This window comes from Monodon monoceros, unplaced genomic scaffold, assembly GCF_005190385.1.
Source record: "Monodon monoceros isolate NGI ecotype Baffin Bay Population unplaced genomic scaffold, NGI_Narwhal_1 Super_Scaffold_12, whole genome shotgun sequence".
In the NCBI taxonomy this organism is placed as follows: Eukaryota; Metazoa; Chordata; class Mammalia; order Artiodactyla; family Monodontidae; genus Monodon; species Monodon monoceros.
The window spans coordinates 137,130,825-137,202,913 of record NW_021703768.1 but is presented as its reverse complement, the minus strand read 5'-3'; the positions used below and the strand labels follow the sequence as shown (position 1 = coordinate 137,202,913).

At 36.7% G+C, this 72,089-nt stretch overlaps 1 protein-coding gene across 1 annotated transcript; it reads right to left on the bottom strand.

Moving 5' to 3' along the window:
- Positions 1-34,617: 34,617 nt before the first annotated feature.
- Positions 34,618-50,167, bottom strand: GABRA6 (gamma-aminobutyric acid type A receptor alpha6 subunit). The gene is made up of 9 exons (XM_029217522.1): positions 49,864-50,167; positions 49,546-49,664; positions 48,893-48,960; positions 46,691-46,911; positions 46,523-46,605; positions 46,067-46,210; positions 45,503-45,655; positions 44,036-44,295; positions 34,618-35,221 (listed from the first exon to the last, which is right to left on the bottom strand). Exons 1-9 carry the CDS (start codon positions 49,899-49,901, stop codon positions 34,946-34,948), a joined length of 1,362 nt encoding a protein of 453 aa, XP_029073355.1. The 5' UTR covers positions 49,902-50,167; the 3' UTR covers positions 34,618-34,945.
- Between the last annotated feature and the right edge of the window lie 21,922 nt (positions 50,168-72,089).

The window sequence follows — 72,089 nt, the reverse complement described above, 5'->3', positions numbered from 1 at the left end:
GAAATAAATGATAACATTGCCACAAGGAATGGGAAGGAGGAACTAGGAAGTTTTCATTCTATATTATCTGTACTACATGTGAAACAGTATAGTATTATTTGAAGATCAACTTGGATAAGTTGAAAATGTATGTCGTAACCTGAAAGCTAGCCACTCAAAAAAACTTTTTTAAAGAAATATAAATGATATGCTAATAGGAGATACAAAATAGAATCATATAAAATGCATAATTAAAACTAGACAAGGGCTTCCCTGGTGGCACAGTGGTTGGGAGTCACCTGCCGATGCAGGGGACGCGGGTTCGTGCCCTGGTCCGGGAGGATCCCACATGCCGCAGAGCGGCTGGGTGCGTGAGCCATGGCCGCTGAGCCTGCGTGTCTGGAGCCTGTGCTCTGCAACGGGAGAGGCCTTGACAGTGAGAGGCCCGCGTACCGGAAAAAAAAAAAAACAACTAGACAAGACAGAAAATAAGGGAGGAGGTGCAGACACAAAATCAGTGAATTGAAGACAGTTATAAACATGGTGGATATTAATCTGATTATATCAATAATGATTTTAAATGAGATAGAACTAATCACATGAATTAAAAGAGATTATCAGAATTTTAAAAAAGGCCCAACTCTATGTTGTCGAGGAAAATCCCATTTGAAATATAACAGTACATATAGATTAAAAATAAAGGGATTGAGGAAAAGTTATACCATGCAAACACTAATGAAGAGAAATATATAATAACTATATTAATTTCAGACAAAGCAGACTTCAGAACAAGGGAAAATATTAGGGGTAAAAAGGAGCATTAAATAATCATAAATTGTTGAGTCTGCAAGATGACGTCACAGTCCTTAATGTGTATTTATCTAACAGCAGAACATCAAACTACATAAGCCAAAGATTGATAGAACTGAAAACAGAAAAATCTGCTATTATATTTGGAGACTTCAATAGTCATCTGTCAGTAATGGACAAATAAAGCAGGCAGAAAATCAGAAAGAAAATCAAATAAAGCAGGCAGAGAATATAGATAAATTGAACACTGCTGTCAATCAACTTGTTCTAATGGACTCTTTTAGAATACTTCATCTCACAACAGCAGAATACACTTCTTTTCAAGCTCAATGGAGCATTCGATAAAATAAAAACACACCCTGGATTATAAAACATACACTGACAGTTATTAACAGTTTTTCTTAAATTGGAATCTTACAAAGTATACCTTCATATCACAATGAAATTATACTAGAAATCATAACAGAAAGATTGCTGGAAAAGTCCAAAATATTTGGAGATTGACTGTACCCTTCTTTTATATGGGCCAATGAAGAAGTCTCAAGAGAAATGAAAAATATTTTGAACTAAATAATAATGAAAATAGAATAATGAAATCAAAATTTGTAGTATGCAATAAAAGCAGTGTTTAGAGGGAAATTTGTAGCATTGAATGCTTATATTAGAAGAGCAGTATTTAGAATCAATAATCTAAACTTCCACTTTAGGAAGTTAGAGAAAGGAAAGAAATGTGAGCCTAAGTCAAGCAGAAGAAAATAAATAATACTAATTAGAACATAAATCAATGAACTTGAAAACAGGAAAGCAATAGAGATAATCATTGAAACAAAAGTTGGTTCTTATAAAAGGCTGATGAAATTGATAAACATTTAGCCAGGCTAACCAAGAAAAAAAGGTGTAAGACACACATTACTAATATTAAAAATGAAGAAGGGATTGCCACTATTGATCCTATTTCACTAGAAAAATTCAACAAATTGCTACAATTCACACAAGGAGAAATATATAACTTGATAAATCCTATCTGTATTAAATAAATTGAATCAATAATTTATAACTTCTGAAGAGAAAGCAAGAGACCCAAATTGTTTCAAAGGTGAATTCTAGCAAACATTTAAAGAAGACATAATACCAATTCTCTACAACCTCTTCCAGAAAATAGAAGCAGAGGGCAGTTTTTCTAACTTGTTAAGGAAGTTAGAACTTGCAAGTAAACTAAAAACCTAACATCCTTAATTTATTAAAGGATATCCATTTAAAAATGTGCAGTTGACATCATATTTAATATGAGAGACCGGATGCTTTTTTACAAAGGAGAACTGGGCAAGAATGTCTTTTATCAGCAATCCTATTCCATACTGTGCTAGAGATCCTAGATAGTACAATAAAACAAAAAAGAAAGCTAAACAAGTTGGAAAGAAATAATGTTTTCATTTGTAGATAATTATTGTCTATGTAGAAAATACCAAACCACCCCTCTTGACTCCCAAAACACTCCCAGAAATAATACACAAGAATAGAAAAGTCTTAGGATGAAAAGTCAATATATAAACCAATTGCTTTACAACATACCAATGCTAAGCTACTGGAATGAACGTTTAAAAAAATACATTTGCAATAGCACCAGACACAATACTTGGGCATAAATATAACAAAATATGGCTTTATTTTCCTCATACATTTATCCATCTCCCTATCCATTAATTCCTAGCTGGCGAGCCACAACTACTGAGCCCGTGTGCCGAAACTCCTGTGGCCCATGTGCCACAACTATTGCAGCCCACATGCCTAGAGCCCGTGCTCCGCAACAGGAGAAGCCACTGTGACAGGCCTGGGCACCGCAGCAAAGAGTGGCCCCCACTGGCCGCAACTAGAGAAAGCCCGCGTGCAGCAACGAAGACCTAAAGCAGCCAAAAATAATAAATAAATAAAATAAATAAGTAAATACATTAAAATCCATAAAAATAAATACATTAAAATAAATACATTAAAAAATATGTATGAGTGTTTCCAGAGTCTTATAGGCAATATGTATATAGAAATGAACCAAAAATATGCTATTCATAAGTTTACAGGAAGACAAACCTTAAAATAACACACAAATTTTAAAAATCATATGTGTTGATAAATTTAACAGGGAGAACAAATGTAGACAGCGGGCTGCCACAAAAGTCCTATCTAAGAAAGTGACACTGTAGCTTTGAAGTAAGAGTGGAGAGAGAGTCAAGAGTAGAGGAAAAAGAAAGTACAATCCAAGCAAGAGCAACAGTTGTCCAGAAAGATCCTCACAAGGGAACACGCTGGCTGTGCTTAGTGAACTGACAAAAGGCAAAGAGGGCAACAGGGAAGCTGGCACAAAAAAGCTGGAAAGGTGAATGGAAGCGTAACCATGAAACCCACCTGAAGAATTTAAAATCTTTTTCCTTCGTAAAGTGGGTTACCTGAGTGACTGTTTAAATATGATAATAAAACCAAATATGTTACTTAATTAGAGAAACGGAATTAGTCACGATGCTAAAAGAGTGTGTCAGAGAAGCCGAAAGCAAGATTGCAAGAAGAATCTGGAATAGGACATTGAAGAGTTGACGGGACTCTGTTACCACTATTCATCTCCACATTTTTGCATTATTCATTTCTAACTGCCCTTTGGACTTCTCAGGCTCAAGGGCTGAACTTTCCTTATAAATGCAGATTCATTGGAGGAAAGGCAGAATTGCCAATCTCCCAGGAGCACTTGGATATTCGGTATACCATATTGACCCCCTCCATATGCCCCAAACTCATTCTCCTTGCTAGATCTTTATTTCTGTTATATAATCTAGAGTGGGTCTGCCTCTAGTCTTTTTCCATTTCTTTAAAGCCCAGTTGTGCCCAATATATACAAGAAAATCTTCCTATTACTATCCTAGTCTAGATATATTACTCTGGTTTCCTTATGCTCAAAACATACGTTCTTGGGCTTCCCTGGTGGCACAGTGGTTGAGAGTCCGCCTGCGGATGCAGGGGACGTGGGTTCGTGCCCCGGTCCGGGAGGATCCCATGTGCCGCGGAGCGGCTGGGCCCGTGAGCCATGGCCGCTGAGCCTGCGCGTCCGGAGGCTGTGCTCTGCAACAGGAGAGGCCACAACAGTGAGAGGCCCGCGTATCGCAAAAGAAAAAACCAAAAAAAAACGTGCTTTTAAATATCTTGTATTTTTTTAAATGTTGCCTTCAGTTGTTAAATAACTAGCTTCTTGTGATTTGGAACCAGAAGTCTAGATGTTTCAGGATTGAGATTATGCCTGTATAACTCCCTGTGTGCCTCCCACTGTGCATACACAGAGTGAATGCTCAATCAAACGTTTGGGTAGCTAAATAAGTGATAAAGTTAGAGGGATACATAAAAGTATTATTTATGAAATATGTATCCAAATGTGATGTATCTTTGTGTGGTTTATGAAATGCTTATATGGAATCAGTTTAAATTTAGCTTTGGGATATATGTACTTTATTCCACCCAGCTCACAAGATAAGGAAGTATTATATCACTAGTCATTCAGACAGAGGTATTCCCAATCAGGAATGACCTCTTTCCCATATTTGTAAAGATCTTCATTTGATTGCTTTAATCTCTCACTTGGATTATTGGATCAGCCTCTGCTCTGGAATCTGCCTGGTCTCGTTTCTCTTTAATTAGTGCTGCACACTGCCAACAGAGGTGTCCTTCTAGTGAATAAATATGAAGGGTCACTGCTCTGGTTAAAATCCTTTAATGGATTATCTTTACCATTAGGGATAAAATTCACACTTTAGCATGACACTCAAGGGCCACTGTGATCAGGCATCTCTCTGCCTTTTTCTCTTGAGTGGCCTATTGCCAGTCATCTAGAGATTTACTAGCCACTCTGAGTATTCGCTTACCCACTCTATCCTGATTGAAACCTACTCACTTTTCAAGCCATTGCTTGGGAAGATTCTCCTATAGTCACTGAGGTGAAAGACTGATGTTTTCAAACCTTTAGTCACCAGTGGTCATCTTGTGCTAAACCATGAATCCTTTGGAATAGGGATAGTGTCTTTAAACTCTTTATAGTCAGCCCTTAGCATTGAGCCTGACATTTAAAGGATTCTCAATTAGAATGCACTAACTAAATGAAAAAAAGTACCTGTACCCCAAGGAGAGACTTTAAAGAGCTCAAATTATTTCGATGGCCAGAGGAGAGACTTCTGCATCTTGTCCAAAAAAAGAATTTTGGGTTGGACTGAGTTGATATTTTCCAAACACAGAAGGCTTAAACTATTTAAAATCATCTTAATTGGAAATCCATGAAAATCAGACTTTTTTTTAATAAACCATCCTTGTGTAACCTCAGTGACCATACCATGTGTTAAGCATTTTAGTAATATCACTTACAGTAAATTGCATTTTCTAAGTTTGGCCCATCACTCATCTGTTTTGTGTGGTAAATGGCATGGCATTTTTAGCATGTTCAAATTGCAAGTAATTTAGCATTTCTGAAAGTTCCTTGGTGATTTGAGTCATATTCAGACAACAATTATGATTTGTTTGAAAATGGACCATAATGCATGATTATTGTATCATATACATTGAAATGCATTTATTGACTTTCTAAGTTTTGAGTACAGTAATTACTCTGAAATGAAGCAAAGCCAATTTTACTTGTTTCTATCAACTTCAAAATGTACAAGTTAATGAGATTTATACACCGACATTTTTTATTGCTTTACTTGCTCTGATTGTGGTAAATGATAGCATCCCAAATCAATATATAAGCCCTTTGATGTGATGACCACCAGAGGAATAGGTTAGGTTTTATTGTCTCTTTTTTTCACGTAGGTGGCACTTTAGATCTTGAGGACACATCAGGATGGCAGGGTTTTGCCTTGCTCAGAATATCTTTAGTGATTGCTCAGGAATAATGCACTCCCCATGCCCATTTCCCCATCAGCCCTTGTGAATTGAATGGCAGCTTTAAAAGAAATGGTGAGATGAGCCTGGGGCATTTATATTCCTAATACCTTGATAAAAATATAATGGGTAATTCTGTAATTCACTCACTTGCTCTTTCATTCAGACGTATTTAGTAATCATTTATTATACAGTAGATACAATTGTAGGTATGGAAGAATTATCAATACAAATGAAAGGCATGCTCTCTGCCCTCACATGGCTTATAATGTGGTCAGGGAAAAATGCACATAAATAGACAAGGTAACATACTGATATGTGCTATGACCCAATAAATGAAGAACACTAAGTGAATGTATAGGAAAGCTGCAAGACCCAGTTTGGGGAAGAGAAAAAACTTCCTGACTAAAGTGGCAACTCAGCTGAAAGCTAAAGGGCATAGGAGGTACCTCCTCAGTCAAGTGATGCAAACAGAGATGGTTATTTAGAGACTTGTGTATAAGATTAGCTCTGAATCCTGAGAGGAAAAGTGATCTGGACCTTGTGGTCCACAAAGTACCACAACAGTCATAATTGTTCCTAAACATCACTACTTTCCATCTTCATTGGAAATTGCTGTGTTCCTTGTTAAGTGAGTCAGTAGCAGATCTCAATCTTGTAGTTTTTGCTCTCCTTTGAAAAAAATGCCAAGTTCTGCCAGCTTTTCCCTATTTAATCATGTGTTGAATCTCAAGAGCTCCTTGTAGGACACTCTTTCTTTAAATGAGTCCCTTAGCAAGTCTGGATGTTAAAATCACACATCCTTACCTGAATATACTTTAGAAGGATTGGTGCTATGCATGAGTCTTCATTAGGAAAATTACAGAGCCTTGACTGTTATTTAATTTTGAGAAAATGATACCTCGCGTCTGGGCATGCTAGTTCGTGGATTTAAAAATAAAAGTGAGATCTCAGAGTCAGGTGGACTTAGCTAGCTCAGGCTAAGTGGAATTCTGAATACGGAAAATGATTCAGCGATTGGGATAACTCAGAACTCTTTTTATTCTTTCTTTAATTTTGCATTTTTAAGGGATTCTTATATTATTTGCAAATTCACCACATGGAGTGTTTTTCACCACATGGAGACTTTTTCAAGACATATATATTATTCTACACTGAATTAGAAGTGCATATAATTGATCTGTAATTAGAACTCTGTATGATCTCAGGCAATAAATCCTTTCCTTTCAAAGGGCTTCCATTTTGCCCTCTATGAAATGAGGGAGCAGATTTTGATAACAAACGGAAAACACCAGATACCATAATTTCTACATTCTGTACCGATGGCAGGCATCACTAATCAAGGTCAGCTTCAGAATCATTCCTATCACAGTGCTCTATGCAACTGTTATCAATTAGAGCTAGAAGATAAAATATATTTAGGTTATTAGATTAGAACAGAAGATAAAATATATTTACCATCCCTCAGCTCTCTTTGGCCTCTTATGCCTCTAACAGTCCTCCAAGAGTATAATTCTATAGTGGAATTATAGTGCTGTATTGGTTTTTGTTGTTAATGTTACTTTTTTTTTTTCTTAACATTTTTATTGGAGTATAATTGCTTTACAATGGTGTGTTAGTTTCTGCTTTATAACGAAGTGGATCAGTTATACATATACATATGTTCCCATATCTCTCTTCCCTCTTGCATCTCCCTCCCTCCCACCCTCCCTATCCCTCCCTTCTAGCTGGTCACAAAGCACCTAGATGATCTCCCTGTGCTATGCGACTGCTTCCCACTAGCTATCTACCTTACGTTTGGTAGTGTATATATGTCCATATTGAGTTATCTGTAGTGAGGTGGATGGACCTAGAGTCTGTCATACAGAGTGAAGTAAGTCAGAAAGAGAAAAACAAATACCGTATGCTAACACATATATATGGAATTTAATGTTACTTTTATGTGAACTGTAGATGCACATTAAAAAAGAAAGCCTCAGGCAAGCAAAAGAATAAAGACTAACAGTCACTCAAAATTCGGATAGCTACTGTTAATATTTTGAGAATATCTAGTGTTAAATTTTTCTTAAGAATGCTTCAGTTGGACTCTTTTTTATTTTCAAATTTTTTGTCACCCAGATTAACAAGATTTCTTTATTTTGAACATCTATGTACTTATTCCCATCTATGATTTATTCCAAAGGCATTTTGTTGATTTTTTTCAATGTGAGATCTCATTTTTACTGGCCAGTTCTTGTCTTTCTTCTAGGAAAGCACATACCATTCTGACCGTTTAGGGTCTTTATAACAAATACCAAAATGTTTCCCTATGGGAAAGACCCTTATTTCTGATTTTAGAAACAATGTCACCCTTTTGAATCCTGTGCCTGGAAGGCACCTGTGACACATTTTTTTCTATATGATCAAAGACCACTGATAATCTCTTTGAAATCTAGGCAAATCTTTATAGCAGAAAAGAAATCTGTCTAAATCTCAGATTGGATCATGTGACTCTTTGCTTTAAAATACTTCTGTGGGCCACCATTGTTCTTAGAATAAGACCCAAATACTGCAACGTTGCATATGACATCATTTGTGATCTGGTCCTTGCCAACTTCTCTGTCTTTCCCCTTGGAGGTTTTATCCCCAACTTGTATTGCAGGCTGATCAAACTATTTTCAGTTATCAAGGAGACCAGGCTCTCCAGAGCCTTTAGACCTTCCTACATAATATTCCCTCTTTATCTGGAAAATTTCTAACTTCCAGAAGTTCATCTTTCAAATATTATACATTGATTACCCTTTCTTTGGAAAGCCTTTACTCTCATAGATTAAACTGGGTGACTCTTGTCTGTTCTCCTAAATGATTTCAGTAATAGCAATTACCATCATTGTAGAAAGTAGCAGATACTGTGGGTGATTGGCCTTCATCTCAACATCAAAATGCTTCTCACTGTAAATGTGAATAGTTCTCCACCAGAAGAATTTGGGGGAGAGGACACAGGTGCAATGAACCTATACTTAGAACAAGCCAGAAGTATAAGAGAATTAATGTCCTTGTAGTCCATCTTCTACCAATGGCAGCCTGTGAATTGGATACATACCCTTAGTTTCCACACCCCATGGAGTGAAGGTGGAGGATAACTCTGAGGTGTGATCTTGTGATGTGGACCATTGAGCTCCCTGGCAAGATTAAGCTCACAGTGGTAACTAGCTTGATAATGTAAGTAATCTGGGATCACCTACTGGATAAACTGTTTACACTCAAATTCTTGTCTTAGTATCTGCTTCTGGAGAACCCCAACAAAGAGAAAGATCAATGAAACAATTTCTAGCACTATCATTTAATGAACACTGACCTTGTAACAGGTACTGCATTAAGCCAGCTTCCTGCATTGTCTCACTTGATCCTAAGAATAGCATTAAGTGAGAGACCATTCTCTCACAACAGATAGGAACTGTTTCTCACTTCAGTCTTACTTCTTATATTTTATGACATTTATATAAAATAGCTTCAATCTTACTTCTTATATTTTATGACATTTATATATTTATTGTCTTCCTACAAGACTGAGCAACTTAAAGGCAGGAGTTGTGTCAGTTGATGTCAGCTAAATGGGTATGTGTTTTGAAATAGTTCCCTGATATCCTTATAAATTCTTTGAAAGCCAAGGATCTTTTATTTTTCATTTCTGTATCAGAATAGAAATGTCAGAATAATTAGTCTGATATAGGAAAATGCATTATTTAAATTATAAATTTGGCAAAGAGAAGACATGTTTCATGATTAAACACTTTTACAGGAAATTTTAATACATTTTCAAAGATGGTAATGTCTTCGAATAATTTCACTAAACCGAAATTTCACTAAACTCTGTTCTTCTATAACTAAAACCCAGTGTCATAAATGACATGATAAAAGTCTAAAAGGCATGACAAAAGAAGAATGGGAAAGAGTGGGAAAATAGAGAACTGAAAGAAAAGACAAGGATGAATAAAAGCCTGCATCCAAATAGGTTCATTCAATCCATTTATAATAATAATCGACTAAATTATAAAAAAATGAATCCAATAATTTATTCCAATATATAAATAATTTTAATATAATAAACTATAATTTGATATAATACTTAATATGTGATTATAATAAATAATTTATAACAAATTATAAATAATAAGCTATATTCCCTTTCACTACATTCCCTCTGACCTAACATATAGTGTTATTGTATTTTTTACAAGCCTCTATGTTACAAGCCTATATGTTAGGTCAGAAGGAATGTAGTGAAAAGAAATGCAGGGGAAAGATAATCTCTTACCAATATTTAAGAAATGAAAATACCAGTTGCTACTGTAGTTTTTAAAACAAGATACTACTTTAAAATGTGCATATTTCAGGGAAATAAATTGTTCTATTACAATGTTTCTTTGTTTAACAACCTTGTGATTTACCTCATAATTAAGTTTCTACGTTTCTCGTATTGCATTTCAGTATATGTACATACTTTCAAAATATATATGTGTATATATACTTTATATATATTCAGCATATACTGAATACTGTGTGTGCAAAAGACACTGTTTAGTTTTCATATAATGAAAATTCAGTGGTTGAGTAATTTAGAGACTTGAGCACTATACCCCGTCTTTCTCACCTAAAGGTGTGTTCCAGCAACCCTCCTTTCTCTTACATTATTTTTCACCCTCTAGTGGATCATCCCCATCAGCATATAAAAAGCTGTTATTATTCTCATCTTTAAAAACATCATTAAACTCAAAAATAATAAAAGACACAACCTGAAAAAAAAATTGGGCAGAAGATCTGAACAGACACCTCACCAAAGAAGATTTACAAATTCTTAATTTAACTAGGGAGAAGTTTTCTTTCTTTACTCAGGTGTAAGTTTTTTTTCTGTTTTTCAATTAATTTCTGGCTAGATTACACTTTGAACAGTGAATGATTTCTATGAAATGTCTACTTTCTAGCAACTACCGAAGTTTATTTTGAGACCTAATATGTGGTCAACTTTTGAAATGGTCCATAGTTCCTTAAAAATAAAGTGTATTCTCTATTCTAATATCCATCTATTATGTTCACTATAATTGGCTTCTTATTTCATTTTTTGTCAATTAAAAATATCATGGATTGAAAGAAATATTAGTTTTACTACTGTTTTATTTTTATAAATGTTTCCTTGTTTTCTTATTGATTTTATACTCTGCATTCTGTTCCTGTAATTTTTGTTCTATAAAGATTGAATACATAGAGATCTTAAATCCCTTAAAATGGTATTCTTGAAAATCATTAGTTATCTTGATTCCTTGAATGGAGTGTAAGAAAATCCTTATTTTATACCAAATTTCAGTCTCGATACATACACATATATAGTCCTCTATTATATTTTCAGAAAAATGTCATGCTTTCCCTTATCAATCAATCTATCTATCTATCTTAATGCATTTTTGAGGATTTGGGAAGGAACTACCCTCGTCTGCAGGTAAAAAATGGATTTTTTTCTACAAAGATATTATTTGTACAATAATTACATATAATTATATTGATCTCAGGGCATGAGGTACCATTGATTTTTTATAGTAATAGGAATAATTTTACCTTGAGACAACCACATTCTTTTAACCAAGTTGTTTTTTATGAACATGCATAAAAAATTATAAGATTGCCATCAGAGGTTAAAAGTTCAATCTGAAGTCTATGGAAAAGGATGGATTAACCTGTGAAGGAGTGATATTAATACTCTCCTTACAGAAATCTATATGGCAATTTACAATAATTTGTGTTATGTTCTATAAATATTTGAATGTTGTATTGATAGTCTGTGTTAATTATTTTTTAAAAAGGAAAAGCAAACTGTGGTAAGCACTTGATAACCCTTGCCCCTAATTCTTTAAAATTCTTATGATATAGCACGAAGTTTTCTTTCCTAATCTATGTACACAACAACCCAATGAGAGTCAAAACACATTCCTTCTTATTCCACTGAGGTAAGCAAATAAAATCCTTTAGAGGTAAGCAAATAAAATCCTTTATCATTGAGCTTTTGGTACCAGTGCAGAAATTTGTAACTACTCTTAGGATAAAGTTTGCTCTGACAAACTAAGTAGATTTGTTAAATTTATGAGTTTTATCGTGTCTGCACATAATTTCCTATGTTAAAGATTTCACAGAGAAATCCAGAATACATAATGCAGCACAAGTGATATTATGTATCTTAAGTTCAGGAATAGAAGTGTCAGTTCTCCTTCATGACAGTAAAACATAACTATTTCTGGACTGTGTTTTAACTTAAGCAGTTGCCGTAGGTATCATTTACACACAACTAAGACACACTCATTAGATCAGTGAATATATTGAGGAAAACAACATTTTAGTGATTATGGATACTGCTCTCTACAGCAGTGACACGAATTCTGCAAAGTTCATAATTCAAATTACAAAAGATAATAAAAATAGAAAACACCTTTACGTAATAGATATCGTGCTCTTTGTTTAAAAGCAAAGCCACAAATATAATTGATCTCTATATCTTGCATAGTATCAATACTTTGTAGATGGCAGGTGCCAGATTCATGCTTGTTGATTGACAGATATATCAGGCTGCTATATAGACAAGCTATTAAGAAGACACTGCTTTATCATGGATTATCCACTGGCTAGTAATTTAATGAGATGTTGTTGGGGAACTATACACATAAAAGTCAAAACTCTTTCTCTTGGTTGAATATACAGGGATAATAGTTTCTCCTTCTCTATACCAGCCCACTACAAGCAAGTACTTCCTTGAATTGCAGGAAATGGATAATGTGATTTAATAAAAGTATATATACAGTTTGTAAAAAAATATAAAGGTATATATACAAACTCAAAAAAAAATGTTTGAGGGGCCGTTTGACAATAAAAACAATATAAGTCAACCATGATCTATGGCCAACATGTCATCTTAGGCTTAATTAATAGAATATGAGATGAGATAATAAATCTATTATTGGATTAAATTTTTTAAAATTTATTTAATTTATTTATTTTTAGCTATGTTGGGTCTTGGTTGCTGTGTGGGCTTTCTCTAGTTGTGGCAAGCAGGGGCTGCTCTTCATGGCGGTGTGCAGGCTTCTCATTGCGGTGGCTTCTCTTGTTGCAGAGCATGGGCTCTAGGCACGCGGGCTTCAGTAGTGGTGGCACATGGGTTTCAGTACTTGTGGCTCTCGGGCTCAGGAGTTGTGGCTCATGGGCTCTAGAGCGCAGGCTCAGTAGTTGTGGCGCTTGGGCTTAGTTGCTCTGTGGTACGTGAGATCTTCCCGGACCAGGGCTCGAACCTGCATTGGCAGACAGATTCGTAACCACTGCGCCACCAGGGAAGCCCCCAGATTAAAATTTTTTGACCATTTATTTTCAGTTCTGAGCCCACACTTTAAAAAAAAAAGAGATGGCACCAACCCGCTGGAGTGAGGCAGAGCGAGACTGCAAAGATGCCCATCCCCAGACAGCATTCTAGTTTTCAGAATGCTGTTATGCACCTGGTAGAAACTTACTAAATACTTAACTACTCATGGCGCCTATTGATGATGTAAGGTAGGTAGAGAATTTAATGCAGGATGGCTGTGCTGAAAACGTTTTACTGATAAGGTATTCCTTATCAGTATACCTTTAGATTTTGCAATGATTGTATTTTAGCCACACAAATTCAACTCTGTTTTTTTCAGCTGAGGGAGGAAAAGAGAAAGAGAGAAGGAGTGAGGGAGTGAAGGGGAACAAGAGGGAGAGAGTGAGGGAAGAGGTAGGAGAGAATGAGAGAGAGATGGAGAGGAGAGAGGGAGAGAAATAGATGACAATTTAAAAAGCATAGATGGCCCTATTGGCCATTTCTCACCATGAGTATATGGGCTGGAGTAATCTTGAAATGACAGAAGTGAATTTCCCATTTTCTCATTCATTTCCTATTACCCAGAGTGCATCTTGTGACCTGGGCTTCTAGTATTTACAGAAATGTAATTTTCACCACATGACTTTTCTAGTATGTACTGAACAAAACTGGACATATGGTCTATTTTACATGGGCATTTTAAAGAATTACAGCCTATTTTTGGTAGCATATAATTCTTACCTTACATACTGGCTTTGAAAGCAAATCCCATATGCTGTGTTCCTCCATTGTGTACATCCTATATGTATTTCAGAAAAGTTAAATGTGTAACATTTTATATCATAGATACATTAAAGTTTTTTTTAAAAAATTGAAGTAGCCGCACAGTAACAAAGGTATTGTCTTTCAGAATTGGCACTTCTCAAAGAATATTTTAGGGCAAAATAAATGTTGCTCTTTAAAAGTAATCACTCTTTCTGTCCTGCCCACATTATGATGCCTCCTGGAAGTCTTTTCAAATATGTTTGTTCCTCCTTTGATTGAAAATAATGTTTGGAAAGGAAGAGTGTCTTACTAGAATTGTATCAAAATGACGAGCAATAGTTGCTGGGGTTAACAATAGTGAAATATACACACAAGTAAAAATGGAAAGTCAAATCTTTCTATATTTAATTATGTATTAAGATAGAGGCACTAACTGAGTTTCACATGTTTCTAACTTAAGTCACTATACATAAGGGATGCATACAGCAAACATCTGCAAGTATGGCCAATATTTTTGAAGATGTCTGGAGTGTTGGGACTGATCACTCTAATTGCATATTTTTTCTTTTTACACATAGCTTAATCTGTGGTTGAGAAAGGTGGTCCTTAATAGTTATGGATAGTCATGTTTATTCAAATGATGAAAAATAAGGTTATAAGCAGAAAAAAACTACAACTTTGTAGCCTGAATTACAATTTTATTATACCTTTAAAGAAGGAAATTAAATGTTTACATCATCTCCATGTGGAGACATTTTGTGGCAGGAATAGATACTATAATTTGTCTGTAGTACAGATATTACTGTATTGATCACACTCACTCAGGAAATGCCCAGAATTCAAATCATCATAAAATTAGTTCAGTCAAGACAGATTAAAACACAAAATTGTTTAAACTATTGGGGTACTTAGGACATACACATATAAATAGGTGTATATATATGCATACATATGTATACGTATGTGTATATATATGTATCCTGATATATTTGGAGATATACATACCACTCTTTAGTAATAATAATAAAAAGAAGAAAAAGAATACTAGTAGAAACATGATGAAGGTAAAATCACCATTTCAGCTATAAATTAAATTCAGCTTTTTCCAGACTAACATCTTGGTGACTATAAAACTTTCATTTTGATTTGTTATCCAAGCCGTCAAGAAAAGCATGCTTATTATATTATACTTACTGAATGTCATTACCTGAATATTAACAGTTAAGCTGCCTTTAAGAGATATGAAATGCTAGAAATTCTGAGTGTTCTTTTTATACTACCTTTTTGCATTTACTGGGAGATTTTGGTCAATAAAATATTCAGTCAATTATTAAGGTCAATTCAAATATGAAATGTGGAAAGGTTTTTTTCTTCAGCTCTTCTAGGAAAAATTCTACCCAATGAGAAAAATTCACCCTAGGAATTGCTTTATCTATAAGACTAAAGAGTGGGTTAATTTAAGTCATTATTTTGAAATAGTAGATAGCAGTTGAATAAGCAGTATTAGCAAAGCTGTATTATGAGAATAGTTCTACCAAGCCCTTGTATATACAAGCTATAGCCATATAATGCCTCGCAGGAAAAGGAAAGAACAAACTTGAATATGCCTGCAAGATAAATAGAAGAGGAAGACTGGAACATCATATCTATAGGTAACTTCACAGTTGTTATTCCTCAAATTTCCCTTGTTTTCAACTATACTTTAAACTACTTCAGCATTTCTTTCAGTATTTGCTGCAGTTTTAAGATTTTCTCCAACCTCACAGTGTATAATCTCAAAAATATATAAATAAATAAAAAGCAGTATAAACTATTTTAGAGCTTTTTTTCCCTCCCCAGTTTTCTACAGTGGCCCAAGAAACACATCAAAAAAGCTTTGAACAACAGCTCTAAATCTGCCTCATACTGCCATAAATGGAGGTTCATATAACAATATTGCCTCTCTTTAGGTTTACAGAAGACACAGAGAAACTGTCTACACTATAAATTTATCTTTGAAATACTCCAAAAGAGTTTTAAAAATGCAAAAAAGGGGAGATATATGTGTTCTCTTTTCTTTCTTCAAAGAAACTTTAAAATGTTTGCAGTATTTGAGAGCTAAGAAAAATACTTGTATAACAGGAAATCTCTGAAGTTTTATTTTTCTAGCACGTTCATGTGTTGTCAGTAAAACAGAGATTTGAGTGCAGATTTTCTTGCTATTCAGATAAAACCAATTTCCAGACTAGATCTTCAATTTGACCTTAAAAATAATATCCCCCTCCTCATGTATGTCTAAAAGAAAGAGCTGAGAAATACTGCTTTAAGTTATTATAGTTTGAGCCATATTTTCATATTTTATGTATTTGCTATTCAGTTACAGTGTCATGAGTTAGAGTGCTATAAAGTTAGCCAGACTCTGAGAGACACAGATCAGTTCTATTAAAAGCACATGTGACTGCCTACGGAAACTTCAGAAAATCACTTGACCGCTTGTGCCCTCTATTTTCTTTTCCATAAAATGAGAATAATGGTACCTTCTCATGTGGATTTCACTGAGATTCTAAGAGGATCAACTCAAAAAAATCAATTTCAAGTGCTTTGAAATGTATAAAACATGAGGACAGCATTAAAATATTATCAATAACATGATGAGGACAGGTGAAATTTCATAGGATGAATAAGCCCACAAATAGAGATCTATGTCATTTTGCTTTCATGATTAAACTTGGAAATTTTCCCATTTTGTCTTACAATTTAGTTAACTGGTACATATACATTGAGATTTGTATCAAAAGGAGACCTTTAAATTTGTTTAAATATGAAGATTTTAATGATATTAAGTCTTCCAATCCATGAACATAGATGTCTTTCCATTTGTTTGTGTCTTCTTTAATTTCTTTCATCAATGTATTATAGTTTTCAGTATATAGGTCTTTCATCTCTTTTGTTAAATTTATTCCTAAGTATTTTGTTCCTTTTGATGCTATTGTAAATGGGATTATTTTCTTAATTTCTTTTTCAGATAGGTCATTGTTAGTGTATAGAAATGCAACTGATTTTTGGTATGTTGATTTTGTATCCTGCAGCTTGGCAATCTAAATGTCTATTGAGAGATGAATAGATAAAGAAGATGTGATATATACATACAATGTAATATGATTTGGTCTTAAAAAAAAAGAACAACATGGATGGACTTGGAAGTCTGTGCTGAGTGTGATAAGTCAGTCACAGAAGGGCAAGTAACTGCTTGATTCTATTTATATGAGAAAAATGAAATATTCAAATTTACAGAAGCAGAATATAGAATAGTGGTTGCCAGGGGATGGGAGGAGGGGAAAATAGGGAGCTGTTCAATGGGTATAGAGTTGTAAAAGATGAATAAATTCTAGAGATCTGCTGTACAACAGAGTGCCTATAGTTAATAGTACTGTATTGTGCACTTAAGAATTGTTAAGAGGGTAGGTGTCATGTTAAATGTCCTTATCCCAACAAAGAAGAAAGAAAGAAAAGAAAAGAAAAGGGACACTAGGAAACCTTTGGAGGTGATGGATATATTTATAAAGTTGATTATGGTGATGATATCACTGATGTATGCATATGTCCAAACACATCAGATTGTATATATTAAATACACGCAGTTTTTTGTATATAGATTATACCTAAAAGCTACAAAAATATTTTAAGTAAAACTAGAGTACATGCACAGACACATAGAACTAGACACACACACAAAGACACTAAAGAATAAACTGTAAGTCTGTTGTACCATGCAAAAATAAATAAACCACTATTGCGAATTATTGATGTTACATTACAGACCTCCTTCCAAATAATCTGAGAATAGCATTGATTTTAAAAAAGGAAGAAGAGTAAAATTAAAAAGGAACTTTTAATGAAACTTGTAGGAAAAGTCATTTTATTGTTCACTCCTTTTCCTATGGAGTCAAATAAGTTGAACTATATGAGCTTATAGACATGATCGCTTGAAAGAAATAATTTGTATAGTGTTATTTGGCTTGTTTGCTCTGTTCATTAGTTTAAAATGTTAGTCTTTAAAACAAATCCTTTTTAAATTATTTGAACTTTCTGAGTTTATCTTCTGAGAAATTGACCTCATGGATAAATGCTTGATTGATTTGAAAAGGAAATTGGGTAGGCACAATTACAGCGTTTCACAGGAGTTTAGAATTTATACTAAAAAAAAGGAAGTAATTTTGCCACTTGACAAATGGAGAAACATTTTCATTCATCGACTGACACTCCTAAAAGCAGTTTAAACATTTATTTTCTAAAGGTGTCATCATAGTAAATATGAAACATGGACTTCAGTTTCTCACATCATTTGAAGAAGAAATAGTTGATATCACTGATTTGTTGAGCTCAAAGTGGCTAGTTAGCTACATTAGTTATAATCTGATGACTTTTATTTTTTCCAAGGAATTATATTTTCTACTTTTCTATCAGAGTCCAGAGTGGTTTTTACTTTGCTGAGGGTAGATTCGTGCTTGGCAACCTCTTGTAATTCTAATTATGGACATGTTCTGGTCAGGAGTTATCAGCTGAACAATCTTGCGGTAGATAAGCGCTCAAATTAGTGAGCTGCTGCACATATCTCACTACTAATCTAAATGGTATTTGTTTTTGGATGTCAGAAACAGTGTCTGTTACAGGAAGAATCCTTCTTATATGTTGAAAGAGAGACATACCCTGATGCTTCTCCCGGTGTCTAAACCCAAAATGCCCACACACTGAAGTGTGAAACATTGAACAATAGAATAGAGAGTTGAACAAACTCAAGAGTATATCAAGTGATAGTGTTTCATGGGGCAAATCACTTTACTTTCTAGCTTTCAGTTTTTTTTATATAAAATGAAGATGTCAGACTAATTGCTCTCTATCCTTCCCTCCTGCGCTATCATTCCATTAATATGTGTCTAAAACTTCACTGAGTCCTTTGAGATGCAGCTGCCAAACAGTGGAAATTTGATTCCTCACAGGGTTGTTCTGAGGCATAAGTACAGGGTTGCACAATGTATTAACTAAAGTTTGCCTCTTTTTATCCTTTACATAACCTCTTGAAAGTGAGTGTGCCTCTAGCATTGAGTGATTTTTCTGTTTTCCTCAAGGAGCCAACAAAGTTGAAATTTAATTCAGGAAAGGGTACAAATTGGAGATAATTGTGGTGAAATCATGCTAATAATTTTGAGAATTAAGGTGTTTTTTCATAAACTACTCTGTAGTCATGATCCAGTTAATCATCATAATATCTCCTTGAGGGAGTTAAATAGGTGAATAAATATGCCCATTTTTACTTTAAGAATTGCCTTCCCCAGGTTTATTTTTAACACTAATTACCTCTTAGAGTATGATGAAGTACTCCAATAATAACACATATGCTTTTTTCATGTGGCCAAAAGTATATTCTCTTACAGATTTATTTCATGGATTTGATGATATTTCAAGAAAAGTAATTATGTACCACAACTTAGTGAATTCTGAGTTCTTCCTGATTTTACAAACAAGAATTTAACAACTCAATGCAATTCATGAGCCTTCATGAATTTATCAGCTCTTCCATTAATTTACTGTGTTCTTGCCCAAATTCTTTAACCTTTTTGTCCCTCATTATAAAAGACTGATAATTTAGTTGGTTTGTCAATATTTAAATTACTTAGATGAATTATACAAATTCAAAATAATGTTATTGTCAGTGTGTCTGATATCATTTATCCATTTATCCACTGACATGGAAAATGCCAGTGAAAACAATGACTAGCTGTTCCAAATCCCAATGATCCTAACACTTCCTCAAATTTGTACAAATGTAACTACAAAGTTACATTTCTAAGCATGCATAATGCATGTAAAAAGCATACATCTAACTAGGTCTCACTTCCTTATCTTTTTGTTTTTCATTGAACAAGTGAATCATAAGTAAGATAGAAATAAAATTGGGAGCTTTCTTTAGAAGTATTTGGTATTTATAGAATTGGACATGACACTAGTAGTAATATGCTCCTGTTCTCTCATTCTCCAACGTATTGAAGCTGTGTAGGAGAGTGAATTTGATGACTGACTACCACTAACCAGCTCTGTAGACTTGGCTAAAACCTCGACCTTATTTTTTTGCAGTTTTGTAAGTAGGTCAATAATTTCTAATTCGTTGAACTGTTAGTGTTAGGTAAGACAGTATATCCAAAGCACTTGATATATTGAAAATACATAAGGAGGAACAGAGGGTGACAAAAGAGGTGAAACTATGTGCTGCTTTGTTCAAAGAGCTACCAAGTGAACTCCTCTTTTTGTTCTATTAGAAAGAATTCTCTTCGATTCAGTTTTCTAACACCCTTCTCTTCCTCCCCTCCTGGACGAGGCCAGGGATAAAGAATGCATAGGACTTATATATACTACCACATGTAAAATAGATAGCCAGTGGGAAGCAGCCACATAGCACAGGGAGATCAGCTCGGTGCTTTGTGACCACCTAGAGGGGTGGGATGGGGAGGGTGGGAGGGAGATGCAAGAGGGAGGGGATATGGGGATATATGTGTACATATAGCTGATCCACTTTGTTATACAGCAGAAACTAACACACCATTGTAAAGCAATTATACTCCAATAAAGATGTTAAAAAATATATAAAATAAAATAAAATTTTAAAAAAAGAATGCATAGGCGTCAACCTATGAACCTTTCTATTTACCTCCATATTCTTAGCTTCCACTGCAGCAGTTTCTACTGAGAAACAGAATGAACAAGTTTGGGGAGTGAGCCAATTTGGCAAAGATCAGTCATCTCTTCCTGTGTTACTTAATGCCCCTAGCAGAGCATGGCACTCACTTACCCATGTCTTCCTCATTCCTGCCATATTGTGTTATAAATATTTCTATTAACACTTCTTTCCCGAGATTCTAATTATCTGTTGATGTTTCTCTTTTCACCAGAGTTCCTTGAGGAAATAGGGTATATATCAGGTTTTTCTTTTTCTAAATTTCTGCACAGCTCAGGCACATTATAAGTGCTCAGTATGAATGAATGAAGTTTATATTTCAGATTAATAATGGGAAATAAATTCAGAAAAGGAGAAAATACAGAAACACATATAGACAATGTGTATTGAATTAGAGATCAATCTATGTAGAATGGAGACTTTGATATATATAATTTATGTCACCATAGTTGTTAAATTTGTCCGTGTTCTATAATATACAGTCCTGCCTATGTGGGCCCCCTCTTGAACCCGATGACCACACTTGATATGAATTCAGTATTTGCATAATATATGAAGAATGAGCCATATTTTGTTTGACATTGATTATTCCATGGATATTTTGGTTTAAAAAACTTCAACCTTCATCCTAATTGCTATTCACAATATGCTATAGTTTATTGATCTTTGAACATGTACCAGGCACTATAGAGGGATCTGTACATTTAAATTTTAATCCTCATGAATATAGTGAAAGAATTTTGGTATTCTTATTTTACATATGAGTACATTGGAACATGGAAGTGAAAATGATGATACTAAATTCGTAGATATTGTACACATATATTGGTATTTCTTTTTCTCCAAATGACTTTTAGATGGCCTGTTAATTAATTTCATAATGACCTGATCTAAATGTGTTTTTGCTATTAACACTGAGAAAAGAGCCAGCAGTTGGACAATTACTAGAAAGATGAAAGGATATGAATAATGCACATACTGGATAATTGACCCACTTGAATTATCTGTGTGGCAATGGCAAGAGTACTCTCCCCTCATTTACCCTAAATATTGCTTCTCAATATCTAGGATAGACTTATAAACAGGGAAGGAGAGTACATAATTCACTGAGGAGAACTAGCTGTTAAGAGGCCACTGCTACAAACTTGCTACCATATACAAATGCCTTATATGGGTATAAGCCCTTTCTCATAACCTAGCTCATGAGACACAAGCAACAAATCATCCTGGTTCAGACATAAGACAAACCTGGATTCAAATTCTGGCTCTGCTTTTCTTTGCTGATTGTGAGCAAGGTATATGAGCTCTTTTTTTTTTTTTTTTTTTTTTTGCGGTACGCGGGCCTCTCACTGTTCTGGCCTCTCCCGTTGCGGAGCACAGGCTCCGGACGCGCAGGCTCAGCAGCCATGGCTCACGGGCCCAGCCGCTCCGCGGCATGTGGGATCTTCCCGGACCGGGGCACGAACCCGTGTCCCCTGCATCGGCAGGCGGACTCTCAACCACTGCGCCACCAGGGAAGCCCCTGTGAGCGCTTTTTTTGTCTGTAGAATGTGGGGAAAAGGTCTTAATACCTTCCTTAAGAGATTTTATAAAAATAAACTACTTAGTGTACTATATGGCCTATAATAACCCTTTCAGGTAGGCAAAGCTGATATTTTTGGTCCATTAGAGATGAAAAAAATTACAACCTTAGAGAAGCAAATGACATGCATTCAGAAATGTATGCAGCCTCTAAAAGACATAAGGTACTGCACTAGGCACTGGGGAAATGAAAAGAAATAGAGCCCGAACATAGCCTTCAGGTGTCTCCAATTATCAGTAGGATCTTAAGTGATAGTTCTGAGGCAGCTAATAGCATCATGTTTTTTAAACACGGTATGTCAGATGCTGTTCTACATACATACTCATTTACTTCACAACAACCTTTCAAGCTAAGGAATGTTATTATCACCAGTTTTTCTATGAGAAAACCAAGTGTATGATCAGACCACCCAAGATGGCTGTTTTCTTGCTCTTGGTATATCCCTTGCTCAGCCAGTGCCTCCTTCACCTACACCCTACTCACATGACTGACCTCCCTACATACTTGCCCCTGCCCCAGCTGGTGATTGTCCTAACCTTCAGATCAGAACATCTCCACCTGATAGCTTATCAAAGTGGTGGTGAGGGGCGTGCCCCTCTGCTAGTTTCCCGGGTAACAGATGAGCCCACCTGACATCAATTCCCCCTATAACTGGTAACCTCCCTCTCCCTGCAGGAGCAAAGACTGACGCCAAGTCCTGCCTGCCTCTGCTGCACGAGGTGGGGTGTGCACGACCTTGCTTCAAACAAGTAAGTGCCACTTTCCTTTAAACCATTGATGTCTCTGTTGCCTGTCGACTCTGCGTTCTTTTTCCATCCTGAAGCTGGGCAGGTACAGGTCGTGTAGGACTGCATGGTGCAGCCCAGAAATTGGTGGAGCAGCCAGAAGACTAAAGAGACTCCCTTTAGCACCGAGATGTCAGGAAGTAAGGATAGGGGATGGAAGGTTGTGGGCCATCCACTAACATGTGTGGCTGGAAAGTTGCAGAGGGTAATCTCAGAGTGGCCATCCACATATGTGGGCCCTGTCGTGGCTGTCCTTGATGAACAGGGGCTGCCAAGGGAATAGAGAGAACTCACAGTAGGCTGTTGGGGAGATACTGGCTGCCTTTCCAGTGGGGGAGAAAGAAGTGGCCGCAGCTGTGGGCTGGCTGTTGCCTTTTTGTGTTAAGAAAGGTCACAGAGGCTGAGCTGACAGCCAAGGCGAAGGTTAACTTGAATGCTGATACTGGTTCCTCTGAAAGTGAGGCATGTGAATGTGAGTGAATGATTTGTATTATTGTCTATTACTGTTACTTGTTGAAACTGAATTAGCTATTTAGAAACTGAAAAAAAAAAAAGAAAAATCCCTGAAAATGTCTAAGATGGGGCTCTTTTGACATTCTAAAACTGGTTTTTGCTTATGCCCTTAGAGGAAGTTAGCTTTCTAGAAGAAATTGGTATTTCTTTTTTCATGCGTTTGAGATGTAAATGACATAAGAGCTTGTAGGTAAACTCTATAGGAATAATTATGTTTGGGGAATGTCTGTCTAAAGTAGTCTCTCCAGATTTTGGTAATTTGCAACTAAACTAAGTTAAATGAAGAGAATTCACTGATTGCTTGGGTCATTTCAAATAGAATAAAATAGTAGAACATTAATTGCTGGGCTGGTCTAAGTTTACCTACCCTTGCCTTCTTAGGAGAGGAAGACTAAAGCGTAAGTTTTCCAATCAGGAAATGCTGGTATGACAGATATTCACGATTACTTGCTTCTTGGTTTTTACCAGGTATTAAGGTTTTTAAGGGTTCTGATTATAATCAGTCATAATTCTAGTTAATGTAACCAAGTTTCTTTATTTTTATTTTATTGTAATTAGGTGTTTAACTCTGCCTTTTTAAGTCTTTTGTCATTTATAGACAGTTGTACTCTGATGCTTTTGCAAAAGTGCTTCATCTTCAAGAAGATACATAGGAAGGACATTTTGATAAGTTTAGGTCTCTAATAAATTTTATGATACCATTGAATGGGGTAAAAAATTAAAGAATCCTAATGGAAAGCCTGATGGCTTTCTAAAAAGTTAAAAAAAAGATTGGTTACTGAGTGAACTGGTGAATATGGTTATAATTTTTATGCTTTTTGTCTGGAATATTACTGGTTTTTTTTTAATTAATTAATTTATTTTTATTTTTGGCTGCCTCGGGTCTTTGTTGCTGCGTGTGGGCTTTTCTCTAGTTGTGGCGAGCGGGGGCTACTCTTGTTGCAGTTTGCGGGCTTCTCATTGGGTGGCTTCTCTTGTTGCAGATCATGGGCTCTAGGCGCGCGGGCTTCAGTAGTTGTGGCACTCAGACTCAGTAGTTTTGGCTCGCGGGCTCTAGAGTGCAGGCTCAGTAGTTGTGGCGCATGGGCTTAGTTGCTCAGTTGCTCCGCGGCATGTGGGATCTTCCCGGACCAGGGCTCGAACCCGTGTCCCCTGCACTGGCAGGCGGATTCTTAACCACTGTGCCACCAGGGAAGTCAGATATTACTGGTTTTGGTCTGTGTTTTCCAGATATAGGGAAGCCCTTCCCTCAAGTTAGTTATAACTTATAGCAGTTTGGTAAACTACACCTGTGGGTAGAATTGAAACATTTTTCTTTTCTCTCTGCCTGGCCCTTTCAGAAATTGGAGACTCTTGGGTTCTGAGCAGCCTTATCAGGTGGATGGGAAAAACTGTCTCCTGGCATGTGTGGGAATCTCTGTAGTTTGGAGATATCTAGCAAGCAGAGAGAAATCGACTGAGGTAGAGCCTGATGGCAGACCTCTGGCATGACTTTCCTGGCCTTGAGAGGCCTTTAGGGAATTCAGTCTGAGATTCCTTCTGAGGAGTTTCTACCTCAGCTAGTTTGGAGGAGCCTATGTGGTCAATTGACCAGACTTACTTTGCAAACAAATTAGTCTTGATTTGGCTGTGTTTGGTGGTGATAAGGGTAGTTTTAGAGAGAAAAATGTTATATTTCAGTAGATAAGAAATTCTGTTTCTGTTGATTGAGGTCTAGATTTATAAAAGTTATTGTATTAGCCTCACTTTTGCCCTGATGTTCAGGAGGAAAAGAAAATTGTCTAATGAAGTTGTCACAGAGTGTAACTACTCATGATGTATGGCTGCTTACTTTAAGTCTGCCACTGAAAGCACATGTACAATGCTCGTGTAACAATTCCGTATAAGTGATAAAATGTGTAGCCTATAAAATGTTTCCCCATTAACATACCTCTGAGCAGTATCTGATCCGTTTTCCCCAGCATGGATAACTAGACAAATATGAAGGAGGTCAAGCACAGAAGGTCATAATCTGGACCCAGGGCAGGCAGCATTCACCCTGGCTTCTAGTGACATATACTTTGGTCTATCAAAAGATTTGCGATCAAATGGGGGAAATTATGGGAACATTGTCACGTATGGAGGTATGGGGAAGTCATTGTGGCTTATACATGATTTAACTTAAACCTTACTGACCAGAGTGGCCTGCTTTGTGGCCTATGGACACATTGCTGTATTACTGAAAACTTGAGTTGTTCTGAACTATATGGGAGACCAGGACAAAAACCACGGGCAGGTGTGGTATTATCTCAGAATGCCAGTACTGCTTGTATTTTGTTTGGTGGTCATGGTCTCCCTGTGTTGTGCCTGTTAGATGTCTTACGTATCATCCGTAGCCTGAGCGGAGGAATCTATTCAAGGACTGGGAAGCTACCACGGCCTCACTGCCAAATGAATCTAATTGTGGGGTCTACGGTGAGATGCTGTTTTCATTCTCCTCTGGACTTTCATGAAAAATGGACCCGGCTAATGTGACTCTGTGGGGATGGCTGACAATGGGGGACAAAGACTCTCACCATCTTCCTGTCCCACATGCCAATACGTCAGAAGGATCCCCGTCAATAAATGTTACTGTACAACTGACTGCCCATGAACCACCTTGGGCTATGCTGTGTGGAATGGAATAGGCTGGCTTCTGGACACATGAGCCCAACTAGTGGGATTAACTGTTTTTTGTTAGGAAAGACCTCATGGGTCCAGCTCTTAATGGCACTCAACATAACATGGGTGGGCAGACCTGTAGTTTGACTGCTGGCTAGGCCACCAAAATGTTTCTTTTAGAGCAGGTGTCTTCCCCACCCCATGGGGGTGGCTCTGGGTTTGTGAAAACCAGGGGTGGCCTTACCTTCCTTATAACTTGTCAGGACACTGCTGTCATTGACTCCCTTTCCATTGACCCGGTAAGTGCTCGGCTCTAAAATTTGCCCACATCCTGGCGAATGAGTGTTCTGAGCATACTAGGTATTTTACTCCTGATGCTCTCTGGATGCTCGCTGTCTGTACGGTACTTGTGGTATCTGGTTGCAGTGCCCCCTACATACCTGACCCAGGGATATGGGGAAGAGGAGCAGACCAAGATTGCAGGGGTCCTGCAGGGTCTGTAGGGGTGGAGTGTATGGTCAGGCCACCCAAGATGACTCTTCTCTTGGTCTCGGTACATCCCCTGTCTGACCAGTGCCTGCTTCACCTACACCCCATTCACATTCCTGACCTTCTTAAATATTGCCCCCACCCCAGCTAGTGATTTAGATCAGAACATCTCCACCATGATAGCTTATCAAAGGGGCCATGAGGGGTGTGCCTCTCTTCTACTTTCCCTGGTAACGGATGAGACAACCTGAGGTCAATTCCTCCTATAACTGGTAACCTCCCCTTGCCCCTGGGAGTGAAGACTGCCGCCATGTCCTGCCCACTGTCTGCAGCACATAGTGGGGTGTCACTCCAGGACCTTGTTTTCAGACGTGTAAGATCCTCCATGCATTAAACCACTGATGTTTCTTTCACCGACTCCAGGCTCTTTCTTCAGTCTTGAGGATGGGCAAGTACAGGGCTTGTAGGCCTGCTTGGTGCAGCCCATCACTAAGGTTGTGAGAGTTTAAGTAAGTTGCCTAAGATGGTATGTTTTAAAATGTTTAGCTGTCCCAGAAAGCCTTCATAGTCTATGTTCTCTCCTGTGAGCCGTAGCCTCTTCCATGTTATTTCCATTGTTAGAGAAAGGGGACTTTACTTTCGGTCAAGATGTCATGGGAAGAAATTTGTGCATACTTGTTTGCTTCACATACACAGAAATGACAGATTTTTAAAAATTATAAATCAATGGATAATTAGTCATATTCAGAAAAGAAGAGAAATCTCTCCATGTATCAGCAATCTCTTGCTGATAAGTTGGTATGCAAGTCATATGGGGGCACAGCAGTGGGAATCATATTTAATCACTTGAATGTTCTTGCAGTAACTTGGTACAATACAGAATCTAGCCAGGGGCAGGGGCCATGTTCCTTATCAATAGGCTGTAATTGGGATAGCACAGATTACTTGTCTACCTTTGCAAACCAGAAACTTGCTGGTGACCTGTGGCCCAGGAATAGAGCAGAAGCACCCTTGCAAGTACATGGAGCCTATCTGTGATACTTGGTGAGGAGTATAAAGTTCTGCAAAAGACAAAAATGGATCTTGAATCCTGTCTGACCATGAGATACTGTGCAGTTAACACCACCTGTGTGAACCTAAGTTTCCTCAATGGAACAATGTGCATGAATAGAATCTACTACACTGAATGGTTGTAATGATTAAATCAAAAATATATGTAAGTACTTATAAAAATATCCTACTTCTGCTAAATAACAAGTATTTACTACTGTTAAGACCAAATCATTTTACTTCCTTTAACTGCTTTTGGGAGAAATATTTTAAAAGGTGTCACATACCCTTCTGACATTTTAAATGGAGGTCATGGAAAGCTCATTTTAAAATTGTTATAAAATAATAGAAATTTAGGTTGTTAAAGGATTTTGAAAATCATCTAATCAGACCCTCAATTATAAAGATGTAGGAATAAAGGCCTAGAGAAGTAACTGACTTGTTCATGGTTTCACCTCACCTAGTGCAGGAATCTGTTCCAATGCACTTGCACCAGGGCAGTGAGGCATTACTTTATAATGGAGGGCTGTGTGCCCCGATACACAATGAGCCCACAATTTTGAAACTGATTTTTATATCTACTCTCTAACTGCTTTCTGTCTGCTGTCATTTCTACTTTCGGTTTATCTGATTCTACTGCCCCCCTATTTCTCCACATTTCACTCCTCTTATCCACATTGGGATAAGAAACAAATTAACCAGTGTGAACTAGGTTTAAAATATAAATGTGTAAGCTTTGAGTGAGGGTGGAGTGACTCTGCTGTGAGTAAAACACTTGCCTTTCAGTACCTTTATTTTGGTTTATTTATTTTGACTATTTCACAGCTGAGGATGGTGGTGGGAGTTGAGAGGAATTCTGGGCTGAGCATCAGGTTATTGGTTTTCTGAAAAATTGAAATCCCAAGAAAAGTGAACTATGATAAATGTGAGGCATTGTTGCATTAGCATTTGGATAAATGTGAAAATTAGACATTGAGAATGAATTAATGACCATCAACCATCACCACCAAAAAAAAAAAAAAAAAATCCAAACATGGTAACTAAATTAGGAGATGTTAATGTGTTGAATTAGAACTAAAACGTAAAAGTTAAAGAAGGTAGTCTGTCAATCCATTTTGTATTAATTGAGAAGCAAGCAAATTAATTTAAGAAATGTAAGAAAAGTATTTATATATTGTCTTTTCTGACTCTACGTAAGTCATCTAGTCTGCACGAATTGCCGTTCCAAGGGACATTATGTTATCATAATGCTAATCTCTAGTTTCCCCCCAATATTTACCCACATGCTCACGAACACATGCCGTCAGAAAGATGAATGTAGCTCAGGTTCTGGAGGATTTAAGACAATAATTGTCATCGATTTTTCTGGGACAGAAAGCATTAGACTGGCAAAATCATGGGTTAAGAACATTATTAAACCATAACACATATTCAAATAGCCAAACTTTGTAGGAAGCTCTTTGAAAATGTACCCTTTGGGGCATCACTCAAACTTTTCAACAGTAATTTGTGGCTTTATTTTGTTTTTGGTGTGATAGCATACATTTTATTTTTGTACCAGCTAATATCTGTTATCAGGAAGTTTGTGATTATACATTTCATAACCTGACATAAAATGTTTTTAACCTTAATTTCATCAATTGCATATCAATACTTAATACTAACATATAGTAAGATGCTATGATGATGATACTATTACTACTCTAAGCGATCACTTATTATGGTGCTTTGTATGTGCCAGTCACTGTTCTGGGCAATTTATGTGTATAACATATATCATTTGATTATAACACATAGAAATGGGCTTTTACTAGTAAGTGGTTTCTAGTAACAAATCTCCCTGCTCCTGTATGGCTCCCCCACCAGCTCATTATGGCTTTTGGAATTCAACCATTAAGGAAGAATTTTCAAGAGCTTACACTGGACACCAGAATAGTTTATGTCTCAGTCTGTGTTTGTGCTTAAGCTACTGTCACTTAGTTGCAAACCCACCCTTCTATACTTGAGAACAGTGGCACTAAACTGCACAGTTTTCATTTCTCCTTTTAAAATGCTTCCTACTGAGTTCTGAGAATAGGGGGCAGTATAGGGAGATGAGAAGGCAGAAGGAAAAGTAAGAAGGGAGTTCTTCATTCCTTCTTAAGCCTCTTCTTGCATAAGGAGCGTCTTCATACTTTTCCCTCTACTTTGGCAGACCTCTACTTGATTCTTACTGCATTGCCAGGAATGGCCTCATCACTCCCCTGGCATTGACCCCTTCTTAAAGGTCTGAGCCCCAGCTCCTTGGGAATCTTCCCCTAAGATGATAACTAGCCCTTTTTCATTTTACCCCAGTCCTAAGGATGGTAGCTGTTTCTCTATCTGAACTTATTTGATGCCAGAAGATTCTGAGGATTATTTGGTCATGTCCGTGTCCTCTGATGAAGTACTGATCTCCTTTCCAGTGGGAAATGAAATACTAGTAATTCATAATGTAAAGTTATATTACAATTAATTTAAATGATCACTTCTTATTGATTATAATGAAATATCCTGAGAACCCAGTGTCTTCAATCCTTAATTCTTATAGTAATCATGATTGCTACAAGAACTGTGGGTGAGATGCCTCTTCTAACTGCACTGGAGAACGTAGAGACAGAAATGTATAAACTCAGGGCTTTTAATCCTCAGTTCAAGCAATAGAGAACAGAGGAGCTTCTAAAGCACTTGGAAGAGTCTCTTTTTCTTATAGTGCAGGGCTGGTTTCTTTTAAAAAGTAGATGCATATTTTAATTCTGCTGATTGCAGAATTACAATGGAAATCAAAATCTTACACTTGCCATGTCTCTCATGAAAAAGCGAGGATATTAATTGGGAAAGTGAGACTGAAACTTGTATGGTGACATCTGAGGGGACTTGAACAATGCTGAGAAGCTTAGAACTCCAAGGCTAAGATATCTTAGTAGTGGAAGAAATCTACCTTCCTGGATGTGAGAAAACTATCCTGCTGTTGGATTAAGACCCTTCAGTAATTCTGTGCGATAAAGAACTCCAAATCAACCAGCTGGGATGCTGACTGAGAGAAAAGGATAGTAGAAAAAGGAAGTTATTTATATCTACTACAGTCATGTGACTAATTACAGAAATGGGGACTACAGGAGCTATGTATAGTTTATTCCTTGCTTGCTATTATTTTCACAGAGATAGATATAGCTCTTCCTATCCATAAAGACCACATAGATATTTAGACATATTAATATTTGTATATATTATATGCTTTCTTTTGACCTCCTTTCTCCTATCCCCTTACTGTTTTATATAAAGGTAGTTTCTCATAGATAGGTTTACAATTGAGTCTTTAGGAAACAGAATATTCAGGTGGGACTCTGATTGTAATAGAAGATTAAATATAATCAGAAATGGTTGCTGTGATTGTTACCTAGACATGAACACAATGGCTGTTTGCATTTTGTGTATCTCCTTTTTGGACTAATGAAGACAGTATTTTTGTTTGTATGAAGAGTAATTGCATCTTATGATTGTGAAACAGTATAAGTATGTACAGAGGTGTGTGTATGGTACCAGATAACCAGGGGAGTGAATTATTTCAGTTATTAAGCATTTTTCTGTTGGCTCCAAATCCAACCTTCTATACTCTATTTTGTGATACTCTGGCTGAACTCCTTAATTTTCATTTCTTCTCTGCCACTAGGATTTCTGTCAGGTTCTTCCAATAGGAGGGACTCAAGAGAGACTAGAAATCAGGTGAAAAGAGAAAGGAATATTCTCCCTGTTATAGTCTTGCTTTGCCTTCACCTTGAAATGACAGTTGATTCCAGTCTCCAGTGTTTGGTTCTCCCAGAACCAGCTTCATTTTGCTCTCCCAAAGATAGCAGTTTCAGCCGAGCAGCCCTTCCTCCCTGCAAGTCTGATCTCAAATGTATGTGTCCTCCCTCAAGCTCCTGAGATGCTAGCAGCATGTGGGCAGACCTCAGAGGTCTGAGACCCCGGTCTGAGGAGCCCCTGCTCTGATTACCTGTGATACTCATATCAGACAGGTGGTACCCCGCCCTTGGGGGTCTGATTCCCAGCTCTGGGGTTCTCTTCTCTGAGCTGCTGAGCTAATACTAACCCCATCCAGGTGATGCCCTCTCTACAGATGATTAAATCCAGCTCTAAAAGGCCACTTGCACAAGTTTTTAGGTTCTGTTAACCCTGTCATCTTCCTTTTGGTGTCTGACTCCTGCAGTTACTATCTCTGTGTTGCTCATTCTGTATTAAATTCTCTCTGTTGAAATACCTTGTCTGGTTTTTATTTTATGCAGTCCTAATTTGGTCTCTAATAGCTGTATGAACTAGGATAAGTCATCTGCCCATTCAGAGACTCAATCCCTTATCTGTTTAGTTGGTGGGGGGACAGAAGGGATAGTATAAATAATACCAAGGTGGTTTTTCCCAAACTGTTTTCTGGGGAATGCTAGTTCCAGCGTTTCCTCCTTGCAAAATAATATTTATGGCCATGTGGATTTGGGAAATGTTAAATACTATAGCAAACTATGAGAGAATCACAATGCACATAAGCATAATAAAGGCTCTGAGAACTCCAGCAGAAAAGAAACGTATTTTGCTTTGACTCAGCATCTCCCCTCAAATTTTTTAACTGTTAAAATTTAACAGAGTTAAAAAATTTTAACTCTGTTAAAAATTTTTAACTCTGAAACTGTTCTATTTTCAGTTAACCTCTGTTACCACCCCATGATATACACTGAGAAATAGTATTCTCTAGAGTTCTTAGCAGTTCAAAAGTTTTGCAGATTTTTTCAAGATCCCTTGAAAAAATTGAGGAGAAATCTAATGCCTATAATATGTAATGATTTTAGTGGGTTTTACTTATCTGTTTCAACTCCACGTATAGATGTTGACTGATAGTAATGTGCTTTGCAGTGAAATGTAGAATAAATGCTGAGGCAGGTCAGGATACAAGGAAAGTTATTACAGGAAATGAAAGACAAGGCGAGAGAACTCTGGAGAGGATTACAGAATAGACTCGCATTGTATGGTTATGGTTAAGTGAACAAGCTATGTATTCACACTGCCTAGGTATGGCTCTCAGCTATAACGCTTGAGTGCCACTTGATTTTGAACAAAATTACTCATCTTCACTGTGCCTTGGTTTCTTATCTTTAAATGGAGATGACAGCAGTATATACTTTACAGGTTTGTGAAGATTAAATGTAACATAGGATATAATGTGATTAACACCTACATAGCATTTAATTATTTAATGTACTCTCAAAAACAGGAGCAGGCTTTGTATAATGACTTAAGCTAGATAGAAAAGAATAGTAATGGGGCTTCCGTGCTGCAGTGGTTGAGAGTCCGCCTGCTGATGCAGGGGACGCGGGTTCGTGCCCCAGTCCGGGAAGATCCCACATGCCGCGGAGCGGCTGGGCCCGTGAGCCATGGCCGCTGAGTCTGCGTGTCCGGAGCCTGTGCTCCCCAACGGGAGAGGCCACAACAGTGAGAGGCCCGCGTACCACAAAAAAAAAAAAAAAAAAAGTAATGAAACAAACATAAGCTGTTCAAAATGGAAGGACCTTCAGAGGGTGTCCATTCCATCCCCCTCGTCCTATAGGTGAGGCTAGAACTATGTCTTCCAGAGGCTAAGTGATTTTTTTATGAGCTAATTAATAGGGAAGTTAGATGGATATCTCAACTTCCTCACCCTTAGTAGAGAGCTATTTCAATTAAACTCTAATTTGTTTGGCTGTAGAATTTTTTTGTATTTTCCTGGATAAAGGCAAGAGGTAGTAATTCCAGAATATTTCTTTCTGGGTTCAGAGTTCTGGCTGATCTCAATGATGTTTAAGACCCAGCTACAACTCATGAGGGGTTTATTGATTTGCACAAACCACACCACATGCTTTCTCCCACTCCTAGTTCCTGTTTCCCTAATACCATTCTCTGTGGGAGAAACATGGGTAGAGTTAGCATCAGAAAGAGCTGGAATAGTAGAAAGGAAGAAAAAGAGTTTCATTCATTTTTTCAGCTTGATTGAAGTACAGCTGATAAATAAATATTGCAAGATACTTAACATATCCATCATTTCACGTATTTACTTTTTTTTTTTCTTTTTGGTGAGAACATTTAATTTCTGCTCTCTTAGCAAATTTCAATTACACAATACAGTGTCATCAACTATAGTCACCAAGTTATACATTAGATCCTCAGACCCCATTCATCTTATAACAGAAAGTGTGTTGAGTGAGCAGAAAAGAGATGAAGGATTGACTTTTTTAATATATCCTCTATCTTTATTTTGCTGGTTACAGAATTCTGGGTTGAAAATCATTTTCCCTCAGCATTTTGAAGATGTTGTTCCGTTGTTTTCTAGCAGGATTGACTATTTGAATACAAATTCACGTGTTTTTTTTAGAGCTGGGTGACCAAGCCTGGCTGTCCCATACCTTCTATCTCGCAGAATCTGCAGGGACACTAACACTGGGGAGGTAACCACTTCATTTCCCCATACTTAAGGAAACTTCTGAGCTTTATTAAACAGCTTTATTAAACAGACCCAGAGAACCATGTTTATTGTTGTTTTGTTTAGTGATACACTTAGAAAGGTAAAGCATATGAGATATAAGAACAGTCATAATATACAAGCCTTCTACCACTTCATGGAATTATGAATGAGCATATTATTTTAAAAGGAGAGCTTAGTGAGATAAAACAACACTGTACTGCAGTCCAACTAAAGCTATGTACAAATGCTTATATAATTTATGATCTATGTATAATTCATATGTATACAAACACCATATTTTATTGAGGTAAAGTAGCACAGCAAGGTTAAAAACAAATGGCTAAGCTCAACACAGGCTTTATAATGTCACTGAAAGCCATGTTACTAGCATAAAGGCCTCCAACATGCTGGTATTAACCTACTGATAAATATTTAGACTATTTATATTTTGTTCTCTTGAGAACTAAGCCAAAATAAACATTTTAAGGCAGGCTTTGGAAGTGTCAGCATTTCTTATTTTTATTTGCTTTGTGATAAACGATATTCACAGTGACAATTAAAATATTGAACAATGAAGGACAGATTGGCAACTTCATCTTGAATCCATTTTATCCTTTTATAAAATTTTCTCTAATGTGCAGAAAAGTCATATTTTTTACCAACCTTCACCTTCCAATTTTGAGGAGTAACGTTATTGCTTTTCTTGCCCATACATGCTTACTCAAAGCTATGTGTTAGAGATTTTCAATTTCGATTTCATGTTCAGAAAAGCATCTATACAAGTCTCATTGCTATTTTTAAACATTCAGAAAATGAGAACTCACAGAATACAGGTTATTACGGCTGCAACCTATTCAACACTGCTGCTCACTTCCATCGTGTCTTTGGAAAGATAAACTATCCAGTATACAAGGTTGAATCCTGCAAATGCAACTGGGAAGAGAATCCGAGAATACTGGTCTATTTTACTGGTACCCGCAAAGGTAGGAGAGAGGGGTGGGGGGGTGACAGGTGTTGACTGTAAGATGGGAGCTCTCGTGAGGACTGTGCTGGCCTTGGAGGATGGAACTATTGGCAGTGTCAGAGAGGTGATTCTTTTCTTCAGATGGTACTTGGAATCAGGATGCTGTAGAGGAAAAGATACATATATATTCAGCCTGGGTAAAGGAATAGACATCCCTTAATCATTCATTTTTTCATCATTGGCAGATAGTTACTGACTACTTACTGTATAAGTTAAAACATCAGCGAATTCTTGAGAGTAATTGATGGCGCTACTTTTCCAAGAAAGTGGTAAAACAAATTTTAAAAACCTCGATTTGCTAACATCCAACGTCCTCTAATTTAATACATCAGCAATTGATGCTAAGCATGTTCCATGCCCCAGAAACTGTGTTGAGTGTTGTACCATTAGGAGATAAGCCAGGTTACAAGGGCTTATCCACCCACCACCCCAGTTATGCATAAACCCATAGGGCAATGGGTATGGACAATGAGAGGGAATTTCATTTGGGAATGTGTGGGCAATTACTCAATACAAGAAAATAACAGCTCGACTAAATGGTATCATTCTTCTAGACACATTCCCAGCCTACAGCCTAATCTTTACCATTCATAAATTGGAACCCACTGAGGTATCAACAACAGCAAAAAAATATAAAGGTGCTCATGTACATCAAAAGCCAGTGACGAAATAGAAATACCCTTATATTGAGTGGGATGGCTGTTCTTCCCTGGAAATACGACTACCTCTTGGTTCAGAGTTGTATATTGAGAGCTTTCTGCTTTCCATTCAGAGCTTCTCTACTGGTCTCCTTCCATCTTAAGTTACCAAAGTGATATATTTACTAACCTCAGAATTGTCATATGTTCTTTTCTATCATGAGATTTTCTGTTCCACTGAAATCATAAGACAACCAATCCTAGTCTTGAAAGGGATCTTCAGTGCATTAAGTAACAGATGAGAAGGCTGAGGTCCAGATGTGGGAACTGCTTCGCCCATAGTTTCACAGCCCGTAATAAACCGCCTTGGTCAGTCTCACTGCTTGTTTCATCCCAGCATTTTCTCACCTTTAAAGTATTGAGCCTGGTTCAGAGACTCTAATTCTATTTGCGTTAGACTCCTTTCATAATGGTGGAGACTGGGGGGCTTCCTCTGATTCTTACCCTTTCTTGTCTACGGCCTCTAACAATCACTCTCCTTGTGGCCAGGTTGCCCTTGCTGGGTCCCTGCCTTCACACCCTGGCTGTACATTAACCCTGCTCTCGTAAAACTGCCTCGTTTTCTCCTTGGCAGCAGAATTACCACTTTGCTGCCTGGCAGGGTGTGTTACTCACGTGGACACAGACTCCTGGAGCTTTAGACAGCAGCCCCCCCACCAACAGGATGAGGCCGCCACCTCCCCTGTGCTGGTTGAGCCACAGGACCAGAATTAACCACCGACGTGGTGACATTTGGACTGCGGGAAACAACAACCCTGAGAACCTCTCCTCTCTATACTCCCATCCTGAATTTTGCTTTTGATTTGTCATGGAAGTTTGCCCAGTATCTATAATAGTCATCATAGAGAGTTCAAGCCCACTGTGCTTTTAGGGACCATGGGAAAATTTGTTTCTTTACCAAAAGCAAAAATAAATCAGTATGAAGTCTGATTTGACATGACCATGGTGGATTTCAAGCAAAGAATATCTTTATTTGTTATCTGTTGACCCAGTATTAGGCTAGGTACTCTGGACAGAATTAAGTAAATCATAGGTATTGGAGGTAGAAGAGAATTTAAAATAGAAGAGTGCCAAGTCTACTGATCTTGGATAGGAAATAAGTGACATTTTCTATTAAAAATATGTGACAACCCAGGACTACTGTGCCCAGGGCCACTAGACAGTGTGTGGATAGGACCAGAGTAGTGGTATTTTGGTCTCAATGCATGCTACCTGTATTAGAGAATAAACATAGCATTGTCTGCCAAGAGCTTTCTATCATGTTTCTCAAACTCTGATTTGAATTTTCATCTATTATATATGTTATTAAAATATTCTCCACCTGAAAGAGCAAAATTTGTCACTGTTTAATTCTTCAGAAAGAGTTCTCTTCCTCCCAGATATAAGGAACATTAAAATATTTTACTCTAGTAAATTTTCTAAGGATCATATTGGAAAGAAAGAGGGCAAGGCTTTAGAGCAGATTTTCTTCTAAACACGTCTTGATTTTTAATAGCATGCATTGTCTGTCTGACACCTATGTTTCTTCCTTTTTGAGGGAGAAACAGGGCAGACATGAATAAGTTCACTGAGATGAAAGTGATTATAAACCATAATCTAGCATAAAAATGTAAGGCATTGTTTCACCTCTCTCTCTCTTTTGGAGATGTTGGGAAAACTTATTTGTCAATCTCTTGGCATTGTCACAGTGTCACAAATGACTTAATGAAGATTGCTGAATAACCCTTGTCCAGAGTTAAGCAACATCGTTCACCAACTAACAGCATGAAAAATTTATGCACAATGGCATTAGCCTGGAATTAAAGGTCTCCTACAGTAGGATTCCTCTTTTCCTCATCTGCTTCCCCAGACAATCTCTATGGAGGGTTGCTTAGGAGTTAAGAGGGCAGCAGAGTCAGAAAGCCCTAGACTGCAATTCCATAGATACTACTTAGCTGCTGTATGACTCAGACATGCCTTAGGAGTCACTGACTCTCCCTAAGCTTACATTGAAATCAACTATACTTGAATAAAAAAAAGAAAGAAAATTAAACAAAAAAGAAAAAAAGAAAGGGACAATTACTGTTTCAGCTGTAAGGTTTTTTTCTTTAAGAACTTGAGAAAGGAAATGTGTTCTTCCTCTGTACACATTTCTGCCTACCTAACTGTTACAACTCTCTGCTGTCATCACCTCTTCCCTGTAAATACTATTTCCGTTGTGCTTTATCCCCTTTCCTGACATGAAATCGCCTTAGTGGTAGAGGGCATATTATTCTCATGTGAAGCGTTCCACAGTGCCTAGCCAGTGCACAGAACACAGTGAACGCTTAATAAACATATGCCGAATAAACAAATGAATGAAAGTCTAAACATTTCCCAAGACTTTGGAGTCAGGCAAAGAGAAGGGAACAAAACGTTTTATGATTATTTTACACTATATTTTAGCATATTGTTGATATTACATTATATTATCGTTACCATATCTAAATGCTTACCATTAACAAGCACTGCATGGCACTTTGCATGCATTATTTTGCTTATTCCTAGGAAGAATCTATCATGTAAAAATATTATTTTCATTTCAGAGATGAGCAAATGAAGGTGTAAGCAGAAAGCTCACACAAGTAATAAGCAGTAGTACCTCACTCAATCCCTCTCAGATGCCTAAGATCATACTCTTTTTTTTGCGGTGCGCGGGCCCCTCACTGTTGTGGCCTCTCCCGTTGCGGTGCACAGGCTCCGACGCGCAGACTCAGCGGCCATGGCTCGCGGCCCCAGCCGCTCCGCGGCATGTGGGATCTTCCCGGACCGGGGCTCGAACCTGTGTCCCCTGCATCGGCAGGCGGACTCTCAACCACTGCGCCACCAGGGAAGCCCCACTCTTAATAAATATTACTTTTTCTTTCCATCAACTTTAGGTTTTAGGGCATGGTTTCTCAACCACAAAGCTACGGATATACTGATACTTCTTAGTTGTGGGAACTGCCCTGTACATTATGGGGTGTTGAGCAGCATCCCTGTCCTCTACCCACAAGATGCCTGTAGCAACCACCTCCTCGGGGTTTTGACAACCAAAAATATCCTTGCTCCTTGACAAATGTCCTCTGGGGGAAAATTCACCCACCATTGAGCTTCACTGGTTTAGAATTACACTATCTCATTGCCCAATGATGGCTGGGGGATTTCTAGCAGGGCAGCAAATACAAGGTGCTCAAGGAAATGCCAGAGGACTGGCTAACCCACACGCTGGATAATCAGCTCCTGGATAATTGGGAATCGGCAGTGTAGGAGACTGGACACCTAAAATTTAGAAGAATCACACTGAATTTCTGAAATGAAAAGAAAGCCAATATTGCAAACCATTCAAGCTACAGGTTCGTGTCAGATCCCGCCTGCTCTATTGTAAGCTCAGCAGCTTCAGCTGATGGTAAAATAAGCTTTTGTCAGAGTCCAGATGAGGGCTCAGCTTGGGGCTGTCACTGTTTTGAGTGGAACGCCTGTGGTTTCGAATTTTTCCGGGGCTCCCCTGCTGTTCAGTGTCATCCTGCTTTGGGTATTTTTAGAGCACTGTTTTGTTTTAAGTAACGCCATATTGCAAAGGTACTTGGAGTCAAACTGGACTTTGTGACAATCAGTTATTTGGTATAGGGATGAGGCATTTGGGAAGTACTTAGAGCAATTCTGATACAGCATTTAGTGAGTCTAATATATTAAAGAAGAGGGGGCAACGGGTTACCTCTTAGGAGAAATATTCTAACCAGGGCTGCATTACTCAAAGGACAAACAAAGTATCTGCTTTTAGAACCAGTGAACAGGGGCACCAAAAACAAGAGAAAATATTTTTGAAAACATTTATTATTTGACCTTTTTTAAGCTACATATTAATCATTATGGAGAAAATAAACTCTGTCAAATGTCCTCACATTTATTTTACAGCTGGTAGAATTGAGGAGCGGAGACAATTCCAGAATGCCTGCAGAGAAGCAGCTTATTGGTAGCAATCTGGTGGGTCAGTGGTGCTAGTGGCATGTCTGAAAACCATACTGGAATGTTTGGAGGGTGCAAAAAAGGAATATTGGATGGTGATTTGATGGAAGGTATAGGGAGAGAGCCAACCACCTACACCCCTCATCTAATCCACCCCACCCTCTCTATAAGTCATATGACGGCGCTACCATGAGGAAGGGACATCATGATCTTTCTGGTGCTCAGAGTCTCTGATGGTCTTAATTCAACTGTTCATTCTTTGGAGTAATGGTAGTACTGAAAGAAATCTTAGCACGATTTGGAACAGGGGAGGTTAATCTTTCAGTATGCTATGATTCATATTTTTCTACACAGGTGAAGGGCAACATAGTAATGGCCCAGCAGACGTTCCAGTCTTGAAAAGAGTACAGGAAGGACAATATGTCTTATTTCCCTCTCTGTGCCCAAGTTTCTCACAACTGACTGAGAGTTTCTAGAGCAGGGCCAGGCTCATCTTTCTTTTCTCTGCATAGGCATCACTTCCACCACAATCACCCCTCCAGACTGAGTTAGGTACTCTCTCATGGCTTTTTTTCAGCCTTCTATACATATCTAACTACAGCCTTTATCACAGTATATTGTCATGGCTCCTTGAGTAGTTTCCTCTCTTCCTGCTCAACAGGCAGCTCCATGATGGAAGAGGCCCTATTGATGTCACTTACTAAGGTAGCTTCAGCATTCTACAAAGGATCTGGCAAAAAAGCACTTAACAAATAAAGGCTTATGGTATGAATAATTTGATGAACACATAGGTACTCAATAAATTGGTGTCGGGTGAGAAGAAAAAGTAAGGTAATCAGTATAAATATAGTTATTATGTTGACCAATTAAATTTTGGTCCACTTAGTTTGTAGATAATTTACCAAGAACATCACACGTTCTGTGAAAAAGAGAAGCCACAGGGCTTCCCCGGTGGTGCAGTGGTTGAGAGTCTGCCTGCCGATGCAGGGGACACAGGTTCGTGCCCCAGTCCGGGAAGATACCACATGCCGCAGAGCGGCTGGGCCCGTGAGCCATGGCCGCTGAGCCTGCGCGTCCGGAGCCTGTGCTCCGCAACGGGAGAGGCCACAACAGTGAGAGGCCCGCATACCGCAAAAAAAAAAAAAAAGAAGAAGCCACATTGGATGTATTGATGGGTAGGGGGCCAGGGGATTCATTCTTAGGAACATAGTGGTGAGGGCTTAGATTTTTAAAATAACAAGAAAACTAGCAAAACATCCAGAAAGAGATCAAAGTCTAAACTTGGTCTTATATATAAAATAAATCTACCCCAGACACGTAATAAGCTCTGAAACAGGAATAACTCTCTAAAGCCAAAATAGCATACTAAATAAAAACAATATGGAAAGATACCCTATAAGCAGGAAAGAAACTGTGGACAATTTCTTCTCCAAATCCAAAAATGTAAAGTCTCCACTTCCAAATGCCTTAAAATAAGAAAGATTAATACTCTATAGAGCACTTCTGAAGATTTAGTTTTAGATGTCTCTTCAGGTGTGAGTACTAGGCTTTAAATGCCTGAATTTCTTTGTCATTATTATAATAAATTTCAAGGTCAAATTCAAAGTGATAAAGTTTTCACGTTCATTCTAAGCAGTTTCCTGTGAAAAGCAATGTGTATATTAAAACATACAACTTAGAATCACATGAAATATCCAAGCACTTAATCTCATTTCAACTTTACCACATTGGTTTGCTATTTCAATGTCCAACTTACTCAAATAATGTTATTTTGATTACAACTGAATAGGCATTTTAAAATGTCATGGTATTTGAAAGAAAAAATGACCTTGCAATCATAATATACCATTGTGCTGTATAAATTCGAAATGTGTAATTTGTTTGTTCCTCTATATTATATAAGGCAATAGCCAAGTTTTGACATAAATAAATAAAACTGTACATGTTCTATGTAATCATCTATATTTTTTGATGCCTACAAGGTTAATATTGTTAGGTTTGGTTACTTTTCTTTTTACACTTTGACTTAGCCTTTCAGAAACAAAATTCTCCTTTTCATTGCCTTGGAATATTTTAAGTGGACCCAGGTTTAGAAATATAATTTTTTGTAGGGAAAAAAGTCAACTTGCAAGGAAAAAACTACTTTGAGATGGTTTAAATGCAATTTTTTATCCAGCTTCCCAAAGAACCTGCTCATTATATGTTACTACTTTAGAACTATTAGAAGATAGTTTATATGAAGACCTGAGATCTTAAATTCCATCTTATTAATAAATTATACCTTTAAAATAATGGACTTAGGGAACGATAACTATGCTTTCTCTAAGGATTTGAAATCATATTCTTCTTAGTAATGTATATTTTAAAAGAGTTGAAGTAAGGAAGTTGGTCTTCCTTTTTGTCTCAATATCAAATCAGTGACTATATTCAAAATCACTTTTCTTAGCCTCTTTTTCATGAATTTCTTTTTTTATTTTTACTGTGTTTATCAAATAAGAAACTGTTAAATGGAATTATGATAAATATTAATTCTTCTTCCTTTCCAGCTATATGTTAAGATAATATATGACCTTTGGACAATATGTCAATTATATACCTATGTAAGTACAGATAGGTTGTAACATAATCACTTATTTTTACAAACAAAATAATTCTCAAAAATATTTTGAATTTATCTTTTCTGAAATATATAATTTTCAAGTCTTTTGAACTGGATCCTTAACATATTTGTTACAAAATTTATATTTTTGTGAACTTTCAAAGCACACACACGTATATAAAGAAAACATCATTAAATTAAGGGAAGAATTTTGGGAATAACCTTACCTACATACAGAAAATGTTTTATCCAGTGGTACGCACTCTATTATATTTCAGTCTTTGAAAAAGTGTTGGGCCTCAGCCTCTGTAAATCTGTGGATATTAGGAGTTCTGGAATCAGTTCCTAGTTTTTCTACCAACTAGTGCCTAATGTTTTCCTTCTCTGAGGCTCTGTTTTTTATTCGTAAGTGTAATTAGACCAGATTACTGGATGGCAAACTTTTTTTTTTTTTTTTTTTAAAAACAAGGTCTAATTCAAGAAAAAAAAAGTCTTTAAATTACATATTGCCACTTACTTATCATGGGACTGGTCTTATCCTTTAAAGAAAATGTAAATTCTCTAACAAGTTTCTAAGTTTATCAAAGAGAAAAGTTTCAATACAAAATTATCATTTAAAGCCAATAAACATCTGAGTATTTGGAAAGTAAAACACACATAGCTTTATAATTTTTATCATAAGATTTAACCAAGAATTAACTGGGCTGTATGTGGTTTTGCGATTTGGAAATAGAAATGAGAATTGATCAGTTATAAAGAAATTTTCAGTTCAAAGTGTCTGCATTACTTGATTTTGTAGAGCAAAATTTTCCTCATTTCAAGAGCTACTTGTTTATAGAGTTTGTTTTGAAATAAAAATGTACACTTGTCAATCAGTTCTATAATCCAGTTTTTAAAAAGTACATGCGATTTAATTGTGAGAATTTATTCATATGTGAAATTGAAATTTGGGGGCACATTTAAGACCCTTGAATTATTAATGCTATCATTTATTTTTTATTCAAAAAAACTTTGGGGACCAGAGGTTAGCCACAGCAAATCTAAACTTAATTTTATAGGTATTTCTCACTGATTGTGTCTCAAAAAAACCCACATTAATATACATAATAATATGTATATTATGTACATATAACATGAATGTGAACATGAGAACGTTTTCACATGAGTCAAAAACTTGGCTTATGACTCAGCATTCATAGAACCTAATATACACATTGTGCCCTCCTGAAATAAAGCAGCGAGTGGATTTCTAACAGAAATGGTCCATAGGAGTCCCTGTTTGTTTCCTTCAGACTCTGAAACCTCATTAGGAACTTTTTTTTTTTTTAACTTTATTCTCCCTAGTTGGTATAACGGAGCCTGTTCAAAGGAAACATCTAAAGGCTAAGAATTTTCTGTCTCCTCTGAGAGCTTGCAATCTGCCAGTATTAGTGAGGGTGATGAAAGAGGAATACCAAAAGTTTAGAGCAAAGATAAATGAAGGATTGTTGCTTGGCTTTTTTCTGTGAAGCTGGAGAAGAAGTTGGCCTTGGAACCAAATTTATGTAACTCATGCCCCACTAATATTACTTTTGGACTATTTAATTGTTTGTGGTAACTATTCCGGCTACCTTTTCCTATATGGTAGCTAACATTAGAAAAGTAAACAATTACCAAAACAATCTCAGCTTCCAAGGGTTCAGTCGCTTTTGCTATTGTCACTGGGGGTGAGGCTGCAATCTGTGCCTTCCTTTTGGCCTTCTGTGTCTGAAGATTGGTAAAGTAGTTGACAGCTGCGAACTCAATAAGAGCAGAGAAGACAAAAGCAAAGCAAACAGCTATAAACCAATCCATGGCGGTCGCATAAGACACTTTTGGCAAGGAGTGCCTGGCACTGATGCTTAGAGTGGTCATGGTTAAGACAGTGGTGATCCCTAGAATGAAACAGAATGAGAAATGCACTATTAGCATTTGCAATCCAATAACAAGATCAAATGGGAACATGATGGTGGAGAGGATTTTTGTTACAAATGTATTTTTTGTTATTTTATTATTTTTAATTGTTCACAGTTATCATAGGCATTCACATTTTGGTTTCCTTCAAAGCCTAGTGTGATGATGTGTATTAATAATAATATATTATAATATAATAGCAAATTATTACATAACTAATAAAGCTTTGAACTTCTGATCAAATTTAATGCTGATATAATCTTTCATCATATTTAATAAGTCTATTTGGTGTGAATAATAAATATAAATTAGATGTCTCAATTTTTTTTATTTCTAGCTTGGTTTTAAGATAAAATATCTAATCATGAGAAAATAATTTCATTACTCATCTGCCAGCAGTCTTCTGTCTTGGAGGATTTATATAATTCAAAGATGGTAAATATCAGTATATAAATAATCTTTTATAACTTGCAAAAAGAGATCTATTTTAGTATGGTAAATTAAAAAGTCAAAATTCATCTGAGATTTCAATTAAACTCAGGTCTTCCCTATGAACTACTAAATTTATAATCACAAAAACTGAGAAAAATATTGGATTTTGTTACAGATGATATTTTTCTATTATAGCTCTTTTTCTTATTTCATTTTGTTCCATCACACTAGTAGTGATTCTATACATCATAAATGTAACTAAATATTTAGGTTGAACAATGGGGAAACTGGTGATATTTATCTATTTTTAGACCTAAAAAATGGCAATTTTTTTTAAGATCCAACCTAATAAAAGTGAGATATAATTTATGTATTTGTGGGTTCAATATCTTGGCCTTTGTTTTCATTGCTTTACATGTCAGTTTTTAATTTTCTGCTTTCTTTTTTTAGTTATGAAAAAGCAAATTGAGTTTAAAAAACAAAAAAAAACCAACAAAAAAACAACTCTCCTAAATAGGGCACGTCAAAGTCACAGGAAACCAGCCAGAATTCTTGCTGAGACTAATCTTTTGTTGATTCGCCACACAATGTGAGATAAGATGAGGGTCATTTTATATGATACATGTGTCTGAATGAGATAGGAGTTTATTTCCTTTGTGGGTTGAAAAAGTGCACTGGTGTGAACATTCCCCTAAGATACACAAGCAATGTGAGCTGGAGGATGACAGAAAGTAGAGCCCAAAGAGTGAAGCATACCAAAGACAGTTCTGGCCGGAACAGACTCCTTATTAATCCAGAAAGACACCTGGGAAAGAATGACCGTCATAATGCAAGGAGTATAGATCTGTATCATAAAATAGCCCATCTTCCTTTGCAAGTGGAAATAAACTGTCATTATTACGTATTCACCTGTTGGAAGACAGGTATATCAGGATTATTGCTGTTGACAGTGTGCAGAAAGAATGCAACTGGAAATAAATCTTGCAGATCTTTAAATTAATATGGGTGGGAAGAAAACAAGCAAAGGCATTTTTTCAATGTATGACAAAGCTACTCAATCAGCAGATGATAGATACATCAGCTCGTTGTTTTCTGTGGGGTTCTTTGTGTCATATATATACAAAACTACTCACTCCAAGGCTACACAAATCTTTATATGCACATGGTTGCAAAATCAATTTTAAATAAAGCTACTTATCACTTTAAAACATCAAGTTTAGCTGAGGATGGATAATGCAGAAGAAAAAGAAATAGATATTTTGAAAATGTGCACTGGAGTCACCATGCAGGATTACATCCATGCGTTGGTCAAATGCTTACCTGTGTTAGATTTAATTGTCTCACTAGATACTGTTTGTCCAATCAGATCATACTGAAGGAGGCTTGAAGATTCTTCTGGGACTTCCACTGAGTAAAGTGGTCCTTTTTTCCATGTATATATGATTTCACTTTTGGGGTAAGCATCTGAATTTTTTAAACAGATTAAACAGAGAAGTAAATCTGGCTAATTGTGTGTTTTTTTTTTCTTTCAAAGCAAATCTTGTTCATTATAAAAAGGAAGTACAAACAAAATTTTTAAATGATTTTCTTTAATCCTGGTGACCAAAACCTCTGACTGTATGATTGAGAGAGACATGATTAAGTAAGTTAATTCCTGGAATCGTACTGAGAACGTCAGAGTAATATTTCTCTTTTGCTTTCCAGTGTCTGACTAAAACCAAATAATTATGTATTTTGAATGCATTATTTGACTCTCAGAAGCTTTTTGTAACTTACAACTCCCAAACTTGAGTGGACAAGCATGCCCATCCATAGGAAAGTTAACCAGCCTCATAGGACAGTCAGCGTTGATGGTAAGCCTAAGGAACATTGAAATAAGTGGTTCTGAGTTAGTATGATGGACAGATCATTTGGGCAGAGGAAGTAGAATTGGGGAAACCTCACCTCATGGTGTATAGAATTGTTCCATTCTGCATTATTCTGAAGAGTTTGTTAGGAGTTGTCATATTGTGAGCAATTGATTTTTTGCCATTCCTGAAAAAAGTGTCAGGTGTCCAGATTTTACTGACCATCAGGTTATTCAAACTCAGAATCTCAGCTGGCCCCCCAAACTTCAACCTCTCATCAGTCCAAGTCTGGCGGAAGAAAACGTCCATTGTATACTCCTAAGACAAAATAAGAGATTCATGCATGCTGGGCAGATGGCTTATTAAGAATAGTTTATTCACTAGCTTACATACCCAATCTTAAAACGTAAGAAATGAAGCAACTTTTGATGACAATAACCTATCAGGAAAGTGATAATTTCAGTGACTTACTATGTTTTCACACTCTAAGATTGTAATATTTTTATAAAAGGTAGCGTTGTATTGTGCAAACCTCTCTCTTCCACCTTCACCCTCCTTAACATTCTTCCTCTTTTTCTGTCAGTCGTCCATCTCTTCATCTATTGACCTATTGAGTTCCCCCTCCTTAATTTAGAAGAAAAATAGAAAAAGATTTAGTCTAGGTTTTATGCTGACCTTCCTACCATCAGTGAGTCTAACCAGTCCCTTAGCAGCTTGTTCACCTTCAAAGGTATCTCCGAGCAACATGGTACCACTTAGTAAAGTTCCAAGGATAGAGAAACTTTACTTGATAAGCATACTCTTGTCTGCACATCATGATTGTTTTATACTGTTCTCAGAGAACATAAAAGCAAATGTTACCATGATTACCCAAACAGAGCATCATTTAAGCATGCATAATCAAAATTATGAGTTTTAATTTGTGGCTTTTATGAAATAACATTAAAAATCTTAAGAATTATGATAAGGGCCTTTGCAAAAGTCAATGATAAATAACAACTTATAATTAGGTCGAAATATGGCCAAGAATTGCTTTGCCTACTTTATATGTTCCTTTATGAGACCTATTACTGCAAGTGGTGATTATATTTTAAAACTATAATTTGACACACAACATATCCATATAATGATGATCCAGGCTATAACAAGCCTCTCTTGTACAAATATAAGATGTGTGTCTTAAAAAAGAGACACATGCATAAAATAAATTCTAAGTGTCCCCAGATTTCAATGGTACCGTAGAATATGGTTGTGGTTATTTATGCTTGGGGTGAGTCAGTACTCAAATGAAAAAATATGATAGTTAAATAATTGAGAATTCTGGAGAATGCTGACTCTAATTTCTCTCAAGTCTTAAGACATTTATCTCTTAAATAAAGTACTCCTCACTCTCTCCCCCTCTTCTGTGTTGTTTTTTCTTACTTCTCTTCTCCTGCCCCCCTTTCTCTTTCTCTTTTACTCCTTCCTTTTTCCCTTTTTTTTTATTCCTCCTCCTTTCCTTTCTCCTTATCTTGTCAACTCAAAAAGCAGAAAATGAAAGTATCTAATAACTGTTTATCTAGAATTACATTCCCCTAGTACATTTAATGCACCACTTTAAAGAGTTATGTTTTTCTTCAGTTTTAGTATTTATATTTTACTTTTAGGGGGACATACCACCTGAGAAATATGAAGGAATATCATAATATACTTTGTTCTAGAAGGCTGGTTCAGGTTTTCATTGCTGCTTACTATAAATACCCTCTTATGAATCCTATAGCCATCTGTACCTGGAACAGAGTCCCCAGAACACCTATTGGTCCATTTGCAAACATAAAAGGTGGAATGCATTACTCTTTCCAAAGGACTCCCTTTACTGTTTTAATAACACATACCGAGAAAGATACACTGCCAAAACAGCTATGTTTTAAATTTAATAGACATTCTCAATATACACTTATGTAGCATACCATCTTTGCTGGTTTTTCTTTTTTCTCCTCCAAAAATTTACTAGGACTTCATAAAGATGGGGAAAAATCTTCTCTTTGTAGGGAAGAATAGATGCATGATATGTGAACAGAAGAGAGGATATCACCATAAAAGGCCCCTCAGATTAGTACTCAAGCAGAGCTTTTAGTGAAATGTGAAAGAGATGAAGCCAGGAATCTGCTCTAATGGCCATTCCTTCCCAGCAGGAGCACACGTATTGCTTTTGGATCTGGAGCCAAGTTTGGTAACAATGCCCCTTATCATTCATTCTGGGATTCAGCCCTCTCCCCCAACTAAGCAAAATTACTCTCCTCACTCAGAGCTCACTCACCATCTCCACATCTGACACGGGCCCAAAACTTGTTACATAAATGTCTGTTTTGACTTCAGTGACAGCACCTGAAATGAGCCCAGAGGGATGGGGGCAATTATCATCAATGATGTTAAGGGGACTGAACTGAGCAACTCTATCACAAAGCCCCTTCTCATGGCCAGAATCTGCAACCCATCCTAAAGTAATTCCAGCAGCAGGAATCCTTTGAATTTTCAACTTTACAAACTCACACCAGTTGCATTATTTTGAATTTATTCTGGCAAAATTGTGAAATTTAAGGAATGGACGAGAACTAGGTTAGTATTCTAAAGAAAATTACAACAATAATGTTTAGTGATGGCATTAATGGGACAAATGCTAAAGAAAGTGTTTTATAAGGCAAATCTCATTTTACACTCAAACGCCCTATGAGGCAAGCACTGTTCATACACCCACACTACATTTGAGAAAGCTGAGGCTTAGAGAGTTCAAATGACTGGCATATAAGGTTGCGAATTGAGGAAGGGACAGAGACTGGATGGGAACATAAACATGGTCCCTCCCCAAGCCCTGCAACCTGCCACTCTGCTATCCTGAGGCCTCTGTGCCTTGGAATGGCAGTAAGGGGGAAGAAAAGCACAGACGTTTGGTCTAGTAAGGATGCCTCTCACCTCCAAATCCCGGTCGCAGCCGATTATCATAGCCTTCAAGCAAGTTGTCCAGGATCCGACTGATGTTTCTGGAGTAGAAGTTTCCTTCATCTTCCAGTTTCCCTAGGGCATTTTCTACCCTGTGAGTAGACAGTCAATGACCCTCAGTCCTGGCCTCAGAGGAAATAGGCTGTTCATTCCAGCCTCGTCTACCCCACCACACATACATGCCACACCACCCAGGCTGCTTCCATGATTTGGTATACAAGTCACCCAGTGGGTGTGTGCTTGCCCTTTTCTCCGAGCAAAAAGGAAAAATCGGAAAAAAGTCTTACTCACCATAGAATAATGTAGAGCCAGGGCAGAGGCGATGCCATCCTGCAGTGCACTGAAATGCCCAGTTCTCCCTCCTCCTGGGTTCTCCTCCTCCCAACCAGCTCCCCTTTGCCAATTAACTGGAGCAATCTCCCGGACCACTCATAGCCCTTCTTGTTTGTGTCTGGCCAGTAATCCAGTAGGTGAGAAGGTTGCCAGCTAAACTTGCAGGGTTCCCCTTGCTCTCTTCGCTCTCTGTTCCGTCTTTTCACATGGAACAAGGTGGTTTGCGGTCTTAGAGTACGTCCTAATGGACACTTAGCCTCCTCTGACTGACTTAGTTGGGAAATGAGAGTCTGAAGGGACAGTGCATGGTCAGAGAGCAGTGACAATAATCGAATAAGGCATAAGGAGAGATTAGATGGGAGAAATCCACTGCTAGTTTTGGCATGGACTTCGCAGGGCCCTGTGAGGAAATCTGGAAGGCAGTGGCATCTTGCTGATTGAGATTATGTTCCAACGGGCTCAGCATTTATTATTTCCGTGGTTCACAGAAGGATTTCTACATGGCTTTCACTGCTTAAAATGTCTAACAATATTGGGATCCTTTCAGATTCTCTTTCTGATTTCACCAGGTTTATTGCATCAGATGCCCCTTTCCTCTCTATTTAAAAATTGGTCCTCATTCTTCTTTGGAAAAAGCATTTATAAGACACCAGAATTACATTCCCACAGCTCTTGACCATCTTGCTGTTGGATTAGCATTTTTTTAAAGTGTTGAGTACTTCGCTGATCCTTCTTGTCAAAGGTGTGGCATCTCCAGCTAAGATACAAAGTTCTACCACTATCTTTAGAAACCTGGCCAGTTTCATGAATGCTGCCTATAAGAGACAGTCTGGAAGTAGCTTATTAAGGTTCCCATGTAGAAATGCTGTAAGAATAAAGCATCCATAGATAATGGCTAATGATGATGTTGCTAGCACTATTTTATTAGGCTTGCCACAGGTCAGAAGCAAAATGTTTGAACCCAAGAAATAGCATTCTCCGCCCAGTCTGGTAAGGGAAAGTTGGAGTAAAAAGAAGTCTCTTTAAACTTTAAAATTGTAATCTTTAAAAAAATAAAATAAATAAAGTATTGTGAATATATATATTTAATTCAGGAGCATAAGAGCAAGAAGCAAATGTCTTCTTCAGCATCTTCCAGCCCACTATCCACCTAGTTCACAGTCTGTATTTTTAGATTCTACAAAAGTGATGGTAACTTGATGCCATACAGCACAGTCTTAAGAGTTATTTCTGAAGACCTAAGTCATTTGAGAAACATCAAGAAATTAGCTATAAACAAAACAACAACAACAGTGAAAACAGAACAAGTGCAAGATTTCTTATAAAATATATTTTTTAAGATTACCTAATCTTAGTTACATGGAATTTTCTGGTTACTCATCGAAAACCTGAATTCCCTCCAGCATTCCTGGCAAGTGGTATTCAGCGTGTGATTTCTCACATTGTTTTACTTGTGCTGAGTTGAAGCCTGCACCCAGGTCCCAGTTCTCACCTTTGAAGCTACACAAAATAATTTTTCAGGGAAAAACTACATGACAGCCACATAAACAAAGATACCTATCATGTCCTCTCTAATTTAAGCTAAGACTCCTAAAATCTTTTTTTGTTCATTATAGAACCTGGTTTTCATCTCTCATTCTTTTCCCTCTACTTTAAAGTTCCTACAACTAATCACCACAACATATTTTCAATTCCCATTGATTGCACTAAAACTCTAAATATATGATGCTATTAAATAATTCTCTATTCGTTTTTACTACAACTTATTATTTTTATTCATCATAGGACTCCAAAATATGGCTAAATAATCCCTGCAACTTTGTATCATTTTTTTCAATCATTATGTTTACTATCCATCTCTTATTTGTTTCATCCTCAAACTTAGGTTTCTAAGACTGAATATTTTTTCATACGGTAAAAAAAATGATCACGGGTAAAAAAAAAATGCAATATGTGCATTTATATACATATTCCTATAGAATAGGCATGTTTTTCTCCTGAAAATTATTTATCCAAAAAAGGAACAAATGATAGTTGTTACATTTGTCTCTAAAGAGAAGATTAACATACTTGAGTCTATTTTCAGATGGGTTTTAATTAGTAGTTTAATGAAGGAGAAGGAATACCTTTACTACTCTCAGTAGGAAGAAAAAAAAAAGAAGTCCTAGGTCTGGAAGGATAATAAGGGCATGTAATCTAAGTCATTTCACCTCTGCGGACTTTACCTGTAAATGAATGTGCTGGACCTAAGGTACTCAAGCTCTCTAATTCTGTGCATTCAATTTATACGTTGGTGTCTGTACGTAATGAAGTCACTTGTTCACACATCCCTGTCAGAATTGGCAGACAAGCTCTAGTAGCAACATTGTTGATTTGACTGCAGTTATTATTTTCCTATGGAACTAGCCATAAAAGAGAGAGTTCAAAAACATGACAATGGCTATGACTCTGAGAAATGTATGGTCATTTATGTAGCGTACTGTCTATGCAAAGCAAGCATTCGGGAGCTCCCCCTATGTAGAGAATTACCTTCTTCTGGTAAGTTAGAGAACATTTATCTCATACCTGTCTACTTCACAGCTGTTTTTCCTAAATATGTTTTAAAATTATCTTGGACAGCCACTTGCTTGCTTTGCTGTTTATCTCCACTGGAAAGCCTAGAGCTACCATCCTCCCCAACAATACACTGGACTTAGCAGAAGGACGAAGTGAAAACAATCTGTCTCCCTTCTTTGTCCTAAACTTTGAACTCCTTGTACCAACACTTACAACACAGGTTTGTGTGTGTGAAATTAAAGACTCAAAGATGACTGGAGGAGGTCATTGCATAGAAAAAACAAACTTGGCACCAGACAATAAATAGTACTTTCTATGATACAAAAGAACAAATACACACATTTATGCATTTATACGTTAAGTATAGAACAAACAACCAAAATCTTCAGGATAGGTATGGAATTGCCTCTTGTACAGCACAAGGTTGTGTCTTCTCACAGCAAATCTCCACTGGGCTTTAAAGCACAGTGTTAGAACTGAGCCTCAAAAAACAAGTAGCTGTTGTTTTGTCAAATAATAACTTCAACCAAGTAACTTTATTATTTGAGCATTAGTGTTCTTAAATATATGAGGAGCTTGAACCAAAGGATTCCGGTATTTGTATGATTACTTCCCATCTAATACTGGAGGACTTGAATCATTTTCCCTGTTTGTCTTAGAAACTGTTATGGAAAGCAAGTCAGTCAATAAATGCAATTTCAGACTGGGTCAGTGGAAATTAACACAGTATTAATAATAGATACCAAATATTTAGCATTTACCATGTACCAAGAATTATGTTAAGAATTCCGCATACTCCAACTTATTCACTGCTAACACAAAAATCTATGAGTTACCTATAATTGAGTCTATTTTGTAGGTCATTAAGTCTGTAACTTGCCTAATCTCACACAGCTAGTAAGTGACAGAATTAGAATTTAAAACCAGATTATTCTAACTCAAAACCAACTAGGTACAAACTAAGGCCAGTGGGAAGAATCCAATGAAAAATATGTTTCAATTCTTTAAAGGAATAATTTCTGTCATACTTATCCAAAGATGGAATGGACTATCATAGAAGAAAATGAATTTTTTTTATTAACAAAAGTATTCAAGTATGGCCTGGAACACCATGAGTGGGTTTCATGAATGTATGTTTCAGGAGGAAATTACATGATCCCTAAGAACATTCAGCAGAAGATCGAGGTTATTTTGAGGACATCCTAAAGACGAGCTGTTTGATAGAGAGCTTGAGTGGATATTTGGGTTCAAAGACTCAGCTATGGAGTTTTTCTGGAGTGATGTGAGAAGGAGAATTTAAAGAGGTTCTTGGTGGTAAAATGTACTTTGGAAGTACACTGGAGGAGAAAAATGGAGAGGTCCTACTAAGTTGTATTAAAGGAGGAAGTAAAAGTGGTAGATTATATAATAATGGTTAATATTTATTGAACACTTACTAGATATCAATCATATACGTTAATATTATCTCTAATCTGGGTAACTGCCTTAAAAAGTAGCCATTTCTAGCATCATTGTGCAAAAGGGTAAAATGAAGCTCACAAACGTATGTAACAACCTAATGTCCCAGAGCTAGAAAGTATCTCAATTCCAAAGTACATGCTCTTATACACTGAGCTTTATATATGACAGATCTGACATCGTTTTCTTTTTTTTTAACTGAAATATCGTTGATTTACAATGTTGTGTTAGTTTCAGGTGTACAGGAAAATGATTCAGTTATACACACACACGTACATATATATGTTCTTTATTAGATTCTTTTCCATTATAATTTATTACAAGATATTGAATATAGTTCTCCGTGCTATACAGTAGGACCTTGTTGTTTATCTATTTCATATATAGTAGCTTGTATATGTTAGTCCCAAACTCCTAATTTATCCTTACCCCCCCCGCTTTTTTTTAACATCTTTATTGGAGTATAATTGCTTTACAATTGTGTGTTAGTTTCTGCTTTATAACAAAGTGAATCAGCTATACATATACTTATATCCCCTTATCTCTTCCCTCTTGCGTCTCCCTCCCTCCCACCCTCCCTATCCCACCCCTCTAGGTGGTCACAAAGCACCGAGCTGATCTCCCTGTGCTATGTGGCTGCTTCCCACTAGCTATCGGTTTTACATTTGGTATTCCCCTTTGCTAACCATAAGATTGTTTTTTTATGTCTGTGAGTCTGTTTCTGTTTTGTGAAAGTCGATTTGTACCATTTTTTTAGATTCCACAGTTAAGTGATATCGTATGGTATTTGTCTTTCTCTGTCTGACTTCACTTAGTATGATAATCTCTAGGTCCATCCATGTTGATGCAAATGGCATTATTTCATTCTTTTCTATGAGTAATATTCCATTGTATATATATTTACCACATCATCTTTATGCATTCATCTGTTGATGGGCATTTAGGTTGTTTCCATGTCTTGGCTATTGTAAATTGTGCTGCTATGAACATTGGGGAGCACGTATCTTTTTGAATTAGAGTTTTCTCTGGTTATATGCCAAGGAGTGGGATTGCTGGATCATACAGTAATTCTATTTTTAGTTTTTTAAGGAACCTCCATACTGTTTTCCATAGTGGCTATACTAATTTACATTCTCACCAACAGTGTAGGAGGGCTCCCTTTTCTCCACACCCTCTCCAGCATTTATGGTTCGTAGACTTTTTAATTATGGCTATTCTGACTGGTATGAGTTAATACCTCATTGTAGTTTTGATTTGCATTTCCTCTAATAATTAGCGATGTTGACCATCTCTTCATGTGCCTTTTGGCCTTCTATACTGACATGGTTGTCTAAAGTTAAGGCTCTAAACTCCCTGGACCAACAATATTTTTTACATTGTTGTTAAGGTATAAGTGACCTCTCAGTGGACATTGTAGAAAATCCCCATGCAATCTCTCTTGGGAATTCAGTGCAAAAAGGATAAAATTGCTCTGGGAAACAAAGGACAATAAAGGGACAGTTTTCTGTACAGCCGCTTTAAATTGTTCTGGCTTAGTTAGCAATAGAATGTTGAACATATTATAGGGCATTTTGGTGCTCCCAAAAGTATAGGCAGGCAATATGGATTTCAAACCTCAAGACACAAATATAGAGGGACCAAAATATCATATCTAAAAGAACACAGGCATACGAATTCATGATTTATACCTGTTCAGCCAGTATCAGTTCAATTTAGACTTTATTTATTGTCATATGTTGAGGATATAGTTATTTTTTTTAAAATAATGCTTACCCTCAGGAAATTCATGTTGTAGATATTCATAATCAGTGTGATAGAGCAGATAAAATGCTAAGTGCAAAAGATATAATTTATTAACACTGTGCTTATGGAAACAGAGTGAGGAGGCATCTCTGTAGGGAGGGAGGGATCAGTGATTATTTCATGAAAAAGATGACATTTGGACTGAGTTTCAGCAATAGAATAAACTTTTAGTAGATTAGAAAAGGCCTTTCCAGGCTGCATGGTAAGCTCAGAGGCATGGCAATTCACAGTGTTTATGAACAACAAATAACTCTGAGAAACTGGAATACAGGAAACAAAGAAGAATGTAATGGATAAAAAGACTAGAAGAGAAAACTGAGTCCAATAGAGGGAGATGTCCATGCTCCTCACTAGAGGATTTGAGAAAAGGCACAGACATCTATACTAGACCATAATGGGGTTTTGTAAACAATTCATAAGAGCACTTTTTCTCCGAGAATTGCCCTGCTGTCGCATGGGGTGGAGCCTTATTCGTCATGCTTGTCCTACTCAACCCTCCTACCTCAACCCTCCATTGTTTAGACCACTTTGGAATCAGGTAACTTGGGTTCATTAGCAGGCAAGTTACTTTAGGCAAATTATTTATCATCTCTGGGCATTATCTTCATCACCCATAAAATGGGATTACAGGGTCTCCATGAGAATTAAGTGAAAAATGCATGAAGGTGTTTATCATGGGGAATTGCCCACAGTAAACATGAAATAAAAATGTCCATCAACACCACTACCACCATCATCACCATAATCATCACTGTCATCATCATTTTTGGTCAGATCAAGTCTTCTTTCTCCATCATTTAGAAATGGGGTCGAGAATTAAAGTTTGGTTTGTGTAATTTACTAAGTCTGCCAGTGTTGGAGGTAGGTATGCTTGGCCAAGTTCATGCAACATCAGAGAAATATCTGTGTAGAGAGAGGGGAAAAAAAAACCAAAACAGAACAGAAATGTTTTTCTACAGAAAGAAACAGAGGCAAGTCACTGCAACCCCAAAATCTGAGAGATCAGCTACCTAGATTTCTGATGGCCTCCTTGATTTCATTCCTTCATTATCTAGTTGCCATTTCTGCCCTTGAGTTCCTCCTGAAAGCACTGTAGCTTTCTTATAAAGTCCGCTTTTTTGCTTCAGGTAAGTGGGTTACTGTCACTAGCTCCTAAAAGGAGCCTTTTAACTCAGGAGACTATATGCCAAACTTGACAGTAAAATTTCAGATTGTCATGATACAGTATGACACATTGATGGACTGCACGACACACTAGATAGCAAACCTAGACAATGTAGAATCTCGAGTGTACTTCGTGGACCTTCTGGAAAGGAATGTGCTAATTGGCAGCTACTTAATGATATTGCTGCTTCATGAATCTCTCACATCTCCTTGGAGTAGAATAAGCACTTTAGTATACTGCATGAACTCTTTCAGGCCACTAGGGGACTACTGAGCATCATCTTCTGGCAGTGCTACCCAAGGCCCAGAATGTTTGCCTATTATCGGATGCTTGGAGTATAGGAAAGACAGGACAGAATTTTGGGTTCAAGCCCAGTGATGAGACCTGGGTAAACGTTATAGAAGAACAAGCAGAATGGAAGTCTATTAGCATGCATTCTGTTGGACTTGGATAAGGTGTAAATTCCAAACCTACTGCCTCCTAAAGGGATACTCTCAAAGCAAGAGAAAAAAATGAACATTTGAAAGTGCCATGGAAAGTTCAGAGGCCTTCATGGGAACAATTGTGTCTCCTTCATGTTGCCATATTAAATGACTTAATGTTTCTACTTTTTTTTAAACATCTTTATTGGAGTATAATTGCTTTACAACGGTGTGTTAGTTTCTGCTTTATAACAAAGTGAATCAGTTATACATATACATATATCCCCATATCTCTTCCACTTGCATCTCCCTCCCTCCCACCCTCCCTATCCCACCCCTCTAGGTGGTCACAAAGCACCGAGCTGATCTCCCTGTGCTATGTGGCTGCTTCCCACTAGCTATCTAATTCACATTTGGTAGTGTATATATGTCCATGCCACTCTCTCACTTTGTCACAGCTTACACTTCCCCCTCCCCATATCCTCAAGTCCATTCTCTAGTAGGTCTGTGTCTTTATTCCCATCTTGCCCCTAGGTTCTTCATGACCATTTTTTTTTCTTACATTCCATATATATGTGTTAGCATATGTTATTTGTTTTTCTCTTTCTGACTTACTTCACTCTGTATGACAGACTCTAGGTCCATCCACCTCACTACAAATAACTCAATTTCGTTTCTTTTTATAGCTGAGTAATATTCCATTGTAGATGTGTGCTACATCTTCTTTATCCATTCATCTGTCGATGGACACTTAGGTTGCTTCCATGTCCTGGCTATTGTAACTAGAGCTGCAATGAACATTGTGGTACATGACTCTTTTTGAATTATGGTTTTCTCAGGGTATATGCCCAGTAGTGGGATTGCTGGGTCATATGGTAGTTCTATTTGTAGTTTTTAAAGGAACCTCCATACTGTTCTCCATAGTGGCTGTATCAATTTACATTCCCACCAACAGTGCAAGAGGGTTCCCTTTTCTCCATACGCTCTCCAGCATTTATTGTTTGTAGATTTTTTGTTGACGGCCATTCTGACTGGTGTGAGATGATATCTCGTTGTAGTTTTGATTTGCATTTCTCTAATGATTAATGATGTTGAGCATTTTTTCATGTGTTTGTTGGCAATCTGTATATGTTCTTTGGAGAAATGTCTATTTAGGTCTTCTGCCCATTTTTGGATTGGGTTGTTTGTTTTTTGTTATTGAACTGTATGAGCTGCTTATAAAGTTTGGAGATTAATCCTTTGTCAGTTGCTTCATTTGCAAATATTTTCTCCCATTCTGAGGGTTGTCTTTTTGTCTTGTTTATGGTTTCCTTTGCTGTACAAAACTTTGAAGTTTCATTAGGTCCCATTTGGATCTTGCTGTGATTTGTGTCATGGAGTGTTCATGGAGTTCATGGAGTGTCATGGAGTGTTCTACCTAAGTTTTCCTCTAAGAGTTTAATAGTGTCTGGCCTTACATTTAGGTCTTTAATCCGTTTTGAGTTTATCTTTGTGTATGGTGTTAGGGAGTGTTCTAATTTCATTCTTTTACATGGAACTGTCCAGTTTTCCCAGAACCACTTATTGAAGAGGCTGTCCTTTCTCCACTGTATATTCTTGCCTCCTTTATCAAAGATAAGGTGACCATGTGTGTGTGGGTTTATCTCTGGGCTTTCTATCTTGTTCCATTGATCTGTATTTCTGTTTTTGTGCCAGTACCACACTGTCTTGATTACTGTAACTTTGTAGCATAGCCTGAAGTCAGGGAGCCTGATTCCTCCAGCTCCATTTTTCGTCCTCAAGATTGCTTTGGCTATGTCTTTTGTGTTTCCATACAAATTGTGAGAATTTTTGTTCTAGTTCTGTGAAAAATGCCAGTGGTAGTTTGATAGGGATTGCATTGAATCTGTAGATTGCTTTGGGTAGTAGAGTCATTTTCACAATGTTGATTCTTCCAATCCAAGAACATGGTGTATCTCTCCATCTCTTTGTATCATCTTTAATTTCTTTCATCAGTGTCTTATAATTTTCTGCATACAGGCCTTTTGTCTCCTTAGGTAGGTTTATTCCTAGATATTTTATTCTTTGTGTTGCAATGGTAAATGGGAGTGTTTCTTAATTTCAGTTTGAGATTTTTCATCGTTAGTGTATAGGAATCCAAATCAGAAAAAAAGAAGTAAAGCTGTCACTGTTTGCAGATGACATGATACTATACATAGAGAATCCTAAACATGCTACCAGAAAACTGCTGGAGTTAATCAATGAATTTGGTAAAGTAGCAGGATACAAACTTAATGCACAGAAATCTCTTGCATTCCTATACACTAATGATGAAAAATCTGAAAGTGAAGTTAATGTTTCTTTTTAAAATAAAATGTGGGAGGATTGCCATTTATATATGAATGATCTAATCTCAGAGAGGAAAAAATAAGTGATGGGGTGGGGGACTATTCAGAGAAGAAGCTAAGAGGTGTTTGATGCAAAATTTTGAGCTAATGACTCATCAGTGACTGATGATATTGCCCCAGAAAAACAAAAAACCCAACTGGTGAAAGCTCTCTAACAAACTCTGACCATCAAAGGAACAAATGGATTATTTAAAAGTACTTTTAACAGGTTTTGGAGAGAACATGCTAGGAGTACAGTATCTGATATGTCAGAATTAAAAGAGCTATGTAGCTCTGTGGACTTTATGTGAATTTATCGTTGTTGTTGCTGTGTGCTTTGTTATTATGGCACTGTATCAGTAAGGAATGCAATAGATGTAAAAACAGAAAACCTGACTTGCAGTGGTATAAAGAAAATGGCTTATTTTTTTTCTTACAGTAGGAAAAGGATGGAGGTAGGCAGCCCCTGGCTTTGGCAGCTAAGTAATGGCAGTGCTGACACAGCAGAATTTCATGTAGTCTTCCTTCATGGTTGCAATATGGCTACCTGGGTTTGTTATCATACTTCCATTCAACAGAAGAAATAAAGGACCGGATCAAAGGGCCACTTATAGCTACAGAAGAAGCTGAGAATGTTGTAAGAGATTCCTTGCTTCCTGAATTAGGAAATGAATTTATACAGATAAATGTTCAGATGAATCCTATAAAAATCCTTTGATACTTACTGTAGAAATCTAGGAATGAACTAATTCCAATAGCAAGGGATATTCTTGTCTAGTTTTGTCATCCTTTATAAGGTAGGTGGCCAAGGAAGATAAGTGATAGTTAAATTGCTTTCTAAGCGGTCTCTCACAGGCAAGGAACCCCCTGTAGGTAGATTAATTACAACAAGGTACCCTTTACTCTGAGCTGAGGGCATAGGGAGAGGAGTGCTGGCTCTGTTTCTGTTGCCACTGGCACACTCAGCTGCTGGGCCAGGCACAGTCTGCACAAATTAAGTGCAGAAGCCTGGTGAGAAGCTTGTGAAAAGTTTGAGAAATACTTTCTCAGTATGTTTCTTAATATCTTTCTTAATATTTTAAGATATTCTGCCTGAATTCCATGGCCATCTGATATGGTTAATCCAGCCACTCTCCAATGGCTAATAGAAAAAGACCTGATGGTCAGTTAAAGCACTCAGGCCATCAAAGGCCTAAATAGTTGAACCACCCTAGTTTAGCTCCTACCAGAATTACTCTTCCTGGGTTGCATTTCTAAGTTACAAACTGAGATTTTTTTTAAGTTTCCTACAGGAAAGAAATCAAAATAAATTATACCCATTACATCAATTAGTATCTATTATAAGTCCCATCTGGGAAATATCTTGTAAAACTAAGTGACAGGAAAATATTTGCCTTGATAAGAAATTGACATATTCCTCTTTTCACAGACTGTACAACTGAGCATGTTTCTCCTTTTGACCTTGCTGCCTGGAAACTCAAAGTCAAAACTGAATTATATTTGTTTGTGCTCGTCTTCTCTTACTCCTGTCCCTGTTTTTCTATTCCTATTCTATACTTTGCATTTTTCTTTTCCTGTGATGCTCCTCAAAACGTTCAGGGAAGAAGATAGGATATAAATAAATATCAGTCAATGAAACAGTTATTGATGACTTTCACTTAGTCGTTTGGATCAGTTTTATTCACATTATCTATTGATTACTTCATCTGGAGTAGTATCTGAGCTAAAACCCAAGATAAAATGGAATAATACAGAATAGAGAAGGCATTAATTATGAGAGGAGAGTTGGAAGCAGACAATTCTAGCAAAACCAGAAATCAGACACTAAACTGGAGATAATACATTTTATAGAAAAGAGGCAGTTACTGTGAAGCTCCAGCCAATTTATACTTTGAAACTATATTAGCAAAATGCCACATATCTTCTTATTTTTTAAATTTTATTGCAGTATAGTTGATTTACAATGTGTTAATTTCTGCTGTACAGCAAAACGATTCAGTTATACATACATATATTCTTTTTCATAATCTTGTCCATTATGGTTTATCATAGGATATTGAATATAGTTCCTTGTTCTACACAGTAAGACCTTATTGTTTATCCATGCTATATATAATAGTTTGCATCTGCTAATCCCAAACTCCCAGTCTATCCCTCCTCCATCTCCCCTCCCCCTTGGCAATGACAATTCTGTTTTCTATGACAGTGAGTCTGTTTCTGTTTAGTAGATTGGTTCACTTGTGTCGTATTTTAGATTCCACATATAAGTGATATGGTATTTGTCTTTCTCTTTCTGACTTACTTCACTTCATATGATAATCTCTAGGTCCATTCATGTTGCTGCAAATGTCATTATTTCATTCTTTTTTATGGCTGAGTAGTATTGCATTGTGTGTGTGTGTGTGTGTGTGTATACACACACACACACCACATCTTCTTTATCCATTCATCTGTCTGTGTACATTTAGGTTGTTTCCATGTCCTGGCTATTGTGAATAGTGCTGCTTTGAACATAGGGGTGCGTGCATCTTTTCGAATTGTACTTTTGTCTGGATATATACCTAGGAGTGGGGTTGCTGGATGGCTTCTTATATTTAAGGTAAGAAGGAGACAGTGTTTTATTTATATGGTAAAAATATTACACTTTTTTTATTTTTTAAGAGAAATTTTAAGTTCACAGCAAAATTAAGAGGAATGTGCAGAGATTTCCCACACATCCCCTACTCATACACGTGCACAGCCTTCTCCATTATCAACTTCTCCCACCAGAGGGGCCCATTTGTTACAATTGGTGAACCTACATGGACACATCACTGTCACCCAAAGTCCACAGTTTACATCGGGGTTCCCTCTTGGTTTCGTACATTCTCTGGGTTTGGAAAATGTAGAATGACATGTATCCACTACTAGAGTATCACACACAGTATTTTCATTGCCCTAAAAATCCTCTGTGCTCCACCTATTCAGCCCTCCCCCAGCTGAGCCCCTGAAAATTACTGATCTTTTTACTCTCTACATAGTTTTACCTTTTCCAGAATGTCGTATAGTTGGAATCATATAGTGTATAGCTTTTCAGATTGGCTTCTTTCACTTAGCAAAATTCATGTAAGTTTTCTCCTCATCTTTTCATGGCGTGGTAGCTCATTTCCTTTTAACATTGACTAATATTCTATTGTTTGGATGTACCACAATATATTTATGCATTCAATACTGAAGGACATCTTGGTTGCTTCCAAGTTTTGGCAATTATGAGTAAAGTTGTTGTAAATACCCATGCACAGGTTTTTGCGCGATGTAAGTTTTCAGCTCCTTTGGGTAAATACCAAGGAGCACAATAATGGGATCGTATGGTAAGAGTAGGTTTAGTTTTCTAAGAAACCACCAAACTGTTTTCCAAAGTGGCTGTACCATTTTGAATTCCCACCAGCAATAAATGAGAGTTTCTGTTGCTACACATCCTCACCAGCATTTGGTGTTGTCAGCGTTCTGGATCTGGGCCATTCTAATACAATGCAGTGGTAACACATTGTTGTCTTAATTTGATTTTCCTGATGACATATGATATGGAACATATTTTCATATGCTTATTTTTCATCTGTATATCTTCTTTGATGAGGTGTCTGTTAAGGTCTTTGGCTCACTTAGGTTGTTTGTTTTCTTATTTTTGAGTTCTTAAAGGTCCTTGTATATTTTGGGTAACAGTTTTTCTTTTATCAGATATATCTTTTGCAAATATTTTCTCCCAGTCTGTGGCTTATCGTCTCATTCTCTTGACATTGTCTTCTGCAGAGCAGAAGTTTTTAACTCAAATGAAGTCTAGCTTCCCAATTTCAGTTTGTCAATGTTCATAAAATAACTTGGTGGGATTTTTATTGATATTGCATTGAATCTATAGATTAAGTGAGGAAGAACTGACAAATTGACAATAGTTATTTTATTTTGAAGAGTTTTTCAAATATAGAAATGTGTAGAGAGTAGTCCCCATGCATTCTGCCACCTAGCAGGAGATTATAAACATAAACATGTTTTTCTCTTTAGCTAAAATGTTTTGGACATAGAAAATTCCAAATCAAGCTGTAGTTCTGTTTGTGTCTTTCCAGATTCTTTTCTACTCGCTTGAGAAAGTCAAATAATATCTTAATATGTTATATACCTTCAGAGTACATGCTTTTGTATTTTTACCACATGTGTGTTTGTGCATTAGATAAGTTTATGTTTTTAATTTACAAAAATGTTATTATACTATATCAACCTGTCATTTGCTTCTTTCACTAAATATCACTTTCTAGACTTGCTGTATCACAATTCAATTTTATATTCGCCACTCTACAAACGTTTGAGTTGGGTTGTTTCTAATGTTTTAGATTACAAATAATGCTATAATGCATATCCTTTTACATGTCCCTTATTATACATGTATAAAATACCCTTGAAGGATTTTATGCTTGTGCATTTTCACCTCTATTAGACATTGCAAAATTGTTTTCCAAAGTTGTTTTACCAATACATCAGTTCATCAGCCCTAATACATGAAAATTCTTGTCTCCTTTGCACCAATCTTGATATTGTCAATATTGTCAGCCTTTTTTTTTCTAATCTGATACATTTGACATATCTCATTGTTGTTTTAATTTGCATATCTTTACTATTAAGATTTTTAAAAATATTTTATGGCCTTTTTGTATTTCTTCCTAGTGGAATCACCTATTTACCATTCTTATCCATTTTATTACTTAGTTGTTCATCTTTCATATTAATTTATAAATTAGTAAAATTATTTTAAAATTTCATGTTAATTTATATAAATTAAAAATATTTTGCTGTTACATATTCAACCATTGCATTCTCCTAGTCAATTACTTTGTTTCCAGCATATTTTGTCACACACATTTTTACATTTTAATGTTGTCAACTTTATTTTGTTTTTTCTTAATAGCATATGATCTTGGGTTTTATCTAATAAATTATTTCCTCCTATAAATAAAAACATCTAGTATATTTTCTTATAGCTTTGAAGTATATTTCCATTAAAATCCTTTATTATCTGGAATATATTTTTGTGAATGGGTAGTATTAAGGATCTATTTTTTGTTGTAATTGTAATGCAATTATTCCAGTACCAAGCATAAAATAGTTTCTGTTTTCTTCACTGATTTGTAATATCCCCTCTATTGTATAACAATTTTCCACTTTTGCTTGGGGATATATCTGAGCTCTCAGTTCTGTTCCATTGACTTATTTGCTTATATGCACACCATTGTTTTTCATCTTCTTCCTTAAATACTATGTGTAATGGATGTTATGGTATGCCTCTTGCTGCAAATCTCCTTTTAAGACCGAAGCACTTATTTGTCTACCTGCTGGAAGTGCTGTGAATCCTTTTCCAGATTTCATCAGCTGAAGAGGCTTGTAGCTAAGCACAAATATTTATTGGAGCAGCCAACATTCAATAACGTGGATACAAATATCTAGCCCCCTCCCCAGAACTTAAGACAAATATAGAAGGCCATTTTAGCTTCAGAGCTCCCGCGGGGTTGGCTGGGGCCATTGTTAAGACTGCAAATTCTCTAGTCCAGTCCCTCCCATTCCACAGCTGGTAATCCCAATAGCACTTCCTAATAAAATGCCTACATGCTAACCTCTGATTCAGAATCTGCCGTCTAGGGAAGGCAGCCCGTGACTCAATGCAGATAAATTGGCGGCCTGCCAGTTTGTAAACTCTTGTACAAACGTTTCCATATACATGGACTTTTGTATCCTATATTTCTAAGTGGTAAGCTATCTTTTCTTGAGAAGATCTGTAGGTATAGCATAATAGGGAATTAGGCCATATATGTAATTTCAGAAATACCACAAAAGAGTATTTTGAAAAAATCTATTATGAAAACATATACACTTCACATTTTTGGGAAAATTTTGACAAACATTTAGATCTAGTATGTATTAGACCTTACATGTGATTCCAGAGATCAAATAAAAAGGCTTGGCAGACTGGATTTGGAGACTGCACTTGAAGGCTCAATTTTATTTCACTTATCAATGGATTATCTATTTTTGTTTCATTTTTAATCATTTCTTCCAGACCACACATTCATATTTTGAAATCTTTGGGAAATATTTTGATATCTTTATGTTTTATTTCTTCCTCTTCATTTTACCTCTATATTTTCCCCAGTAAATCAGGCAGCAAATTCTATCTTCCCTTGCTACAGGGCAGAAAGCAATGAATACACTTTAGTTTTTAGCTTTTGTTTCCAAAAGGTCTAGTGGTAGGCTTAAACAAAGTGGTTTGAAGAAACATGTAAAAAGAAAGATTTCACTCAGACTACAAGTAAATTCCTACAGGCTAGGGGAATAGAACAACATGGAAATATGTGTAGGTTGGGAAAGAGCAAGGGAGCTGTGCCATGCTTTCCAGCTCTACCACCTGGGAGGCAAGGCACCAAGATAGAAATGATGTTCTGGTAGATTATGCAAATGGGACTACAAGCAGATGTCTGTCCCCCAGGAATAGCTCAGAAGCTATGGAGAACCACTAGATCTCACAGGACCATACAGGCAGGGGCAATGAAATGTCACTGTCAACTCTGTGCTTGAGAACAGATGCCCTGTCCCCAGTCCATGTCTTGGCACTAAATTAGACCCTATTTCTATAGCATCAGGAAGGAAGAGTTTTCGTATTTTGCAAGCCAGAATTTGTCAACAGAGATTTATGTCTGCAACAAATGTGTAATATTTTGTTTTCCTGTCTATTATTTGCCTTTTGTTCAAATACTGCTTCTTTCACTATTTCATAATCCTTTTTCAGGACCCTCTTGGGGGTCAAAATGAGAAAAGGATTTATGAAGAAAATAGGACCTGGAACAGAGAAATAGAAGCAATAAACTAGTTTTCTTCTCAAAAACATTTTTTGGCCTCAGTCTTCAGCTGCAAAATGATATTTCATCTGTAACGGTGGTAAGGGGTATTGGTAATTATTCACAGACTTGATGCCCAGCTTTCATTCATTATCTAGTCTTTTCCACTGAGGCATATCCCTCAGAGATTTCTGAATTTATAATCCAAGGAATAGATCTATTATGATGGATATCATCCTCTTGACCTTGCATCTCATACTCCAAGTTGCAACTTAAATGTCAATTTCACAGTTAAATTTACCTATTTCCAATTTCCTACTCCAAATAAATAGTTTTGATTGTTCAGTTAGATATTCTCACAGAACATAGTAGTCTATTGTGCACTTATCATAATAATAGTTAAATATTTTATGTAATTCTTTGTTTAACAGTATCCCTCCTCCCGCTTAGAATGTAAGCTGATGTTCGAAGAGTTACTTCCAGAGTACTTAGTACAGTGTTTGACACATAAAGTGTATTTAATACATATTGCTTGAGTGAGCATGTGAATGAATAAACTTCATTTTATTGTTTCCGTTCTTCCCAATAATACACACACACACACACACACACACACACACACACACACACATTTGTGTGCATGTGGATATACACATGCCTATAGTCCATGAACACATGACGTTTTTAATAGCTGTCATTTTATAACGGATAGAAAAAATTCAGGTGGTAATTCATATGAGAATAGAGTAGAGTGAAAAACTGCAAATTGAATAAAGGATTTTTTGCATCCATTTCTGCAGCCTCTGCTGTTGGATCAAGCTTGAAGAATATTCAAATAATGCATATTCAGGGAGATATATGTGACCAGATAAAAACCATGGTGTCATGAGCAATTCAAGGTTGTTATTCAGTTATACTTCTCTCCTGGGGTGCTCTTCATGTATTTGCACATCTGAGGGATATTTATTGGGCTCCATATTGGCTCTTTATGCCAAGAAAATCATTGAGAAAAACGTAATTGTGTACCTTCAACACCCACAATGTGCTGGGTGGCAGAATCTGAATGCCAGAAAGCACTGTCAAATGAAGGAAAATGAATATGGCAAAAAAAAAAAAAAAAAAAAAGCAATTCCCAAAGTGTCCCAACCAACCCATTAAAAACTACTTGTATTTCACAGATCACATCAGTCAGTTATATTTGAAGGTTTTATAAACACAAGTCCCTTAAGACTTTGTGAAAGATAAAAGATGATCTCACTTTAGCCCACAGTACCTTGTTGCTCAGGGTAGTGGCTTCATTTTAGTCACTAATAAAAAAATATTATTCTAGATGTGAAACCCAGTAACAGACAGTTCATGTCTATATCGTGTGACCTGGATCAGAAACTCTATAATCATTCTGAAGATGTTGTTCTAGTAAATGTAAAATAATCATTAAGCTAACTTTTGTCATTTCTGTTTTATTTCTGTTTCTGATGCACAAGACTAAGAAACAACTTTTTTTTGTTTTGTTTAATGTTCTGTATATTGTGTTCACTTTTGCCCAACATTGTTTTTTTAACATCTTTATTGGAGTGTAATTGCTTTACAATGGTGTGTTAGTTTCTGCTGTATAACAAAGTGAATCAGCTATACGTATACATATATCCCCGTACCCGCTCCCTCTTACGTCTCCCTCCCACTCTCCCTATCCCACCCCTCTAGGTGGTCACAAAGCACCAAGCTGATCTCCCTGTGCTATGCAGCTGCTTCCCACTAGCTATCTATTTTACATTTGGTAGTGTATATATGTCCATGCCACTCTCTCACTTCGTCCCATCTTACCCTTCCTCCTCCCCATGTCCTCAAGTCCATTCTCTACGTCTGCGTCTTTATTCCTGTCCTGCCCCTAGGTTCATCAGAACCATTTTTTTTTTTTAGATTCCATATATGTGTTAGCATACTGTATTTGTTTTTCTCTTTCTGAGTTACTTCACTCTGTATGACAGACTCCAGGTCCATCTACGTCACTACAAATAACTCAATTTTATTTCTTTTTATGGCTGAGTAATATTCCATTGTATATATGTGCCACCTCTTCTTTATCCATAAGAAACAGCTTTTAAAAGGCACTCATCTTGCCCTATATTTTGATATATTTTGTTTAAATCTTTTATTTATTGCTTATATTAGGGAAATAGCATAACAATAGTGTTTAATTTGATTATGTAATTTAAAATATATTTAATGTGCTATAAAAATGTTTTCATCATTGCAAATAATGTTATTCAGGCCTACTAATAAGTGCCAATGTGTAAACAGAATATAAGTATACATAGATATTATTAAGGATACTCGATACTTTATCCATATTTCATATTTTTTTTATAATAGAGACGTGGATATAAATGTGTACCTCTTTCTAATGTTCTTCACTTGGGGTTATTTATAAGGACATCTCAATGGGTGTTACACTGTTACATTGCTGGAGAAGTGCTTATTTTATTTAGTGTGAATTCTTCTTTTTAGGTAAGTGTGTAGATGAATCAGGCTGCTGTGTACTCTGAGAAACTTCCCAGAAACCTACAGGCAGTGCTACATTAAAGCTGGAAAAAAAAATCAAACCTCAAGCATTCTTATTAAATTACGGTTTTGGTTAATACCCACTGAGAGATAGGTCAGAAATTCAACGAAAGAAATAAGGATGTTCTTAGAACTTTCATGAAGATAGAAAGGTATGGAGTAGGACAGAGATCTATATTGGGGGCAAAAAGACCTACCCAAATTTTGTTACTTCCATGTGTTAGAGTTGTCTAGAGAAATAGAGCCAATAAGGTATGAAGCTATTTATTATAAGGAATTGGCTCACAGGATTATGGAGGCTGAAATGTACCAGGATCTACAGTCAGCAAACAGGAGACACAGAGAGGAAATCATGTAGAAAAAGTCAAATCTTAGTTGCATAGAGAAATGACAGGAAACCTAAAGTCATCTACTCTCCTTTGAGTCACTTGGCCTTATTCCTTTAGAAACATGATGTACAGCTTTCACCTCCACCAAAACCTCTACCATAATTATGAGATATTTTACTGTTCATGTAACTCCTCGTGGATCTGTTTTATGTCAGCAGTGTTCTCACTGAGTCCACTACAGCCACGTATTCCCAGGGACACATCCTGGGAACTTCAGGGCCTGGAAAAACCCCACCTCAGAAACACCTAACAGTATTTACTCTGAACACCAGACCCATCAATCCAAGGTTGTCATCATCTTGTTTGCAACGTTTCTGCTCTGTGTTCTCATGGAGATTTCCAGTCTTTTGATAGTTCATCAGTCTATATGTCTCTTCTTGATATCTTTTCCCTAAACCTACTAGAACCACAAGCTTGATTGTCTCAACTATTTTCTCCCCAGTAGCCCCCATTTTATAGCACACTTATCTTACTAACATATATGCCAGGAAAAAAAAGAAAAAACAAAAACAAACAAAACTCTGCTCTGAACACCAAACATCTTATCAGATTGCTGTCTCCTATTGGAGAAAAAAAAATTAAACCATCATGATTAGAAGCACACTAAATCCATAGTCTCCAAAATTACCATAATTCTCTGTGCATTCATTAATCTTTTGACTTATTCTTGATCAGCTTGAGCCCCCATGTTTTCTAACGCCTATTCTAAGTCTTCATCTCTGAGCCAGCTAATAAGGATCATCCTCTCTCTGTACTATGATTCCACAGGAAATATTTAGTCAGTAAAGATTCAGGAGATTTTATGGAACACATGGTACCTTCAAAGACTGAAAAAAACAGATGTGCAAGGAGATTCCATAAATTTCAATCATTTGCCAATTCCTCTACTTCTCTTCTAATGAAACACACTCAGGAACGCCCTTAAAGCATTATTGAACTAAGATCATGTTTCTGTATATGGATTTCAAATTACATAACTCCCAAATAAAATAAGAGTAAGGAAGTCGAATAAACATTTTATTATTTTTTGATTTATGACAGCTTTGGTGGTTTCTTAAAAAAATCCTGTATGAAATTATTTCAATAATTTTACTACTTTGGTGCTCTTGTTTTGCTGGAATCTGTTCAGATGTTTAATTTACCTGTTGAGTAGTACAGAACTGAACACCAGAAGCACCCACATGCAAAAGGGGAAGGAAGTGTAAAGAAAAATATTGAGAAATTTTGCAACTTTAATTCTTTGTACTGAGAAATCTTTTCCCATTCCTTAGTATTTTAAATAACTAATGAGTAGATTCCTTAGCACATCATGCTACACCTAAAAAATCCAAATTTCTATGGTTATTATATCAGATGGAGAAATGGAGCAATATAGACTTTTTACGTCTTTCCCACCTTCACCCATGTTCACAGAAGGATGTAAATGTGTCCAAGAAACAGAACTTGTTTGTTTAATAGAGATATTCTAACTCAGTTGGCTGCAAAGGAATAAAAGAAAGTCATTTTGTAGATGTTTGTCCTTTGAAAGCCACCCACATCAAAGACGTTCATTAAAGACTGGGTCAGTGGTAAGAGATTTAAATTTTTCTGATCAGTTCATTTTCAATTTTGATTTACTGTTAAATCGCCATTTTTTCCAGTAACGGCCTTAATGATATATAACTTAATTTACATTCTATAAAATTCACCCTCAAAGTTATACAATTCAGGAGTTTTTAGTATATTCACATTGTTGTGAGTGATGGAAGATGGATAATGGCAGCTCCACACTTGCATTCTTCCAGCTCATTAGCTTCTCTAGGACATATGACTACCCCTTCATAATAGCTCAAACAATTTTCCAAGATTGAGTCTTATTTGGCTATCTGGGGTCTAAATAAAACTGCAGTGGTTTCACATTGCACTGAAAATTAAATGTAAACTTCTTTCTATGACCTATGAAACCAGCTCTAAAAGATACGGCCACTCTCTCCCTTCCTCTCTGATCTTATAGCCTAATACTACGCCTGCGCATCCCTCTCCAGACATGCAGAGTTTCTGTCTGGTCTTAGAATATTCTGGTCTTTTTCCTACTCTGTAGTCTTTAGGATTCTATACTTGATCTTCCTTTGTTGAGAGTGTGACGTTATGAAAGATGTTAATAGTTGTTGTAGGAAGTATTTATTATTTAGGTGCTATCCCTTTCTTGTTTTATGCAGTTTTGGTATAGCTGTAAAACAAGATAATTTTTTGTCCTGGCCAAGAGGTAGGAATGTTAGCCTTAGCCAATCAGATTCTTTCTTCTGGAATTTTGTACTTTGATTGAATCTGTGTAAAGACAGACAGAGTTTACACTTACTTAGTACACGGGCTGTGATACTGAAGTAACTATTCACTAGATTTTACAATTCCTAGAGATCACCTTATTTGCATTCTTTCTGAGACTTGGTTGTTCAGTAACATATTTGTTAGGGCTTCCATAACAAAGTACCACAGATTGGGAAGCTTAAACAATATAAACTTATTTTCTCATAGTTCTGGAGGTTAGAAGTCCAAGATCAAGGGTTGGTTTCTTTTTAGGCTTGTGGATGGCCTTCTGTCTTCACATGGTCTTTCCTTTGTGCATG

Excerpts from the sequence above, each read along its gene's own strand:
- GABRA6 (XM_029217522.1), bottom strand. The coding sequence starts at position 49,901 with ATGGCATCGCCTCTGCCCTGGCTCTACATTATTCTATG. Across the intron at positions 48,961-49,545 it reads GCTGCGACCGGGATTTGGAG|GTGCTGTCACTGAAGTCAAA; the intron begins GTGAGAGGCATC and ends GGCTCATTTCAG. Across the intron at positions 46,606-46,690 it reads ACAATTCTATACACCATGAG|GCTTACCATCAACGCTGACT; the intron begins GTGAGGTTTCCC and ends AATGTTCCTTAG.